Consider the following 70,471-nt stretch of genomic DNA (forward strand, 5'->3'; position numbering starts at 1 on the left):
ATCGTCGCACGTAATGAACAAAGGAGTTCTGATGACGAGTTCACAATCACACAAGAGATCGACTCGGCTCTTCGAAAAGCAGCCCGGTGTCTGCCCTCCCACTGGTGGTTGCTGCCAAATGCACGGTCCACGAGCAAAGGCAAAGCCACGGTGGAGGAGCAACTGCAGGACATCATGCGTACTCTTGTCCAGCTCACACATTTCAACCTACTTACTCTTCTTCACTTGCCTTACATGTTAAACATCCTCGGTGGTCGAAGCTACCAGTACAGTAAAACCGCCTGCGCCAGCGCCAGCCGGGAGCTACTGAGCCGTTACACTCGATTTCGATCCCTATATCAAAATGCTTTTTGCTGCCGCAGTATTGACTTCGCGGCTTTCACTGCGTGCCTTACCCTTTTACTGGCGCACCTCGAAAGCCATCGCGATGACTTCGGCACAATGGACTTTCTGGCTCACCAGCGCTTGAGCGACCGAGCCATGGTAGAGGAGACCATTGATCTTATGTTGGAATCAAGCTGTTCAGGAAATGATAGCGTATCGCAGCACACAGCAGACATTCTACGATGTCTACTCGGTATCGAGGCTGAAGCTGCAGATGGATGTAACCCCTCACAATTCAACAACTCCACTCCGGAAAGCCAACATAGATCTTCTATTCGTTTGATTCTTCCGCATCTAGGAAAAGTCGAGGTCGGGAGTGATGGAATCATCGCATTTGACTCATCACAACGAGCTTCCAGAATGGCTTCACCAATGCCGACAACCTGTGAGAAAACCACTGGCACATCTGGCCTAAGATCGCTGGAAAATCCAGTAATCACGGCTCTGCTCCCATTATCTCATCCTAATTCTTATACGCCCCAAATCCAAGCGGCGGCGGTAGCTTTTCCCAGAGAGGAACGATTAGAGGAGCATGATGTCCTAGATCCTGACTTGACGTCATGGCAAAAGCATCCATCAGATGATGGTAATAGACCGGACATCGCGGAGAGCAACGCTTGGGATATGCACAATATGGACGAGGAGCTTCTCAATAATCTACTTCAGAGCAATGACCTCATGCCAGAGAATGACGACGAAACTGCATTTGATATCAATGCACTTTTCAGCAAGTGAAGTAGAGTGATCCAGACAAGGCGGGAATGATTGTAAACTTTCGAGTTTGTTTCCTATCCAGGGCCCGCCTACCTCTATCTTATGCCCTCTTGCGACAACTACTTGGGACTTTCAGGTCTAGTATGAGGTTTGGTAATTCACTCGAACCAGCAGGCATCGAGTAGGTGAAGTTCCAGAATTCAAAATCTCGAATCAGCGAATCAGCGCCACCATATGAACCTGCGAAGCTCAATGCGTAGGTCATATTGACGTTGCCCGATACCCGAACGTTCAGGCCCTGAACATCACTCCAGCCTGATAGTGTCGGCTTTTCCGGGAAAGTGGCCACAACAAGCGAGAAAATGGACGACTCGGTTCCATTTGGATAGGTTAGGTTGAGTTTGTTGGGACTGACGACCGCGTTGAGCGCCTTCTCGGTTGGATACAACTTCACGCAACGCTTAGCCTCACGACCGCAGTTATAGAATGGGTGAACTTACGGAAATGAAAGCAATTTGATTACCAGCGGTCCACTGTACCACGGCAGGGTTGAAAGACTCCTGAGACGTGGACGGTCCACCTACAACATTTTCATTGTAAGACTCAGCGCCGATCGTCAGATTTGCAGATAACCACGTTGTTATGTTGCGGGGAGCATAGTCATAAGGTGGATAATAAGCCTGAGCGGTAAACGTTCGCTCCCCTGTGAAAGAGCTGATGGCATCAATTGTTCCTTTGGGCAACAGAGATTGGTGAAATTCGGCGAGAATCGCCATCAGTGGTGCCCACGCATAGTCAGCCGTGTGGGACATGACAAATGGCTGGGTTGTTAGCACTAGTTCCACGCATTCTTTGGGTTTGTGGTATACCTTTGAAATCAAGGATGAATTCTCCTTGCCAATTAATGTCCAGAACCATAGAGCCATCAGACTGAGGTAGCGATTCATGTCATATCCATATGCACGATCCCAAGGTCCTGCCATGTTTTTCATTCCCGGGTGCCAGAGTTGAGCTACTGCGGACCAGGTGTCACGCAGCATCTTCGGACCATACTGCGCCATCACTGAGTCAGAAGGCAAATATTTGCACCAGAGAGTCAGACCGAATAGCGAGACACCAGTATAGGTACCGCTATTGAACTCTGAGAGTGTGTTGAATTGCGTAAACAGGTCAATTATCTCCTGAGCGTAGGCCTCTCCAGCGTTCGTAAAATTCGCATCCTTCAACCGTCGGCCTGTCCATCCGGAAACGAATGCACGCATAATTGCCTATACGATGGTTAGTATCTACTGAAGTTGACCAGACATGAGTAGCTCTCGTGGGAGGCCTACTGGATTGCTATATGACGGATAGAGATTGTCACTATCAACGCCACCAACACGATAACTGTCTCCCACTGTGGCATTGGCAAGAGACTGAAGGATCAGAGTTTGAGTGCTGTTGCTCAACAAGCCCGAGAACTCTTCCAGAGCCATGATGAGCGTCGTGCCAACAAATCCTCTCCAGTTAGGGTCAAATGAGCCATAAATTTTCTTGGCATAGTGAATCGAGCCCACGTATGGCTCCTCCGGCTCCTGCTGGTAGTCACCATACCTTCCACTCCTTTAGCCAAATCTTCAGGACGCCACTGAGCTACCAAGGACTCACCACTGTTCTACGGGATCTTTGTACTGGCCAGCGATGGTGTTGGTTATAATCTTCTCCGCCTCGGCAACGTCGTTCCCCTCGTCCCTGGCTAACAATCCCAGCGCGTACCATACTGAGCTTCGCGTTTCATGCCTGAGGGCGGATGCACCGCCGAAGTCGTACAAGTAGCCAGCAAATGGGTCATAATAATCGTCCATCCATGACATGGACTCATTGAAGAGTTGCTGTGCATTGGGTGGCATGGACGAAACGTATGATGCGCTGCAAAAGCCTGCCAGCCCAGTGGCTATGAGAGCGTAGGGGACCATGGCCGCTTGCATGTCTATCGCATGACGACGACGGCTGACCTACCTAGCTTACAAGTAGGAGCATTGGCCTTCATATAAACGTACCTGCATCCCTGTACTTGTTATCTCAACAGTCTACTGTTAATCTATCATTCGGCTTCTCATTCGGGCGATCCCCGAAGCCCTCAATGACGCGCGCCGGCAGATGTAACCTTGAAAACATGGCGCTACCGAGGACCCCGCCGGAGAAATGTTGCGATCAACACTGAAATGAGATCCATTTTCAGGGATCTTACAGAGGCACCGGGCTCAATCTCCACGTCCACATGGCGCTAGAACACGGGGCATGCCCTGAAAGGATTGTAGCCCCGCTAGACCGCCGGCATGTGAAGAGGAAGTCGGCCGCCGCGGGACCTTCATCATGGATCAAAGTTGATCGAGCCGCTAAAGAGACATTGGGAATTGGTCGCAGCTGCAGGTTGCCCTCGTCTTATCTATTCTCTATCTCTATATCTACAACTAACTCTATTTCTATTCCTGTCCGGCTCCCGAACTCTTAGCTAATTTGGAAAACAGAGAGTCTTTGACTTTCAACAGCTTCTGAGGACTCCCCACCTCAGCTAGCCGGCCCGCGTCCATCACCATGACGATATCAGAGTCGATAATCGTGTTCAGTCGGTGAGCAACCGTCAAGATCGTGCAGTCTGCAAAATCCTCTCTTAGGATTCGTTGCATTGTTCCATCTGTCTCCGCATCCACGTTGCTTGTGGGTTCATCCAGGATCAGAATCTTGCCCTTTTTCAGCAATGCACGAGCCAGCGCAAGCAACTGTTGCTGTCCTTTTGACAAGGATGATGCGGTGATCTCAGCGTCCAGGCCACCTCTCTCGCTAAGCACGCCCCAAAGCCCAACTTTTGTGAGCGCTGTAATGATGGCGTCGTCGTCATTACTGCCCGCTGGGTCTGCATTTAATCGAACGCTCCCGATGAGAATCAAGGGATCTTGAGGAATCGTTATGAGGCGCTCCCTGACAGTGTCCCTCTGAATGGCGGCAAGATCCATGCCATCAATGAACACCTTTCCAGCAGTGACTTCAAGAAGCCCGAGGATTGTTCCCACAAATGAACTTTTACCGCTACAAAGGGATTAATAACGCTTCACCAATACTCATTTGGAACAGTCACTAACCTTCCTGTGCGCCCGCAAATGCCAACCTTCTGGCCGGATTCGACCGTCAAAGAGACATCATGAAGTGCGATGGCAGAGGGGCTAATGGAATATTAGTTTCATGTTCTTGTTGTAAACGCCAGTACTCACTTGTGCGCAGCTGTCACGTTTCGGAATTCAATGACACCAGTATTAGGCCAATGCTCGTCTGGTTCAGGTTTGTTATCTTCATCCTCTGGCTTGACGTCCTCCTGGAAGTCCTTCAGTCTCGCAATCGAGCCAAGAGAGGTTTCGAGCAGTGTCCATCCCTGTACCATGGCCGATAAGCTGTTGTTGAAGGCTTCATGATGTCAGTTTTGGATTTCCAGAAAAGGGATGGCGAACTCACAAAGGATGTTGTTTAACGATACTCCTAGTAACCCTGCTGTTGTCGAAGACTTGAGTCCTAAGGCTAAGCCAACTACAAGAACAGCTTCAGCTGTCACAATCAAATCTAGAACCAGGTTCAGCCACCGCTGGATACAATACAGCAGGTAATAAGGCCGCTGCGAGTAATCCAGGAGACGTTTGTTCGTCTCTTTGCTTTCTTGGTTCCATCCAAAAGCCCGGATGGTACTCAAGCCATTGAGCGATTCTAGGAAGTGTGAGTAAAGTGGGCTGCGCGCTTCCAAGTCTAACAGCCGAAGCTGGCGCGACGTTCTGAGGTAGACATGCTGCAGGCCCCAGATGACAAATATGAGTAGAGGGATTGTGGCGGCCATGTATGTTGATCCTGTGGCAATGAGAGCGGCTCCGGCCAACGACAGGAAGAGGTCTAAGATGCCGTTAGAGGAGGTATGGGAGCACAGAGGAAATTAAAATATACTTGAGACGGTGATAAGAACCCCAGTAGGAAGTTGACCTTCAATAAGTGTCATATCCTGGCTGAACCTATTCAGGATCGTGCCACTATCCGTGACAGAAAAGAAAGCCTGCGAAGCCCTTTATGGATTATGAGCATTTCGTCTTGGTGTGGGAATGCTTGGCGTTTGCCTACCTCATGACGGTCTTGAGAAGAATGTAGTGAAACTTCCGTGCTGTCGAGGGCCCGATCAGAACGCATATTGCCCTTCAGCAGTTAGTCACCGAAAGTCTTCCGGTCGTTATGAGTAGTCCACATACCACACATAGACAAACATCCCAAAGATGTTTGCTATGGAGACGACGAAATAGATGCTGATGTACAGCCCAATCTGACCGCCCCCGGCATCAGTCCACCACTTGAGCCAAATTTCTATTGTAGTCAGTAAAAGTAACTGAATCTATGAGCGGGCGAGGAGAACATACGACTGAAAGCGGACCCAAAAGCATTGACTGTCACGCCAATGAAGAATAGTGAGCCTTTCCACCAGCTGAATTGGCTGAAGTAGTAGCGATAAACGGATAGGTCGCCGGTTGCTCGAGTCAGGTCGTCGGCTTCGTTCACTTTCGAAGCTGCAGAGACTTTGTTGTCATTCTCCGTCTTTTCTTGGGTCGCCGCCTCGTCGTTTTGATCATGTGTCGACAAGTCTATCTTTTCAATGAGTTTGTGTCGCATTATCTGCTCATAAGTGCCTTCATGTTCAATTCGTCCGTTCCCTAGAACAAATACGTTGTCTGCATACGAGAGATATGCAACTATTTCCGTGTTAGTCGAGATCCTAAAGTGAAAAGACATAGTATGACAATTACCGTCGTGTGTGACGAGCACAACAGTTGAGCCCGGCCGCCTCAGGAGCCCAGTCTTCCCCATCAGTCTATTCATGACAGTTTTCTTTGTCCTTGCATCCAGTGCATTAAGCACGTCATCCAGCAATACAATCTCTGCGCGAGCATACACCGCCCTAGCAAGAGCCACGCGATGTTTCTGTCCTCCGCTGAGTACTGTGCTTCCGCTCCCCATCCCAGTTTGGTCTCCGTCGGGCAGTAGATTAAGATCATGGTCCAGAGCGCAAGCATGGATTGTTGACTGATACCACTTCTCGTCAAAGTTCTCGTCTGTCCCCGAGGGCCCGCAGATTACTTCGCGGATTGTTGCATTTGGAAGCCATGGCGTTTGCGAGCAGTATGCTATCCGCGAGCTGGATACAGAGACAACGCCTTTTTCAAGCGGGAGTTCACCCAACAAAGCTCTGAGGAGAGTGCTCTTCCCCGATGCTACTGAACCAATCACCATGGTCAAAGTATCCTTGGCTACGCTGAAGCTGATGTCTCGCAATAGGACGTCAACTTTGGGAGCTGGCGGGATATCCGCTTCTCCTACGTATATTGCCATAGAGTCTGATCGTTTGTCGCGTCGCTGCATTGGAGAAAGTGGCTTCAACTCTGCCGCACCAGCGTCGTCTGAGTCCAAAGACCGGCTGTTAGTGCTATCTGAGGACTGTCTCAGGCCCGATGACCCTACACATCGCGGATCACGTCGAGGCGGGGCAACCAGGAATGCTTGAATTCTGTCAAAGCAACCGAGGGTAGAGATAGTTGAAGGAACTGCAATAAGAAGGATAGCGGCGGGGTTCATGAGGAGTTGGATGATAGCCAGACTAGTAAAAGCCTGAGTAGTGCCGATGGAGGATGAGCCTCGCACAGTGGCCTGGATGGCATACACGGCGAATGTGAAGGCTGGAACCAGAGCTTCCGGGAAGTTTGCAACCACGTTGATCCACACGATGCACCATCTGTAGCCCGCCATGAGACGTGTTTCCCGGATTCTTTGGCCTTGAATGATGGACGTCATTAGTCGACTCAGGCCCATCATCTTAACGCTTTTCATCTCAGCTAGCATGGAACTTGTAAGTGAGATGCGCTGCTGGACTGCGTCCATCCAGACCTTTTGTCGGTTACTGATTGAACGGGAGATGAGGGTGCTCCCGCCACTAGAAGCTTTAAATGTGTTAGTTGGTGAGGTCTGAGAGAGTAGTAATTTGGGATATACCTAGGACCACGAGGATTGGCATGATGCACACCCATCCTAATTGCCGCGCAAGAAGATACATGCCAACAATAACTTCAATAGATCGAGCCCAGCATTCATTCAGATGAATGACACAGAGAGCTATACGATCGATATCAGTGCTCATTAACGTGACAGCTGCCGACTCATCATACAGTCCGTCCTGTAGCTCAAGCGTACGGTCGTAGATGAGAGAGACCGAGGCGCCTCTGAACATGGTAAGAAATCTGTAGAAGCGGTAATCGTAGTGAAGCTTCGTAATGGCTATCCCAAGATATATCAATGCTGCCGCTCCAATCAGGCCGTAGCCCACATAGAGACTCATCTCTCCATTCTTCTCGCTTAGGAGGTTCAGTGTCCGGGAGATGAGAAACGGCTGTGCAAAGGTGAATCCAATCAGCGCCGTTCTGGGGATAGCGGCAAGCATCAGCGGCCACCAAAAGGCACGACAAATCGCTAATGGATATTCGAACCGCCTCTCCGGTCTACTGCGCTTTCCCCACGCACGTTGGATATGTCGCCCCAGCTCGGTGGAGGTGAGTTCTTTTTCGAGAACGTAAAGTGCATCGAATGGAAGTAGACTGCGGAATCCGTGCTGAAACAAATCATTGAGCCACCATAAGAGGCTCCGGCTGATAATACCACTCGTTGACTCTGGTGGCAGATCACGATATTCAGTATGAAGATAGGCCCTCTTCTGATGCGCCTCGAGTAATAGTAGCACAACCTTTGTGGCTACGGCGGCGGTAAACACACCGGAGATCGCGGCTGCGTTGCCGCGCAGCCATAGAGTCCTTGTTTGTACGGCATCAAAGAGCACTGTAAATATTAAGTAGATCAATACAAGTGATGATGGCCGAACAGCTCTCTCGTCCTCTGCTCTAGACAAAGTCACGAGCAATAATGCCACTAGTAGATTGATAGCAGCCGAGGGCAACGATACAATCGTTCGCGCCGCATCGTCGCGAGCCCAGAGCACAACTAGTGCCAGCTGTAGAAGTGTGAATATTATTGTAATAGCCTGCCGAATCTTGTTAGAAGATGTGCACAAGCAATTTGAGGAACCGAGTGTTGCCAAACTAGTTTTGCATGGCGTGCGAAGCTGGCATTTGTGAGAGTCTTTCTTCTGAACAGATAGAAAATCCTAAAAGGAAAGGCCAGAGCACAGAATGCAGCCGGAATTAAAGTCAAGATACTTTGTTCAAACAACAAGGTGAAGTCGAAGCCGCCACGACACTCGACATCGACTGCTGGTCCGAACGCCGCGTCCGCGTGGGGCGGACAGGTTAAATTGGAGACCATTTTGTCGGACTAAGGATATGAAATGGCGGAGATTATTGAAGAGGCTGGCTGTCCCCAAGACCAGATATATGAAGCAAACGTAAATAGAGAGCAACGACACGCATCCTGGCGCCTGTAGTCTACATGCATGGAACTTGCGTGTTCTGGAAGAAAATTACACGACGTCGCTGACGTTTGCGCAAGGTGAAGTACCTGGCCACCAACTCCGATATGGGCGAGTACGTGATTTCCTGCACGGCATGACCAAGTGGGGAGGCCAGGCCTTTTCAAAACCCTTGACGAACTCCGATTCCGATGAAAAGGGCCCCCCTTGATCTAGTTGACTGACTCAGCCGGCCGGCCAATCGTTCTAGGTAGGTGACACAAAGATACGGCACAGGTTCCCATCCATTCCAGAGGCTCTTTTGAGACCCAAGCGTCCTGCCTAGAATGTTCGCTAATTCTTCTTTCCAATTTGAGGCATCAATTGAAATCCTTCTCCGTCTCTGTGACTTTCTTCGGCTCCGCATATTGGTCCGGCTCCGGAGAATCTGCGACGACAAGAGAGTACCGTCAATGCATCACTGATCCACAAGACGTTAAGATAAAAGGCGCACCAACACTGGTCTGCTCTATGTGTGGATGTTGAGTACCGGATGGGTGTGCGGGGTTGATGCCAGCTTTGTTAACGGAGCCCCCGATTCATAAGGTGACGTAGTAGTAGACCTCTAAGAGACTCAAGTCACTCAACCAGAACATTGGCTTGTACTTCACTATTACAGCATCACTGTATTGGTTCTACTGCATCATCGTAAATATGTCGCGATTGTCGGACTTTCGGCTCTTATCTTTCGATGTCTATGGGACTCTTATTGACTACGAGTCCGGGATACTGGCAGCTCTTCAGCCTTTGCTTGACGCCAACAATGCCAAAGACTTCCCGCCTCGAGACCTCTTAAAACTACACCATGAACTTGAAGCAGCACAACAAGTCAAGACCCCCGAGATGCCGTATCACGAACTTTTGACTACAGTCTACCCTCAACTCGCAGCGAGACTGGGCTTCAAAGAGCCTAGCACGGACGAGTCCCGGGAATTTGGCCAGTCAATAGGAAAGTGGTCAGCCTTTCCAGACACCGTGAAGGCTCTGCGCAGGCTATCCAAGTACTACAAGCTAGTTATTTTGTCGAATGTCGACCGAGAATCGTTTGCCGCGAGTAATTCGGGACCCATGGAGGGCTTCCCGTTTGATCTCATCATCACCGCGCAGGATGTTGGATCCTATAAACCAGACCATCGCAATTTTGAGTATATGCTTGACAAGGTGAGGAGCCATTTCGGTATCGAAAAGCATCAGGTTCTTCAGACAGCACAGAGCCAGTTTCATGATCATCATCCCGCCAAAGAGCTCGATATTAAGTCCTGTTGGATTGTAAGACCCGGCGCCGTCATGGGCAATCGTGACAACCCCGTGTTCAATTGGAAATTCAACGAATTGAGCGATATGGCAGACGCGCTTGAGATGGAGTTGCAGGGCACTTCTGCATCTGCCTAAAGGGGCACCTTGATAGCGATCTATTTTTGAGAATAAACGTCATTTCTTACGAACCGCCCCGTGCAATTCAGTGTGATAACTGACCCAACCCCACAGCTACTTCGGTGCTCTGGATGCGCTGGAGAAACGCAACACCACTGCATACTGCTTATCAAGCTAAGAAAACCACGACTTCTTAGTGGCCGATAGCCTCGGGCAACCAATGCCGGGCAAAGATGCAGTTCTGGTGCATGTGCGGCCAGGGGTCATTGAGCAACTTCGGCCGATGGAGGGCTAAACATCATGTATTTGGCAAATTGAATGAGGCGCACAAGGCTCTGTTATCTTGAATAAAAGCACTGGTAAGAGACACATCACCATCCCATTTGGCACTCTCGTCCGACGCATCCAAGCAAAGAGAACCTCCCCGGCAAAATGGCCGACCATCAATCGGCAGACACCCAGGATGCGACGGCAGTGCAAGAAGACCCGCCAAGCTCGCCATCGCCGCGATCGCAGCCGCAACGCGAGACAGGCTCCAACGCTCTAGTCGTTCATCCTCAGCGGCAACACGTTAACTGGCTCAAGCGATGGTCATCCTCACTTGCAGCCGTGGGGTTGGCACTTCTTATTGCTCCCTTTGCGTGGATCTCGTCATCGGAAGAGCCTATCGACCCTACCAATTATGCGCTCCGCACTCAGCGTGTATTGAAAACCACGCCGCTGATAGATGGCCACAATGATCTCCCCTGGCTATTGCGCATTGAACTACACAACAAGATACGCGAGGGAAACCCGAGCTTTCAACGTTTGCTCGGCCACACAGACATCGCTCGTATGAGACAGGGTATGATGGGCGGGCAGTTCTGGAGCGTCTATGTCGATTGCGATGCCGCAGCTAAACACTTTGAAGACCCATCAGTACGCTCCGTCAATACTTTCTCATCCCTTGGCTTCCATACTGATTGAAAAGCATATAACAGTGGACAATTCGTGATACGCTTGAGCAGATCGATGTGACTAAGCGCTTCATCGCGCAGTATTCAGATACATTCGCCTATTGCACTACCTCTTCATGCGTACGAAGTGCTTTCAAAAGCGGGCGTATTGCTAGCATGCTTGGCATTGAAGGTGGCCATCAACTTGGGAGCTCCATCGCATCCATCCGCCAGGCCTACGATCTCGGTGTACGGTACATTACCACCACCCACAACTGCGATAACGCGTGGGCAACTGCTGCAACAACAGTGATGGAGAATGGTCCAGAGGCTGATCTCGGACTGACTCGCTTTGGCGCTGCATATGTGAAAGAGATGAACCGATTAGGCATGTTGATAGATCTCTCGCATGTTTCGCATCAGACCATGCGTGACGTATTGTCTCTGACCCAGACGCCGATCATTTTCTCGCATTCAGGAGCTTATGCTAAGTCACCACATTTACGCAACGTACCAGATGATGTGCTTCGCAGTGTGAAGAAAAATGGTGGCATTGTGATGGCTGTGTTTGTGGACAAGTTCTTGAATATCGATGACCCTGGTGCAGCTACAATTCATGATGCTGTTGACCATATTTGGCATATTGCGGAAGTGGCCGGATGGGAGCATGTCGGTATTGGAGCTGACTTCAGCGGAACCCCCCATACTGCAGTTGGCCTCGAGGTAAATAGTATTTGTCTGCTTCCGCGCCATATTGTGTTGACTTGAAGTTCTAGGATGTCTCGAAATATCCACATCTCGTAGAGCTCCTTATGGAACGGGGCGCTACTGACGAGCAAATGCGCCAGCTAGTTGGCGAAAACTTTCTCCGTGTATGGGCCGAGGTTGAGCAGAGAGCTAAAGAGATTCAATCGGAAGAGGGCCCAGTTGAAGATGAATGGGAGGGAAGAAAGTGGCACGTGGACAGAAAAAGCGCACCTTTCATGTTCCGTGGGACGCGGGAAAAGGCAGTGAAGGAAAGCTGGCCTGAATAAACCTTCAGAAACAGCAGATTGGTATACCACGGATTGCGTTGGGACAGTTGGGAGCGTAATTTGACCAGCTGCTGCAGTAAACAAAAATAGTGTTGTGATAGCTCAGGCCACTTCTCAGCATCACGAAGTTCAGTCTTGCATAACTCTGACTACTTCTTTCCATTGGGAAGGTTGTTAGAAAAAAGTATTTATTGTTGATCTTAGTCTGGCTAACAATCTGGGTTTTTGTTCTTCAAGATTGTTTTCTACATTTCGTTGTTTCACACTAATTCTAGAGCTTGCCGCACATTGTCAGTTTTGAACCGTTCCGTGATGCAATTGATGCCTAGCATCTACGCAGGCGAAAGTGGTATTCCGCAGAACATGAGTGTAGCTATGCGGCTATGTTACCACCCGAAAGAAATACCTTCTTCGGCTGTATAACGCGGCATATCTTAGCAAAATGTATTGGAACAGCTATAGCTGATCAACTTCATGGAAGGCAGACTTACGCTAAGTAACAGAGATGTGATCAAGCCTAGAGCAGTGGTACCAATTAAATAGTAAAAGCTATCCCGAATCGCTCTCATGATCTGATGTACGACCACCTCCTGGTCACTTTCACTTAGGCTCTTATAGAGATGCCCACTAGCTCCAGTAATCAACTGGGCAAGCTCGTCTCGTGAAATATCTGGTAACGCGGAGCCGATATTCTGAATGGCTTTGTTCTGAAATATAGATCCCGATACAGAGAGGGAAAGAATGATACCTAGTACTTGTGCTATGACCACAGGCCGCATTAGTAACAAGTCCATTCCAAGGATCATTAACCTGGCGAGACATACCGACTGTCATGACCGACACAACATTGCTGATTTCTGATGCAGGAGCAAGAACCGACATCACGCCAATACCCGCGCTCTGGAAAGCACCAATCCCAAGACCTATGAGGACTGTGTAGCCATAAAGGGCAGAGTTAGAGATTGACTCATTGACAGTGGCTGTGGTTGTTCAGTATTGTCAGCATCATCTCCATTAGGTATGGATAGATTCTACATACTCATAAGTGCAGCACCAATTAGTAATAAAACGTTGCCAACCACGAACCAGGGCATGTAATAGCCGAGCTTTGGCATGACGAAGCCGTTAAACAGGCATCCAAAGACAATCATGCAAATAAGAGGCAGAATACGCACGCCAGCCAACAAAGGACCATCCCCCCTTGTAAACTGGAAGATCAGTGGGGTGTAATAAATCGACATCATCATACTGCCCGCAACTAGAAAGGCTTGTAGTGGTATGATGACAAGATCTCTTGTGCGCATGAACTGTACTGGCATGATACGCAATTTAGCTGGAATCAATGGGTGGAAAATCGTGACGAGGATGAAAGCGACGAATAGTACGAATGTCATGACCCAGAGGGCAATCTCAGAGCCGCTGTCCCATGCATATAGGGTGCCTCCGAAACTGCCAGCCATGCAAAAGCAGGCACAAAATGCCGTAAAGATAACGATTCCAACCCAGTCCTGCATTCGCAGCTTTTTGCTCAGAGGCGTGTCGGGCATGGCGTTGATATTAGGGAGAGTAAATAGAAAAGCTGGCGCGAACAATGCGGCAATTGGGAGGTTTATGTAGAAGCCCCAACGCCAGGTGGCGCTACTAATGGCGAATGAGCCACCAACGATGGGTCCGAGGACATTGCCGAAGCCCCATACAGACATAAGGATGGCAAGGTATATCGGTCGCTCATGCGGCGTGGTTAAGACGCTGATGTACGTCAGTCCTCCCACGTAGACACCACAACCCCCAACGCCAGCAATAACACGGCCAATAATAACGGCGGACATGTTAGGCGCGGCACCACAGATTGCGCTTCCTCCCTCGAATAGGATGAGGCTGATGACAAATAGCAATTTCATACTGAACATGCCAAACGCTTTTCCTCTGTGAGGCGCCTTATCAGCCAAACAAGTTTGTATAGAGTAAGGATAGAAATGCAGAACCACCTACATCGGTAGAATGAGCGCTTGTCCAAGGACGAAGCTAACCCCTATCCATGCTAGACTTTGCTGGTCATCAAATGTCTCAACAATAGATGGCTGGATGGTGGCGACCTGGATGATGCTCGTGTTAAAACTGACCTCTAATCACAACTCTTGTACTTACAATTGTATTGTCGAGAGCGAAAAGTAGAACCTGATTAAAATCGACTTTTCAGCTAACAAACTCTTTTCTTGAATGCTTGTAGCAAAGAATGATCCAAGTCAGACACTTACGGTAGACATCAAGGACGTGAAAACTAAGAACCACTCCAAGTTGGCGGTCAGCAAATATCAACAGCTGGGAGAAACGCAATATCTTCACCTTGAAGCCGACCACGGTTCTTTTGGGCTCCGAGGCGAAAGTACCATCTTTATTTTTGTTGCTTGTCGTTTTCTCGTTGGTATGTGCTATCTCAGGGGGCGTGGTCGTGAACTCTGAAGCCCGCTGATCGTGACACTCCTCGCGCTGGGTGCTGTTTGCTCTATGAGTCGCAGCCATACTCATCAAGTTATAGGCGATACCTTATAAAGCACTTTTCAAAAGTGTCACATTGCGTTTGGTTTAGATATTCGAACTCATTCGCTCCTCTGGGTTTCATTCACAGCTGCAATTCGACCGACAATACTCCTTTACTGTCGGAACGACCATATTTCTAAGCATGTCCCGAATTGCGCTACTCATGCATCGGCCGACACAGAAGAGGCCCACAGTAAATTTGCGTCATGTATCGGCCGATGCATAACGGGCCGCCCATCATTTGTCCATTGCTCATTGCCGATCTGAGGCTGATTAACGGCAGTGCAAATCGAACATGTTGAAGCAGCCCTAAGTTCAAGGTACCGTTTCGTATAGGATATTAATTATGGCCTCATGTGTATGGCTTGGGAGCTAGTCAAGGGGGTGCTGTCCGGCTTGATTCGTGACAAAATTCAAGTGCAGACGCCTCTTACGAATTCTAATGTGTTGTGGCGCGTGCTGTGGCTGTTAGTTGATCAGTCATGTTCCACGTAAAATCGGCGTATCTTTGGGTTAGCACTTGAGGCACAAGCTATGGTCCCTTACTAGCACACAATCAGTAAGTCAAGTCTTGATTATATATATCAACCCAAACGCTTGCCTAAGCCCTCTCACGCATTCACAACCAAGAGGCACGCGGATTTAATTGTCCCGAGCAACTCCTACAAGCGAGCACTCCAAGCTTAGGCAGGTGAAGGATCATGGCTGCCGGCTCTTAACCTCTTCAGGCTAGACCGAGCCTCATCGTCCATGCCAAGCCAGATCCAATTTCCTCTTTGGGACACAAATCAGCTTCAAGGACTTCTCGCGATCCACTGATCTCGGAGTCATAAGTCTTCCTGAACCAAACTGTGAATCGGTTAAGAAAGGGATTTGTCAGGTTTTTATGTCATCGTATGCCAATGGCAGGAATCGCGCGGCATCCTCCCGAGGGTTAAGACGTATAAAGAGACGACGACGGCCGTGATTCAATTGAGCATTGTGAATCATCATTCAACGTCTAAATCTCTATTATTTAAACAATCGTTTCTTCGCTAAGAAAGACAAAAAAAGCATGGCCGAACCGGCAGCAACACTTCCGAAAGGATCATGGGTCCTGGTGACAGGCATTACAGGCCTTGTTGCATCACACGTTGCTAAACAATTTCTCGACCGCGGGTACAAGGTTCGGGGAACTGTAAGAGACCTTGTCAAAGCATCTTGGCTGCGTGACGATCTCTTCAAGTCGCACGCTGAAAAGGGAAATCTGGACCTTGTTGTTGTGTCGGACCTTGGTGCCGACAATGCCTTTGATGATGCCGTTAAAGGGATGTCTGCGATTATTCATCTCGCTACAGTCGTCGATTTGGACCCGGATCCGAATCATGTGGTGCCGAGGACAGTCAGGGCCGTGACTTCTATTCTTAGCGCTGCATTGAATGAACCATCAGTCAAAGAGTTTGTCTATACCAGCTCATACAGCGCTGCAGCGACGCCTATACCAGGGCAAAATACACACGTCGAGCGAGATACATGGAATGAGTTCGCCGTTCAGCTTGCTTGGGCTCCACCTCCATACACTCCAGAGCGAGGATTTCTGGTCTACGTGGCTAGCAAGGTCGCTGCTGAGAAAGAGGTTTGGAAGTTTGTGGAAGAGAAATCGCCAAGCTTTACGGTCAATGTTATCAGTCCTTCAGCAATCCTCGGCCAGCCTCTCAATAAGCACCATGCCGAATCAAATGGTGCCTGGATTAAATTACTGCTTTATGGACAGACAGAAGTCGTAAGCCAGCTCGCTCAGAGTAAGTTCGTATCATGGTATTGGAGAGAATATCTGCTTATTTTGTCACAACAGCATACTGGGTCGACGTCAAGGATGTGGCACTTCTTCATGTTGCACTTGCTCTTGATCCAGAGGCCAAAAATAGTCGTCTTCAGGCCTGGGGTCCTCCTGCTAGTTGGAATGATATTCTTACTGTAATGCGTAAGCAATGGCCGGAAAGAGATTTTATGCCTGACCTCCCACACACCGAAGTTGGTAATATTTCAACCGACTTTAGTCAAAGCCTTGACCTTTTGGGAAAATGGGGTCATCAATCTAGATGGAGATCTCTGGAAGATATGGTTGGAGATAACTTGAGCTTCTACAAAGATCAGTAAAGTTGTATCATGTTTCACCCCGAATAAATGTTTGTTCTAAAGTGGGATACTGTAGAGAGCAGTCAGGAGATCTAGAAGGAGCATAAGGTCAAGAATCGATAGAACCGATTTGGAATTATATTGACGAGATTCAAACCTTCGAAAACAAGTCAGTGATACAAACAGACTTTGCCTTGAGATTACGAATGCAGCGCTCTCCTTTTGAATCATGTAGAATATCAATCCACATGATTGCCTTCAGTGTTGCTCGCGCATCCTCCCAATTATAAACCTCGGCGAGTTTGACTGTTTTCTCAAACCAAACCTCGAGTTGGCTCTGGGGTACCTCCTCAGAGACATGAATCTTCCATACCATGAGAAGCCAAAAGATAATGGAGGGTGGTACGTCAACAGTGGCTGCATGGTCATGTAACTCGAGTAGCGAGCTGATGAAACCATCAAGAATAGCGTGTCCGCACTTCTGTCCTTGAAGAATGACTGAAGAACCGAAAATTACCATGCCTAAACGGATTGCCTCTTCGAGGAGAGAGTCTTTGAAAGATAGATACAGTAGCCGATATAGCACTGACACCATGATCTCTCCGAACGTGTGCCGACGAAGCTTGTAGCCTGTTTGATGGCCAAGATTGCAAAGATGGGAGAATTGTCGAAGATCTGTCAACACGTTCACCAAACGCCAATCAAGGAGCCGAATCAGAGTTGAGATTGCATTTTCCGGAGAAGAGTGGACGGTTTGTACTCGCTCAGTAGCCTGTAGATACGACGTCCAGGATATTTCATCGTTGAAGAAAAATGGTCGATGACCAAACCTTATAGCAAGTCCGAGATCAGCCCTAGCAAGCGTTAGACGATGTACCTTTTTCAAGAGTCTAAAGAGCACAAACCTGCAAACCTTGGACTGCAGATCATATATGTACGGTTTCCATTGGTGAAAGCCCCCACGTAAATTGACCATCTGTTTCAAGCCTTGGACATGGTTTGCCATGCTATCTGAATCATTGAGCCTTTCTGCAGTTATGGCAAGTATATTTACAGTCATTATCGTATGATCGGATATGTTTTGGCCACTCTCTGAGGCCAGAGTCTCTTGTAGTAATCTGAGCGTCTCAAGAAGGTGGTGTTGCGCTTTCAAACCGCAAGGCTTGTTCGACCGGCAGTCGCTTACGGCTTCAATCATAAAGAGTACCGCATTGACAAATAAAGGAGAGGCCATGAGAAACGTGATCGGAGAAGACTCGGCGACTTCGTCCCACAGGCATATTTCGGCGGGATAAAGTTCGAGCTTCACAACATCAAAGACTAAATAAAACAAGACACTGAGCTTGGAGCGAGATTAGTTCTAGATTTTGAAACTCACATTTGAGGACGTTTTGAACCATATATGGCTTTGGATTATTGGGAAGTCGTATCCAAGAATAGTCAGAACCTACTCTGCGTGATATAGTAAGGCAGTTGCTGAATTCTTGTCCCCCCTGTGGGGAGTCTTCGTTCACGATCTGTCCAATCCATGATGGAAGAGCTCGTCCGCGTCGACGTCGTGGTAATCTACGAGATACGTGGCTCTTTATCAGGCTCTGATGACCTTTCAAGGGTCGTTGGCGCGACGTAGAAACGATGAATAAAAAATCGTCCTCTCCTAGAAATAGGAACAGAGGATTTATTAGTGCTAGGCTTCCCGGTCGGCATTCCATGGGTTTACCTCGAGATGACATACCTTTTACCGCAGCCATATGATTACCAGGCTCAATAGCGAGAGAACAGGATTTGATGCACACAGTACTTCATAGCGGTTAGTTCTTGGCATTGGCTCAATTCATTACATCGGTGCTGAGTGTTGAACTTGTGAAGTGATGATAACTAAAGTTGATCGTGGCGGGACAAAAGATTAAAGGCCGCTAGTGCTAGGGTTAGCCTAGATTCGTCACGAAGGAATGCCAAGCTAAGCCCAATATCCTCTTCTGGCGTAGCTTGAACTTCTCGCTACAAGAACACAACGCTGAGGGCGGCCAATGCTGCACGAATCGGACGAGCTGAACGGCTTCGGCTATGACCGGAAACAAAAAAATTGCACACTCCATTCAAACACGCCTTAGATCGATCTCTTGTCTCAGAAGCCCGAATTGATTAAGACACCCCGAGTCGTTGTTTGAACCCAGCTAGCCTAGCTTGGTGTACTCATTGCCACTGACTTGATGCCAAGACATTTTGAAGTTCCTCGTCGATACTAGCCTCCCTCCCTCCCCAGTATTTCCACGAAAGAGCCCTTCATTCCTGACTAACACCCCACATCTCGAATTATTCAGCAAATCTTAGGGCTTGCTCGCTGGAAATGGCATCCATAGTAGAAAGGGGCGCAGACAGATCTAAAGGTATTAATGATAATGGTATCTTTGGCACGTGAGGATTGGTAGCATCCTCGACATGCTCTCCAATTTAACGAGCCATGCTCACTCGGCCTCAGACAGTCATGTCGCAGTATCCGACTAAACCTCATACAATATATCAATTTGTCTTGGCATGGATCACCCAGTTGATTGAATAAGTCATAGCGAGCGCGACGTTGTCTAAACCAAGGATTAAAGTGAGGCGCCAGTCATGAACGCTTCGTCTCGGTCCCTTGGATTCGTCCAAGCCCGCGAATCTCAGATGTATGAGAGGCTATCCGATCTCTTGACAAAATGTGAGAACCCGTAGGCACCACGAGGTATGATATGAATTTCCTACCGTCATAGCCACAGAAATATAAAGGCATCCATGCTCGACCAGCCGCCCGAGAAGCGAGCGACGCAAAGCGAGTTCTGCAAGCGTCAACTCTTCGTCAAATCTCCGGTGATCCTACCAAGCGAGGTCGATCTTGCTGGAAAGACAGCCATAATTACAGGATCGAGTACAGGTATCAGCCTAGAATCCAGCCGCCAACTCCTCGATCTCGGGTTGAGTAGACTCATCCTCGCTGTGTGGAGTGACTCTAAGGGTGATGCCGCCCGGAAGATCATTGCATGCGGGGAAGTAGCTGGAAAACATACTATCGAAGTCTGACCGCTCAATCTCTTTCTTTACAGCCCTATCACTGACTTTGTCGAACGCACAAAGATTCTCGAGCGCCTAAATATCTTTGTTCACAACGCCGGTCTCATCAAGGCATCACTAGAGCTCAACTGAAAGCACTGGACATGAAGCTACCCAGGTGAACTACTTGTCTCTTGCTCTTCTCACTATTCTTTTGCTCCCTGTCCTCAAATCCAAGAACCCACCACAGCATCCTGGTCGTCTAGTCCTGGTGTCCTCAGATACCGCATCGTGGGCGAAGTTCAAGGAGAGAGATTCCAAGCCGTTGCTGCCCGCCTTCGACAAGCCCGAATTTTTCGACGGCCAAGACCGTTACTGGACAACTAAGTTACTCGGCCAATTCTTCCTGGAGGAATTAGTCAAACGTGTCCCGCCGTCCGTTGCAATCATCAATGCACCCAATCCGGGACTGTGTTACGGATCAGGCCTTGCGAGGGAGTTCAAAGGCACCTTTGGAGGCTTTGTGTTTGGCGTCTTCCAACGCATACTTGGCCGCAGTACGGCTGTCGGCGCCCGCGCCCTTACGGATGCTGCTGTCAAGCACGGTCCCGAGTCTCATGGTGTCTACATCGAAGATGGCAAGCTTCAGCCGTGAGTTCAATGCAGAAGCCTCACCCTGCAAGCAATGCTCTGACCACTTTGTTCACAGAATGGCGCCGATTGTGTACCAACCCGAGGGGCAGCGGATCGCGAAACTGTTATGGGCAGAGACAATGAACGAACTTTCGTTTGCAGGGGTGAGCGAGATCCTTGAATGTCTGAAAGAGTAACGGTTGTCGCAGGTTACAATGGAGCACAATAGCAACTCGACCTCTTTTTGACCAAGGAGCCTGAGAATAATCTATGGGCCAGAGAGCATTGGACCGGAGCGTGATGAGACATCATATAGCGCAAACTTGTTAACACTTAATAATCCTTTCTTCAGGTCTTGTTTTTTACCTCGTCAAATCTGTCCTGAATAGATCTATTTATAATTCTGACCAAGATAAGACAACAAACCCCTCATAAAATTCCCGTGACAATGCCGGTAATGACTGATGTGGTATTACTATTGCCCCAATCCCTTGTGATGGTATAAGTAGTCACCACGATCTTGTGTATCTGCAAGAGCGTGGTCGGTGTTGGAGCGGTCACCTGCGATCTGGTCAGGGGGTCAACAAAATCGTACCGAACATGATGCTTACCGTCACACGAGAAGTGAACTCTTCCTCAGACACAGTCACCGTTACTGGTGCGTAGTGTGGCAGCAACAGTGAGCACGCACCCTTGATAGCATCCCCTGGGAACGATGAATCGAGCCATGGAGGCAAGTGCTCAACACGCTTGACGTTGATCACGGCTGGATCATCGCTTGCCGTGTGCGCTTTGGCATGGCGACTTCGATAGGCCATTAGCAAACATGTCTTGGTAATCCTTCTCTCCAAAGAAAGCTATTGCTTCACTCACAATTCGACAGTCCATGTCTCCGTCACTGTTGAAGGCGTGGTAGTGTCCGTCAAGGTCTTCGTTCCTGAGACTGTGCTGGTCTGTGTGACTGTCGCATCCATGAAATTAGAGCAAAACGTCTCAGCACTCTGTCGATATTGCTCCGATCCGAATTTCTCCAGGATGGCTTGGACGGAATCAACATCTTCGGTCACTTCTTCAGGGCCACCCAATTTTTTATGGCAAAGACCACCTGCACACTTGACTGGGAGCCCAGAGGTCGTACCAGGGGTCGCACTGATTGCCACTATCATGTAGGCGAGCAACGAAAACAGCAATAAGCCCTTCATATTGCAGAACTGGAGTAAACTGGTAGATGACGTTTTAGCGGAATACGGAGACACTCGAGAAACGAGAAATCAAGTCATGCGATTTGTTGATGTGAAGTAGCTCTAAAACGAATGCTTGGAAGCGTGGAGATTAACAATGCCATAGGTCAACCAGGTGGTTTGTACGCCATGATGCTCAGGCGCATCTTCATTTCCGGTAGTTCTCAAGTTTCGGCGGACTGCCTGTCTTGGTTGTTCTAAACTCTGCTGTCACAAATCCTACTTTTGAGCCATGGGACTAGAGATATCAACTCAAAGCAGCGTCCATGAAATATGCCCGATCCCTGCCAACAAAGAGCTAAATGAAGAGTCTACGTGGCATGAGGTACAAAACATGATGACATCTTGGCCGCAGACAACAATACTGGGCATAGAAGGTAAGCTTCACTGGACCTTCGACTCCAACATGAATGTGAGCCTTAATCCGTGTCATATCAAGGCCTTGTATCGCTTCACTGACGTAAGATGTAGTTTGGCAGCGCTTTTTTGCTCCATGGACAGTGGATGCATCCTGATTAGCTCTTCCCCTCACCTGCAAGATAAGCCGCATCCCCCGAGTGACTATTCCGGCGACAACTCCGCACTTCGGATCGGAGGCGGCCGGTTTTTGTGACCACACCCGCTTTAGAGATGTAGGAGGTCTCCCGATTTCACAAGCCTGTTATCATAGCTAAAACTAATTACTCACGCTGGATACATCATTGAGGTCAGCCTTTCACTTGCACTGCTTCTTTTGAAAGACGAGAATGACACAAACAACGGGAGACGAGCCGCAGGCCTTCCTCATTACAGAGAAAGAGCACCAGAACCGTTCTTATAGTCCCAAGACGCTGCAGAAGATCCTGGAAGCGCTTCATCAGGATGGCCTGGTCGTTCTGAAAGGAATTATCAACGTGGAACACATCGATGCATTGAATAAAGCCATGTGCGAAGACGCCGAGAAGATCATTGCAGACGACACTAAAGAGTACAACCACAACGTGAAATGTAAGGGCAGAACACCTACAGATCCACGCCTTCATGAGCTAACGAGCCCATCCAGCAAACTTCCTCCAAAGGCCACCGGTAGACCGACCCGAGCTGCTTTACGAAGATGTCTACTTCAACCCCTATCTTCTGCAAGTCGCCAATGCGTAAGCCCATCAAGTACCACATCTTCCCCCCTGAACAGATCCCACTGACACAATGCACACAAGCTACCTCGGCCACAAGCCCATCTGGAACTGGCTCACAGCCAACACCGCCATCGCCAACACCCCGGGCCTCCGCCAGCCCGCGCACAAGGACTCGTCCTTCGCGCACCCGCGCTACCCCTACTACTTCATCGCCAACGTGCCGCTCGTCGACTTCACCGCGCAGAACGGCGCGACCGAGTTCTGGCTGGGCTCGCACGCCGCCACGTCCGTCGACGACCAGGCGCTGGCGACGGACCCCGCCAAGCTGAGCCGCTACTTCAAGCTGGGCGAGCGCACGCCGTGGATCGCAGACGCGGCCCAGGAGGCGCGCAGGGTCGTGCGCGCGCCGCTGCAGCCCGAAGTCAGCCGCGGAGACGTGATGATCCGGGACCTGAGGCTGTGGCATGCGGGGATGCCGAATCGTAGTGGTGAGCATAGGATCATGCTCGGCCTGGGGTATCAGAGCCCGTCGCATCCCAACTTCACGATGCGGACACATCTCCCTGCTTCTCAGCAGGCCTTTTTCCTCGGCCATGCGCAGGACAAGGTTGAGGTGAGGGCGAACTTTTATGGCGCCGAGGAGTTCGCGAAGACAACTGCGGATGAATTCTTTGACTTGCGCCCAACCTATGAAGATGAATGAAGCACGATGTCATATGTATGATACGCACCCGAACGAATGAATGCAATGTTTACGTCCATGACTATGGTCATGCTCAATGTTGTCATCTATCACAGATAATCATTACTAATATCTATTCGCCATAAACTCATACAGAGGAGGACACCCATCCCACTGATCCGCAGATCATGCCCGAGTTGTCATACCGAAATAAAATGGGAGATAGGGGTATGCCATCATCATCAGACGCCCGAAAATGCCGGTCATGAACAACAAATCAGAAACAAAGGTGTTGAGTAACAAATATGTGTCCGTGGTCAACTAGGTAGACCTCGAGTTGCAAGAGTGCTGGATCGTTTTTATTGACGCGCAAATCCTTGTTTAGCCTGCTGTGTATTAGTACTTCGTGCAATGTGGCTTTGGGTCAAAGATCCGTGGCATCGGCCAACTTACCTTCATCTGTTCTATCCTTGCTTTCAGCTGATTCGTCACTTCTGCGGCACGTTTCCAGCTTTCAACACCATTGCCGCCACCGGAGCCCATATTAGAGGCGCTTGACGTAGGTCCTGGGCCTGCGGCAGCGCCGTCATCGCCGCCGACATCCACGGGCCGTCTGAAGCCTCTCGCAGGCGACCCTCTTCCGCTGCTTGCTGCGCTGCCAGCATACCTAAGCTCGGGGCTCAGCTTGGATCGGGGATATGAGGGTGGTGCTTCACCGTTCTCCTTCTCCTCGGAGAGCGTGCTGGTATAGCTCATGCGATTCCTATTCGCACTCGCCGGCCGGTATCCAGCTGCTCCGCCATCGCGAAAGATGCCGACGTCGTCGTGGGTTGGGCTAGCAAAGCCAGCAGATCCTGGACTACCAAGGCCGCCTTGAGACACGCCGAGTGCTTCTGCCTTACTGAGAGCCCTCTTAAGGCGGTCAAGTTCTCGGCGTAAGCGGTCGTTCGTCCCCTCGGCAGCTTCAGCGTCAGACCGTGCTCGGACCAATTGTGTCTCCTTTGCCTTGATGCTTAGAACATCCCGCGTGTGGTCCTCGATTAACCCTGCATTCTGATTTTTGAGCTCTTGTATCTCAGACAGCAGCTTGGACCGTTCATGGCGGAACTCCTCTGCCTGACGTGTTAGACGATCGTTTGCGGCGCGAAGCTCTTCGAGCTCTGCTCGTTCCAGGGCTGTGAGCCCAGATGATGGCGTCGGAGATGCGGGTTGAGGAGGCTGGAAGGATGAAGCAGTTGCAGGCTTTGCCAGGGATCGGGCAGCGAGTCCGCCTCGAGCCATCCCCAGTCTTGGCTGAGGAGGCGCAGGTTCCTCTTCGACTGGAGCTGGCGGCGCGACAGATAGGGGCCGCCGGGGTGATGCGCCGCCTGGGCCAGGGAGAGTTCGCTTTTGAGGGGCTTTGAGACCACCTAGGCCGGATGGCTTTGGCATGCCAAGCTTGCTGCCCGGTGCGGACCGAGATGTCGGTTGAGGGGCAAGAGGCTCTGCAGCAGGCGGTGGAGCCGCAGCAACCGGTGCAGCTTTCTTGACACCTATGGGTGCTTTCTTCACACCACCTCCTCCAACAACCTTTCTAGGACCACCTGGAGGTCCACGTGCTGCGGGCGCCGGTGCTGGCTTGGGTTTGTCCTTTGCCTTGACTTCCGCCGTCTCGTAAAACTCCTTCACCTTGGTCTTTCGGATGTCGTCGAGGCCTTCTAGATGGGGGTTCATGGCACGCTCGCCAATGATCTTCATGACAGTTCCTAAGATTTCTGCACCTCCTGACCGCAGACCTTCACTCGACTCGGACAGCAGCTTCTTCGCAGACTCCACAATCTGTGAGATCTCCGCTTTCGCAGGAACATCTCTCGTTGTCCGGAGACACCGTACAAGAAACTTCATGCTGCCCTCTTTGATTTGCGGGTTCTTGTGGGTCAAGAATGACACTATGTCTTCGAGACATTCCGACAAGCTGGTCGCGAGGAAGACCTGATCAAGTGCTGCGCCGAGGGCATCCGCCACGGACTGCTTCTTTTCCTTCAGCCTTTCCATGATAGGTTGCATAACAATGCTTCGGTATTTGCCATAGCTTTTGCGCAAGCCCTTGGCCAGCACTTCAATGCACTGCGCGGCCTGGGTGACAACCGCAATGTTGGCGTCCTTCATACACTTCGCCAATCCCCTGTTGATCTCGCCGAAATCGCCATCCTTTATCCTTGGAACATTGAGAATTGCGTATAAAGCTTCTAATGCTTCCTTACGTTCTTTCCACTTTGACGATGCGAGATTGTCATGGAAATCAGCAGGGACCTTGCTTAGGACATTCTGGGGTTCTGCTAGGTCGAATGCGTCAATCTCGGCCGGCTCTTCAGCAAAGTCTTCGCCTTCATCTTCGTCAGCTGCTGCTCCGGCAGCTGGAGCTCGTGCCTGCGCTGCCTGTTGCGTGCGTAGTAACCGTTCTTGCTTCGGCGGGGCCTCGGCTTTGATCTTCTCGAACTGCGCCTCGAGATCGGACTGCTGTGTCGGCTTTAGGTCTCCCCAGAACATGGGCTTCATGGCCTCCCGTAGCCATCGATAGAACTCCACGGCTAGATTTGTCGCCTCCGCTCGAACATTCTTGTCCGCGTGACCAAAGACCTTTGGCAGGATTTTGAGAACAGGCTTCGGGTCGGCGATCTTGCAGCCGTAGTTGTGGAAGATGGTAGTGAGTGCTGCGAGGGCGGCGGCGACAACCTTTGGCTGCTTCGCGGAGAGCACCGGGAGGATGTCCTCGATTATGGGGCCCGGGACGTCGAGCTCAATGTAGAGTAATAGCGCCTCGAGAGCGGACGCTTTTGTGGCCGCTCGCGTGGAGGAAAGACCCTTTTCGACGATGGGGGTGACCGTTGACCCTCTCGTCCTTGTACAGTTCTCCTTGCCGCCGAATTTGAGGAACGCGCACAACGCTGCGATTCCGTCTTGCTGGGCGGCGACATTGCTATCGGCGACGGCACCCTTCCACATCCCCGGGTCCATGAGAAAGGGTCTGAACGCATTGTCGTGCTCGTCGGGTGTGGCCTCGAATATTTTGGCGGCCTCCTCGTAGGCCTGTTTTCGGACTTTCCATACCTAAAGCCGCGCGATACACATGTCAGCAAGAGGGATGCATGGGCAGGCGGTTGGGGACGGGGCGAGCGTACCTTGTGAGTAAAGCGATCTGTCAGTGGCAATGAGCTGTAGTCCTCTTCTTGTTCCGCCATGTTTGCTGGTTCTGGTGGCGCTGTCGGGCTGGTATGACGATATAATCCTCCCAGAGGAGATGTCTAGTGTCTAGGTGGGGTCGTTCGGCCGGATCTTGGTTCGATACGAAACTCCAGAGAAGCTATCCTCTATGTTAGTCCCAGGCCGTATGAGCAAGAAGCCTCCGCCGGTGCTTTTGAGGAGACGTGCTGTGTTGTTGCGAGGCGAAGGCCGGTGTGCAAGCAGCGCAGCGCAGCACAGCACAAATTCAACGAGATGCAATCGCGTGGTGCCCTACCCGATGATCGTGCCCAGCTTATGATCTCTAGTTTAATCGCGTCGAATACGCTGTAATTCGATGTAGAAGCAGTCGCTCAGACCTGCGGGCAAGGTATACGCTGGTCGATGTGTCTGCGCAAGCGACAAGGTTAGATGCGACTGAATCCAGCCAGAAGTTGAGGTTGTTGATGTTGTTCGTTGCCGGAGCGGAAAGTTTGGCGCCGGACACAGGGATAGGGCAGGGTACTACCAGGTAGGTAAGCTACTGCGTAAGGCCGGGGCATTTGCCTGCTATCGGGGCACTTACAGTGGAGGCACGCGGCAGCGAGTGCGCCTTTTGGTGGGCGTTCGTGTGCTGAGAGTCGGCAAAGCGAACAGACATGAATTGTTTGCTCCAGGGCAGTGCGTGCGTGCGTGCGTGCAGGGGAGAGCGAAGCTTCCACACAGGAAGGGGGACGGGACGTGTCACGGGCCACTTGGCTGGATTCTGGATGGGACTGCTTTGCTGCCAGGGGTGACTCGGGCCACACACCTCCCTGAGGCTAACCCAATATAACCTACTGACGGTGACGATTTCAGTGCCCTGTACACTGAAGAACGATGTGGTAGCGGGTCAGGCAGATTGTCGACTTGAGAAATTGAGAATGGCCACCGTCTGTACCTTCCTTGCATTTGTGACTGAAGAGGCTGATGAGCATCGTGCTTTCCTCCATAAAGACGGCCTCCTAGGAAACCCCTATTTTGGGGGCGTTATTTCCTTTGGTGCTGCAGATTTCCCCGCCGGCGCTGCCCAGAGCTGCGCTGGGCGTTGTTGACTACTGCAGGGTGGCTGCCCAATCGGGACATCGGGCGACACCGCCTATTGCCATAGGAACAGGCCTGGAAAGGAAACCACGACCCACCACAAACTACATGTACTATGCAGTAAGTAGTACAAACACAACAACTATCGACGGCAGGTGCGGGTGATGTCACCTTCCCCGGTATAGGGATAGGGACCTGCCAACTGCTCGCCAGCTTGCTGCCAGCCCTAATATGTACGCCATGTCAAAGCATGCAGGTGGACCTGATGTTTGGCTACCTACCCTCCTAGGTATGTATCTGTCGACTGCATACCGGTAGTACCTAGGAAGTCGCTGTGAGACGGGACCGTCATATGAAATCTGAAATATGAGTCAAATCCAATACGGTACGTGGTTTCTATCACGAGGGAAAGTGCCAACAACGAGTACTGTACCTGCCTTCGGTAGGTCTTAGGTATAATGTACCTAGGTCCTAGGTATGGTACCGGTATGGTAGGCTATAGGTATGCAAAGGTGATGCTGCCCTGCCCCGCCACAATCTGCTTTGGGCAGTGTTTCTCTCTGCCATACCTTACTCTATGCATAGAATAATACATTGATAATGACGATGATGATGACAGAAAGAAACTTGTGAATTCATCTGCCCGCCATTTCTAACCCGTATTCTTCGATACTTCAGTTCTGCTGTCTCACTTCAAAGCGCTGCACGCCGTGCCTATAGTCTGTTGCTCTGCTCGCTCCCGGCGAGACCCGCCCGCCAGTCCCGTCTGTATCTGTCATTTTGAAGCTGCTAGCCCCGACCAGAAAGAAGCCACTGGCGCCAGCTTCCGTTAGGAGGGGCCCATCTGAAACCTCCAAACAAAGCTCTCCCCAGGTGCCGACCAGAATTTATATACTGCCCACTCCACGAGCGCACCTCCACGACAGCCATTTCCAACATTGCGATCCCACATCGAATACCGGTACCTGGATACTCTTATCACCCCAGACTGCGGATCCTCATCAGCGCGCGATTGGCTGTGACAACGACCGAGTGGAGGAGCCCCTCATTCCAAGCGCACGAGTCTGGCGGTGGACAGGTGGAACTGCCTCCGTCGCTACGACTGACTGCGACTGCCCATCCAGACAACGTAGGGAACGACGACGACGCCAACTGCTGGTAATCGGTTATGCTGATTACAGCCGGCAGCACGGTCGACAGGATGAGCCAGATACTGACCAGCCGACAAGCTGAAGAGCTGTACGTCGGCCATAGTCCAGCCAACATCGAGGTGATAAACAACTGACAACAACTTTCTTGCAGGCACAAATCCATCATCGCATACCTTGCCTCCAACAACCTCCCAAAAACCGCACAAGCGCTCCGAGAGGAGCTGAGCATAGGCGACACCTTCGACGCTGCCACCTCCAAGAAATATGAGGGTCTCCTGGAGAAGAAATGGACGAGCGTCGTCCGGCTCCAGAAGAAGGTGGATACCCCTACTCTGCAGAAGTGATGTATCACGAGGGGGTGGTTGATTGACTGACTGCGCTACAGATAATGGACCTTGAGTCACGGAATGCCACACTCCAATCCGAAATAGACAATGCAACGCCTACATCACTGGCTCGGAGGAACCAGGACCCCACGAGCTGGCTGCCTCGGTCTCCTGCGCGATATACACTACAAAATCACAGAGAGCCCATTACATGCGTCGCCTTCCACCCCATATTCTCCTCATTAGCCTCAGGCTCCGAAGACTACACTATCAAGATCTGGGACTGGGAGCTAGGCGAGATGGAGAGGACAATCAAGGGCCACACAAAAGCCGTTCTCGATGTCGACTTTGGCGGCCCTCGAGGTGGAACGTTATTGGCGAGTTGCTCCAGCGACTTGACGATCAAGCTCTGGGACCCGTCAGACGAGTACAAGAATATACGTACCCTGCCTGGACACGACCACAGCGTCTCGGCAGTTCGATTCATACCATCTGGCGCCGCCGGTGCGCCGTCTTCGGGCAACCTCCTGGTTTCCGCTAGTCGGGACAAGACCTTGCGCATATGGGATGTCAGCACTGGATATTGCCTTAAAACATTGAGTGGACATGTCGACTGGGTTCGGGATGTCTGCCCTTCGCCCGACGGACGCTACCTGCTCTCTGCTGGAAACGATCAGATGGGACGGTTATGGGATATCTCCGCCTCGAATCCCGAAACGAAGCTTACACTCATCGGCCACGAACATGTCATCGAATGCTGTACCCTCGCGCCCCCTGCTGCGTATCCACATCTAGCAGCTCTCGCCGGCTTGAAGAAGCCCCCGCCCGCCAGCTCGTCGGCCGAATACATGGCAACGGGCAGCAGAGACAAGTCAATCAGGCTATGGGATGCAAGGGGGACATGCATCAAGGTCCTGACAGGACATGATAACTGGGTGAGGGGACTGGTGTTTCACCCTGGTGGAAAGTATCTGCTCAGCGTGTCCGACGACAAGACTCTCCGGTGTTGGGATCTCACCCAGGAAGGAAAGTGCGTGAAGACGCTCGCAGATGTCCACGAGCATTTTGTGAGTTGTTTGCGGTGGGCGCCTGGAGTTGTAAAGGAGGCTCCAGCAACAAACGGCGGTGCAGACGGTGCTAATGGTGTGAATGGGACGCCGAAGAAGGGCACTGCAGGTGCTGTCGAGGAGCAGATTCGATGTGTTATTGCGACCGGAAGCGTTGACCTAAAGCTCAGGATATTTGCCAACTGAGGGGGGAAGAAAACTGTTTGGTCCAACAAGAGCCTCATTTGAGGACGCTGAGGGCAACAACGGCACGTCGCCTGCCTGTGTTGGGAGCATGGCCAATTTGCGATGACCCATCAATTCAGCGGGGCCGCGACAGGCAATACGGAGTTTCATGGTTTTGATGGGAGCCAACAAAAGTTGAGATAGACAGGCGGGAACAGCCATCAAGAGGCTTTACAGAGGTTCTTATTGCCTTCACCCAGTGGGTCGAGCCACATGACTGAGCCGGAAGACTGATCGTCCTTCACAGGGGCCTGTTACGTATGACATACCAGATAGATACCCATATGATGTCAAACGAGTTTACGCCTTTTTTGGATCTCAAATCCCTACTGCAGACATTCGCCAAACGGTATTTAGATATGAGAGTAGTGCAGCAGATTACCATCGTCTCCCCCAATCTGCAAGGCTATGCGTTTTCTTCAATTTTTTATTGCATGGGTGTGTCTTACGAACCTCACCAGCAGCATTGTATCGGTAATACCGAGCAACGCCTGTGCTCAGGGGAAAAATTATGACCCTCAACTAACCCCGAGTGCGGAGCACCCTTCGGGCGTGCTTATTATGCCTCCGCAATGTGCGTCGATGTATGGCGACAGGGTAGGCCCCGGGCCCCGCAATCCGGCGTCGTGCAGCCCTACGAAATGTGTCATCGGCTCCGTAGTATGTGAAGGCCGATCCGGCACCAGCGGAGCAGAGGCAATCGGGTGCTAGTTTGCCTCTTAGTCATGACGCACACTACTTTATGACATTGCATCTGACTGTACGTCACCTTTCGTCCAAACTCACCGTTCATCCAATTGGTAAAGAGATAGATTTCCTACAGTAGCTTCATATTTCGTTTTCACATTTAAGATGCTTCAACATTCACTCTCGTCTTCAATGGTGTATAGGCCATTCTCGTGAATTGTCACCGAGTAGATTTTGTTTACACCCGCTACATCCAACATGGCTTCTGAAGCACTCAGTTTCGAATGTGCCCTGATCACGGGAGGAGGAGGCGGCATCGGCAAGGCTATTGCGCAGTATCTCATCTCAAAGGGCAAGAAGGTCCTCATCGCCGGGCGCACCGAGTCCAACCTCAAGAGCACCGCGGCCGAGATCAACGCTGCGGGCTACTACGTCCTCGACACAGGCGCTGTGTCCACCATCCCGGCGTTCATCGCCAAGATCACATCCGCGAACCCGGAGCTGGACTGCCTCGTCAACAACGCCGGTGTGCAGCGGCCCCTCCAGGTGCTCAAGGACGCGCCGGAGGAGTTCCTACGAAAGGCGGATCAGGAACTCGACATTAACATCCGCGGGCCGATGCATCTGGCGCTGGGGCTGCTGCCGCACTTCCGCGCCAGGGAGGGCGGCGCGGTGATTGTCAACGTGTCGAGCGTGCTGGGCTTCAACCCGTTCTCCATCATCAACCCGGTGTACAACGGCACCAAGGCGTGGCTGCACTTCTGGAGCATGGCGCTGCGCACGCAGCTGGAGGGCACGGGCGTCAGGGTGGTGGAGATTGCGCCGCCGACGGTGGCGACGGACCTGCACCGCGAGAGGGAGGATCCGGATGACAATAAGAAGGAGAAGAACGCGGCGGCGCTGAGCGTGGATGAGTTCATGGAGGAGGTGGCGGAGAAGTGGGAGAGGGGAGAGGACATGATTACGGCGGGGACGGGCAATGAGTTGGTGAAGAAGTGGTATGGAGCTTATGGGGAGGCGTATGATAAAGCTGCCAAAGAGTATACTGAGAAACAGAGCAAACAATGACCCGTCTTCATCATAGACAAAAAGAGATAAAATGGAAATTATGGCTAGCATGTAAATGTTATAATAGTAACTGATTAACGAACTAAGACTTTTCAAGACTAAATATACATTTGATTGTAGGCGGCTTAGGAGAAAGATTACTTAACATGATTTGGTGATTTGGAGATTACGTCTACCATGATGCAGGTGGCCATCGCGGCCCTCCCCATAAATAGCAATCAAACACATGACGAACTTCTCCCGTGTCCCCTACAATTCTCTGCCACAGAGCCAGGAGAGCTTGGCTAGGTTCCCATTCCTTCCCATCGATACGGTCAATATAAAGAGCCGGAAAATTGATTGTCTCCCCCTGCTCATCTTCATTTTCGAAGGCCTTGAGGTAGTGAAGGCCAAACGGTACGTTGCTCATGTCGAATTTCAATTCAAAATTCGAAACTTGCGGCATGCGGAGCAATGCTTTCGCAGCTGCTATCATCAACGGACTAAACCTCCAAGAGTTAATCTGGTTTCGCCAGCGCTCGAGTGATACCTCTCCATTCTGGAGCCGACGTGACCATCTCGAATTATGATACGTTGAAGCTCTATCCCCGTTGATGTACCAGTCGCCCAAAGAAGCGAGTAAGAGACAAACTTACCGAAATATCCCACACGGATTTCCGCTCCAATCGATGGATCTATGGTTACAAGATATTCCGAAGCCCCGGTGACGTTGCCACACATCCAGTCAACACCAATGCTTTAAAGTATGTCAACTCAGTCTGTGCTATTAATGCTAGAGAATAGATTTGCTTACCGTAGAAGACCACGGTCGGGATCGGCAGGGCGAAGATGAGAAATACCAACGACACGCTACCTTCCATCTCGTACTGACATTAGATTCATGAAAATCGCATAGCCTTTTGGAACTAGTGAGGGCAATCCACTCACGCATTTTGTCTGTAGGAAAAGGCTGAGTGATCTTTGTGATAGACAATGAAGGGGGCAAACGAGAGGTAACTAATAAAGGCGTTGACGACAGGAGGCAGGCAGCAGATCAATTCTCAACAAACTTCTCCGTAGATATAGTTCGATAAATATAGGAGAGGAGGGCGATGTGATAAACAGAGAGAATGGAAGTGCACGACTTCTTATTCACATTTTAATAGTAGTTCAAGAGACCGTTTCGGCTAACCAAATACCTAAGGTGAACCCTCATTCTTGATACCCGCCACAAATTTCATTAACTAAACAGATCCCAGAAAAGCCATCTCATTGACCACAGTGACTTCCGTGTTCGTAAAAGTATTGTGATTTCGCCAGCTTTCTGCGGAAAGGCCGCATCTGAATGCCTTCTTCGAAGGCGCGCGCTTCCGGGATAGAATGCCCAACTATATTGGACATTCCCTATAACGACGTTTCAGAACTGAATTTGGCACATGAAAAGAATTCTCTGGATCTCGCCACGCCACGGGTTCGAGAATGGTCGTGGTTTGGTGTAAAGGCGATGTGGGAGCTGTGTGTTGGGACTAGATGCGGTTTGGTTGGTTACATCAAGCGCCTTGCCTAGATTGCCAGATTAAAAAGTGTCGTTCGGCACCAACAACTGGCGAAGGCAAAAGTTCATCTGGTTATGTTGACCTCAGCTTTGGGCCGGCAAATCGGTTGCAACAAGCAAGTTCAAACCAACAAGTTGGAGTCTACTACGTCTGACTGGCTAGATTTCCACTGATTGTTGGTTGTTGGTCTTCCCGTCCAACGCCAATCTAGCTGGGAAATTGCGCTACCTTCGCCATTTGGAATCTACCAACATCTCATCTCGAGGCAGTTCATCCGGTCGGGTGTTCTTGAGAGGTCATGAGGCCCCAATAAACACTGGGCTTTCAGAGGGAGTATGATTCAGAAAAAGATCCCGGCAGTTCAGCGTGGTCTGGCAAGATCCCATTCCAGACTATGAAACTGATAGAATTGCTAGACTAGGATGTAGAGTACATAGGTAACCGGCGACTATGCAAAGCCCAGGTCCCGCATGATTAACAAGAACATTGCTGCTTCCAGCGGGTAGGGATCCATAACGGCGTCCACGGTCTCCAGCCAGTCGCTGTCCCAATGAAACCGCCCCACCATCGAGGCATATTCCCAATACGCCGGATACCACCCAGCCGACTCCCAATCCACGATACCGGTGATCCGATATGGCCCTGACGGTGATAGTCCGGTCGTCTCGGCCCCGCGCTCCAAGCCCATTTCCAGTGGCACCTTCTCCACGAGGATGTTGCGACTGTTCAGGTCTGCGTGCGTGAATGTGACACGGTGACCTCTGAGCGCGACGGGAAGGTGGCGCAAGAAGTAGTCGGTCAACCACGAGTGGTGGTCGCTGTTCTCCCAGTTGCGCTTGGATGCTGTGGCAAGCGCCAGTCCGACCTGGTCATCGGCCTCGAACGGGCCGTTGACAGTGCGGTCGGGTTTGACTGTGGAGAACAGCGGGTCGTGCAGGGGGCCGCCGCAGACACCGCCGATGAACCTGTCGGGCGGCGTGAGCGCTCGCATCTGTGCTGTCATGGACCGCAGCTGCGAGGCGATGGACGACTTGCTGTCCAGTGAGAGTGAGGTCCAGAGCGACCTCAGGTCGACGCCCGGCAGATACTCCATGACTAGACAGAGCTGTCCGGAGGATTCCTTACGGTACATGGCGTACAGCCGGGGGCTAGGGATACCGGGACATTGCTGTTCGAGAAACAAGAGCGTGGACCCTTCGTTTTCCGTCACCATGTGTCCGGCCTTGACGACGAACATGTCACGGACGACGCAGACGCCTCCCTCACTACCCTGAATGCTGCGCCGGAGAGACATGTCGGACTTGGATAGTCCATCGCTGATTTCCTCTGCGGTCGGGAGGGGGCCGGGCAGGTCCGTGGGGTCGCGAAAGTAGGGGACTGGCGGAGGGACTGGCGGAAGACGCATGGTCATGGTCATGGCCATGGCCATGGCCATGGTGGAGAAGTTGCCTGGAAGGCGCCGAACGGACGGGCGCAAAGTGGGCGGAAATGAAGTGATCGGGATGATTTAGATGTCTAGGAGCGAGCGCAAATTAGTACACCGTAGAGGTAGAAACGCTTGCTGCCGTTTCCCGGGAGGCTCATACGCCAATGGGGGGTCGGTGGAATGCGGCATGATGATGTGATGTTGGGGCTCCCGTCGCTTGCCCCCACACTTCTTGGTTTTGCTTGGATAGCAGCATCTCTATTCCACGTCGCGAGTATGAAAATAAGTTTTATATTACTTTGGAGAACACTTTGCCATTTCCATTAGCTTCTGATGGGTCCATATGCAGGTATTAATGCATATGTTCACTCATCAGTACAGACTATGTGGACAAGAAAATCCGAAGCATTACAAGGAGATTGAAATTTGTGACGCCCAATGTTGAAATTCACTTAATTAGCTTGGTAGCGATAACAAGCACCATATGTAGGTAGTTTGATCAGAAAATGGATACTACGAACGACGCTTCGCCGATGCTCACAGGCGAAGCTGTATCGTAAGAGGTCGAGTTCTTCACTAGTCACGGTGATCTCCTTGAAAATGCGTGCTTCAACAGCCAATTTCCAGCTACGTCCAATACAAGCATACTTTGCCAGGAAAGTTCTGCCCTAACCTGCTTTGTAGATGTAGTCAAGTATTTCATCTACCAGCTCGATTGGCAGATTGGCCATGACAGACTCAAAATCACCGAAAGTTTTGAAATTTGGTCTACCATTGGTAATGCCACGGTTCACCAGCTACAAAGAATACTCGGCAGTAAATGAGTAAATGGGCGATCGAAAGCCTTGAAGGAGGATTTCTCACGTAGACCCAAAGAGACTCACAGAACAATCGGCTGTATGATTCCTGACGGTCTATGAGAGGTCGTCTACGGAGGCAAACACGGCTTTCTGCATCAATGTGTGACATCTATGTGTAAGAAGTGCCCTAATCTCGTCATTGTTGTATCGTATCCACCAAATTTGAAGGTCTATAGACTATCTGTCAGCTATTGTTTGCATACCATCAAAGTCCACGGCTGCAAAGATATTGTATTTTGCTTAATTATTTACGTTTGAGTAAATAAAAATCAAAGACTTTCAACCTTCACGTATAGTTACAAAACAAATCGATTTCACACCCTTTGGAAGTCCCTGTTCATTTATTAAAGCATTTCAACTAAGTTACACAGGATCATCAGTCATCAAAAGTTGAAGGTATACGCTGAGGTGAGTGAGCAGTGCCTTCGACGATCACTGGGTTGGACTCGGTGTGGATTCGCGTAAGCCAATCGGGATCTCATCTCCCCGCACGCCACACCGAGATCCACACAGCCCCTGACCTGAAACGCTGGACAGATGACAACACCAGGCAGTTCACCACTTGTGCAGCGGTATCTAATACTGAAGTATCATCTCAAAGCCATAGTTGAGCTATCGTCAGTATGGCACCAAACCACGGATTAGTTCACTTGAAAGAGTACGATATCAAAGACAGCAATGTGGAGCTGATTGGCACCGACATCGACCACAAGGTCAAGTACAACTCTGCAAAGACCGAACCAGCTTGGAACAACGGCTCGATCGGCGACAGCGCCGGGCTATTTGTCTGGCGCATTGAGAACTTTGAAGTTGTACCGTGGCCGAAGGAGAAATATGGCCAGTTCTACGACGGTGACAGTTACATTGTGCTCCACTCGTACAAAGTTGGCAGCAAAGATGGAACCGAGAAGCTCGGTCACGACATCTTCTTCTGGCTCGGTAGTCATACGTCTCAGGATGAGGCCGGCGTTGCAGCATACAAGACAGTCGAGCTTGACGAGTTCCTGCACGGTGCCGCTACCCAGCATCGCGAGATACAGGAAAGCCCGTCAGATGACTTCATGGAGCTGTTTCCACGGTTGTCCATTCGATCTGGCGGAGTTCAGTCCGGATTTCGGCATGTGGAGGAGGCACCAAAAGAGGACATTCTCACTCTGTTGCGCGTCTTCAAACATCCCAGTGCCGCTGGACGAGACTCGGTTGTGGTGGTCGAAGTCGAGCCGACCTGGCAAAGTCTCGACGAGGAGGACGTCTTCATTTTGGACAAGGGAGACAAGATCTGGGTATGGCAAGGCAAGAAATGTAGCCCCATGGAGAAGGCCAAGGCAGCGCAAGTTGTTCATGATATGACGCTCGCCAAGCATGTCGATGTTGAGGTTCTTTCCCAGACGGAGTCTAGATCCCGACTTGTCGTTAAGCTGCTGGGTGACGATGAATCTCGCCTCGAATTCCGGCACGCGCGACCTGTTCAGTCACACTCCAAAGTCCTGGGCGGCCGCCGGCATCAGAAGCTATTCAGACTTAGTGACGCATCTGGCCAACTATCTTTTAGTCTGATCAAAGATAGCGGCCCGGTCTCTTTGACCGATTTGGACGGGAATGACGTATTCATTCTGGATGATGCGGGCAAAGAGATATGGGTTTGGCAAGGGCAAGGAGCCAGCAAGGCAGAGAAGGCATCCTGGCTCCGAGTAGCTCAGGCCTATGTTCGACATTTACAGGATAGCGAAGACGCTGAGGCTTATCTCACGCCGATCGCCAAAGTGGTGCAAGGTAGTGAAAGCGCCGGCTTTCTTAAAGCTGTAGCTGCATAATAGTACGAAGCTAGTGACTTATTGATGTCATTTTGTTGACTTTGCCAACCGATTTCAATGGCATGCTCCCATAAAGACCCTTATCTCAATAGCCCCTGAGCACAGGAGTCTGGCTCTTGGCTCTTGTGTCATGAATAAACCCGCTGGTTATGCGCCATTGGCAGTCCTCGTGAGCATATACAGACATTGATCAAATGGCGGACACAGCCATTAGGAGGGGTTGTTGTTATGGCGTGCTGCGAACATATGGAAACGGCTGAGGGGCAACCAATGAAAGCAAGGATGCGTATGACCTTGTTGGATGCATGCATGCTTCAATAATACACACTTACCCGACTCCCCAATAGCAGAGACATGAAGGATCAGTTGACAACAATGTAAGACTAGCTTCGGCAATCAACGGGTAAAGGCAACGGCCAGATGGGTCCATAATCCAATATGGGTGTGCTGAAAAACACGGCACTGGCCCCAAACAGTCGGCAAATTTAGAAAACAATGCACCAGCGAGTGTCACGATCAGTGTGACCATCAACTGCATGAATTTCACAGTGGTGGCCAACGAGGTAGACTAGTTTAGGACAGGTTGGACAGCTTCTGCCTTGGTTACAAGCTCCAAAAATCCAGTAAAGGATTGAAACAAATCGAGCAAATGCATGCCTAGCGAGGGAATCGAGCTTCTCCAATCGCCGATCCACAGTGAGACAGATAAGGAGCAATTGACCGAGCCATCAAGCAGAGGCCTCAGGCGCACAGACTATTTCAAAAAACTTCCAGTGGCATATTATTGGCGCGAAGGTTAACGGGAATGAATTGCGACAGGAGATTCATTCCTGATGCTATCATGCTCTTTCGCAGTCCAACCAAGATAACATTATCGAAATGGAGACAGATCCACTGAATGGTCAACTGGGATGAGGTCATGGGGCGCAATTAGTCGTTCGAAAGACAAGAACTAGTGGATCGGGGAACTAGAAGGAGAATAGAAGACAGCTTTGGCAGCTACGCTTGGCTTGAGGCTACTGGTGTCTTGAGCCTCTACCGAGCTGTACTAGAGTCGTTTCATTCTTGGTGGCCAAACGGATTATGGGCCTGAGCTCGGGAGCACCGAGGATGGTTTATATGTCGAGATCTTTGACACATGCGCAGGGTAAGGCGAAACAAAGCGACCTATAGCATCTTCTCTAGAGCCTTATCAACGGTCAGCTCGATTCCAGGTAACCTGACATCTCGACAGCTGAGTGGGGGTTTCAAGGGGGCACTTTTGGTTCCAACTCTAGCATGGCCCTTGATTGATGGCCTTTCGTCTACGATGAAGTGCAACGACGACGGGTGGAGACCCGACAGAACGGCGCCATAAGTCGCCTCGCGTTCTGGAAAAATGGAAGCCTGTTCGAGGAGTGTTGAGCCTGTCGGAAGCTCGAAGCCTGTCGTTAAGGTCGGTCTCGCCGAGAAGTTGCACGGTGCGTATTGGCCAAATCAGGGCCGAATACACGCAATCATTCCACCTTGGCAGGGCAGGCCAAGCCGCAGTGCACACGGACGAGATTACTGTGCCAGAAAGCTGAAATGCGAGTGTCTGGCCCCCTCGAACACCCTTGCCCCCATGGATGTGGACGGCGGCGTGGTCGCATTGGTCGGGCGCATGGACAGGGGGCCGTGGCCAGAAATGCGGAGACGATCGACGGGTGGCATATCACCAGCTCTTCCAGCGAATCACAGCCGACCAGCAATAGATAAGCACCACAAGCAATACTCCCAAGGCACACAAGCAATTCCAAGTTGCTTGGAGGCCGAGGTGGCTTTTGCTAGGCGAGCTAATCCGCGGTTAGAACGGCAATACGACCTTCCTCTGGGCTGCTTGGCAGCCGCCAGTCTCCCCTATCAGCCTTGGTATCCTTATCAAGAAGGTCGATGATGCGGGCGTCAATGCTGGCCCTTGACTGGCTTGGGCGTTGCACACGCCTTCGGGCGGGCTTCCCGTACACGTACGGTGGACTGACCACTACCTACGCGATGGGGAAGGTGTACGCATGTTACATTACTGGTGGTGCTATGATCCCAGGTTGGCAAGGACCAAGAGCATCCCTCGAGTAAGAGATAAGGGAGCACAGCACGAAATGAGGCAATACGCCCCCCTGCTCCCGGTGCTGCTGCTGCTTCTGCTTCTGGTGCGGTTCCGTCGAGTGAAGTGCATGCTTGCTTCCCTGCGTGCAGGAGAAGCTGGGGATCTGCCCAATTAATACGGCCTCCCCCCCATGAGATCTGCTCCCGTTCCGGTGACACCCTCTCCTTCTTTCCCTCCATTCATCACGACTCTGTCTTGCCAAAGCTCAGTCGTCGCGACATCATCAACATGGAGTCAAGCGACCACGACGTCGAGAAGCGCGTTACTCCTCCTCCCGGAGGCCATGTCGTCGCCCCTGGCGAGATTGTCGGCGACCATGGCGCCGACAGTGAGCTGCAGCGTCGTCTCAGCAGCAGACATATTACCATGATTGCCCTGGGCTCTTCGATCGGCATGGGTCTCTGGCTGGGTAGCGGTTCGAGTTTGTCTGCGGGCGGTCCTGCTGCCATCTTCATCGGCTGTAAGTTACACACATTTGTTGACATGTAGCATTTTCATGTTGCTGGTGCCTGACAAGCGTGCAACAATAGACCTTCTCTCCGGTTCAATGATTTGGGCTGTGTCGCATTCGATTGGTGAGATGGCAGTCATGTATCCTCTGCCCTCTGCTTTCGTTCAATGGTCCAACAAGTTCGTCGATCCTGCTGCTGGTTTTACTCTCGGATGGTGCTACTGGTTCTCATTCTGGATCACCATTGCGAACGAGCTTCAGGGTGTGGTAACTGTCCTCTCTTTCTGGACCGATAAGGTACCTACAGCAGCCTGGATTACCATCTTCTGGGTTGTCATTATCCTTATCAATATCGGTGCCGTTACACTCTTCGGAGAGATCGAGGTCATTGCATCCGCCATTAAGTTCGGGTGGATCTTTGTTGTCATCATCTCCTTCATTGTCATCTCTGCAGGTGGCGCCCCGAATCATGACGCTGTTGGCTTCCGCTACTGGACGCAGACGCATGGCTTCACCCACGGATTCAAGGGTTTCCTTGCTGTCATGCCTACTTGTATCTTCGCCATGTCTGGATCAGAGAACGCTGGTCTGGTCGCCGCTGAGACAGGAAACCCACGCAAGTCTGTTCCGAAGGCAGTCAGCTCCATCTGGATCCGACTTGCTCTCTTCTACATCTTGGGATCTCTCATGGTGACCATCACCGTCTCGCCTTACGATGAGGACCTCTTCGGTGGCTCTGGCACTAACGCATCCCCATTTGTCATTGCTTACCGCAATGCCGGCCTCGCCCCATTGGCTCACATCATGAACGCCATTATTTTCATCTCTGTTGTTTCAACTGGTAGTATTTCCGGCTACGCTGGCTCCCGAACTCTGGTCGGACTTGCTCAGATCGGCATGGCACCCAAGGTGTGTAATCAATGCGATGAAGACTGTTCATTCTTAATACTAATTATTTCATACAGATCATGATGAAGGCTGATAGCTGGGGTCGCCCATGGTACGGTCTTGTGCCTACTTTGTTGATTGGTGGCGCCCTTGCATACCTCAACGTTGATCACACCGGAGCCGAAGTCTTTGGATGGTTCTCCAACCTGACCTCCCTCTTCACTCTCTATGGCTGGGGCATGATCTGCCTGTCCCACATCCGCATGAGACGCGCTTGGAAGATCCAGGGACGCGACGTCCACGAGCTGCCGTGGAAGACATGGACATGGCCGTGGGCTGCTTACTGGGGTCTCGCCTGGTGCATTATTCTCATCATCGCCGAGTTCTACCTGGCCGTCTGGCCTCTCGGTGAGAAGTCGTCTGCAAGGAGCTTCTTCGCAGTCTACGTCTCCGTCATTGCAGCTGTCGTGATTTACATCGTTGCTAAGCTGGCCTACTTCCGAGGCCGTCGGTGGGTCGACTGCGCCACCATTGACCTGGACGAGGGTCGCAGATTCTATGCCGAGCACGAGATCGCTGAAAGCAAGGGCAAGCTCGGAAACAAGCTCACTGGCTGGATTCATCACATCTAGACTGTTTCCAGACAGATGTGATCATGGCGCACCGATCGATAAAATATCTTGGTGCGCGAGAAGAGGATCATCAGATTTAATTTGCATGAAGGAGCTTTGTGTTTTGATTGTAGTAGGTGGATTAAGTTGTTGGCAGATGTGTTGATAACCCACAATATCGTGGGCAGTGTTGATACCAACTTTTGCTTCTTGAAAATAATGAACTAAGCATCAATCAACGTTCTCACATTTTTAGTAAACGTGACGAGTAAAGAAATGCCCGAAATGAACGTAGTCTGAACGACTCCATTCAGCGCCAAGATGCTGTTAATTTGGTGGGACCCTTGTCAGTGTTGCATTGCCGTAGTATTGATCCCATGAAACCAACGCGCCAATGATACGTGAGGCGACTCGCATCAAGTAAGCAGATAATCCGAAGCCAAGTCTTGCCAAGTCAACATTGGTCCTCCTCTTCATCCTTTCTTCATCCTTCAGTGGTGGACTCGTGTAGGCCGGTAGGATGCTTTGACAATCACGGTAGGCAGCATATCTTGTATTCGGATATCGATGGCCTTTGATTAGCGGCCAAGCTCGGATGGACCATACTTTCGTAACCTTTACGCTACCTTGTCTGGTCTCTCATGCAGGGAAACAAAGGTAGCCCTAGCAGAGCAAGGTAGGCAAAGCCTAATACCTCCTTTGGGACTAATGCTGACTCGATACTTTCATCTTGCACCTCCTTACTCAACACTGCTTTTGCTTTAATAGGTAAATGAACGATTTGCCCAGGCTGCAAGTATACCAAACCGTCAACGAGTCCACGACAAAAGACTGTTAGGTAAATCTTCGTTTGCCACACAAAGCTGTTTTTGTGCAAGATATGACCTGGTCGATGACTAGATCATCAAGCCCCTGTGCTCAGCGTGCCGCTTCTGCTCATGAAGCACATGTACTTGCATCGAATCTTGGTGTCGACTAGTCTACTGCATGTGCAAGACTTCAGTGCTTGAGCATTTAACGCGATGTTCCTCAAGCAAATCGCTGCAAATATATAGGATTGATGTTTTAATAAAGTCATCTGCTCAATATGAGCATGTTCTAGTGTCTGAAGCTGGTCGGGCTGGATAGGTGGAGCTTGTCTACGATCTGAGCAAGTGTTCCAGGGGCAAAGCAGTAGAATTTGGCAATTGACACTCATAACGTGATTCCATCTACCATGACTCGACATCGTTGGTTATTGTCCCGTGGTCTGTATACACAGAAGACAAGCTTGTAGTAAACATGTGGGAGCACGATGATGATATTGAAGAGTCTTCGAGATAAACGCGACTTGGCTGCCTCCTTTGTTTAGGTGGCTCTTACAAACAAGTCATTCAGTGAGTGCATTGCGCTTGTGACTCATGAGACTGCCTAAGCATCAACTCTGTCACAGTAAATCATTCAAAGAATATTTTATGAAGTCCAAAAGGCTATTATATCATGTGAGATGATGGCTGTAATGTTCTGAGAATGGCTTGTTGATTTTGACAGGTCTAGGTAGCTTGGGGGTCAACTTGTTTACTTCCGCGTCACGTGGAGATAAGAATTTTATGGGGACCGATTATTTCATCACAGTGCATCAAGCCCGCAGAGGCAAAAGTTGCAGGCCACCACAATCGCCAACTCAACTTTCCTTTGTTCGTGTTTCGAGCTTTTGTTCACGGTCGCGGAAGTGATGGCGTCCTTCAAAGGCTTTGATCCTTCCAAGATGAAGGCAGGAGCCGCCGAGTACTCCTCATCCGACTCTGAAGAGGAAGATGACGACCTTCTCATACCCTCAACCGACCCAAACGCCGACGAGTTTGCCGACTTCAACCCTCGCAAACGCCGCCGCACCGGCCGCAATGCCAAAGAGAGCGCTGCGCTTGGTATTTTCGGTTCCGATAGCGAAGATGAGCGCCCTGGTCAGCGATGGAAGCGGAAGACTTTGCGGAGCAAAGGCGTGAGTTTCGTGTCGCAGAAAGAGAATGCGCAAGACTCGGAAGACGGCGACCAACCGGACGAAGACGATGACGAGGATATGGATACGATGAAGGCGCCTGCCATCGAGGACGAGGATGAAGACGACGAGGAAGGGGACACTCCAGGAGTTGGTCTGGGCTTTGGCGGTTCGGCCGCTCAAGGGCTTGGCTGGGCACCACCCACGCAAACGCAGTTTCCTATGAAGACCAAGTTCTTGAGCACGCCGTCGAAATCCACCACGAAGACGAGATTTGACAACACTGCGCCTTTGGGCCAGGGGTTCGTTCCATCCTCTGCGTACGAACCTGTTCTCAATGTTACCAATGATGCCTCTCCGACGCCTCAGGTGGCTCGGCCCAGTGCATTCTCCTCCAAATCCGGCAAGCCTGGGAAATCTGGAAGTGGCAAGGTCAATCCCAAGTCATTTGGTGCTCGGATGATGGCTAAGATGGGCTACGTGGAGGGCCAAGGTCTGGGTAAAGAAGGACAGGGTCGAAATATCATCATCGAAGCCAATCTGAGACCACAAAACATCGGCTTGGGTGCAGTAAAAGAAAAGACATTACAAGAGCGAGAAGAGGAGAAGAGACAAGCAAGATTGCGCGGAGAAGTCGTCATTGACTCCGATGAAGAAGAAAAGAAGAGGAAAGCAGCCAGGAAGAAGAGAGCGCAGGCAAGCGGGATCAGCAGTGGCATTGGAAGCGGTGCCAGCACTCCCCGACGGCAGAAGTCTAAATTCATGACCCTAGATGAGGTAAAAAAAGCCGCTCCTGGCTTAAATATTCCCGATGCTTTCACGCCGATCTTGGATCTTACGGGTCCTGGACAAAAGATGCTGACCTCTTCGTCTGGCTTGATGACGCCAACTGGTGGCACAAGTGCGGAAAGCGTAGAGCAAGCTGAATCGCGCAAATTGGCGCGTCGCGCGCAAAACGACTTTATGGCTATTTTGGAGGAGTGGCAGAGCTTGCAAGAACGAAAAGCCTTCGCTGAACTTCAACTGCAACAGGAACGCCAGGAACTAGGAGAGTTGGACAAAGCGCTCGAGGACCATCGATCGATTGCGAGCGTCTTTAATGAACTATCTATTTCCGAAGAAGGTCTCGCAGAAGTGGGCAAGGAACTCAGACAGCGTTGGGACAGAGTTGTGTCGCTCCTACGCAAGGCGAATGAGGCAACATCAGATCTGACCATCAAGGCCATGAAGGATGAAATGAGCTTTATTGCTATTGCAGCGCTACACCCTCTATTTCGAGAAGCAGTACAGCCATGGGACCCTCTGGAGGAATCAACCCCCTACATGGTTGCGGACCTGATTTCCATCAAAGGGATGCTCGGGTTTGAGTCCTCTCTAACGAGACATCATCGACGCTCTGCGGCAACTCCCTACGAAAGCATGATGTATAAGTTGTGGCTACCGCACGTATCTCGCGCTGTGCGAGATTGGAATGTACGCGAGGCCGACCAAATGCTTTCTGTGTATGAAGCATGGGAGAAACTACTTCCTGGCTTTGTGCGAAGCCAACTTCTTGAGCAAGATATCGTCCGAAAGTTGGACGAAGCTGTTGCCAAATGGGAGCCGAAGAGGAAGAAGCATCATAACCTACCTCACCTCTGGATATTCCCATGGCTGCAATATCTTCCTGCGCATCACCTCGATCCCAAGAGCTCCACGGGTCTTGTCTCTGATGTGAAGAGAAAGTTCCGTCAGCTCATCGATGTCTGGGATTTCGATCATGGAGTCATCAAGGGGCTGAAGCAGTGGAAAGATGTTCTTCGGCCTAACAAGTCTAACGATCAATGGTATCCCCTCGTTATGAATCACATACTCCCCAGCATGGGCCGTTATTTGCGAGCAAACTTCCGTGTCGACCCAAGCGATCAAGAGACCTATCTTCCCATGTTGACGGGCGTGTTAAAGTGGCTGGACATCATCTCGCCTACGATGATTGGCGAAGTCATAGTCGCCGAGGTCTTTCCGAAATGGCACGATGTGCTGTACCAGTGGCTTATCATGGATGATGCCAACTATGAAGAGATCGGGCAGTGGTTCGAATGGTGGCATGATGAAGTTTTTCCCGCGGACATCAAGGAGTTACCTTCTATCGCTGCCGAGTTTGACAAGGGCACTGCAATGATCGAGGAGGCGTTGAACCTCGGTGAGAATGCGAAATCCCACTTGGTTCCTCCCCGAAAAGGCCCGGCCTTTGAGGTCAAGAAAACAGCCAAGGAGCCTCAACACAAACACCGCCATCATCCAGCATCAGCGCCTATTATTCAAGAACCCGAGAAGATCAGCTTCCGAAGTGTTGTGGAAGACTGGTGCCAGGAGAATGACCTTCAGTTCATACCGGAACGTAAAAAGGTCCACACAGAGGGCCCACTGTACAGGATTACAGCGAGAGGAGATGGGAAAGGTGGTGTCTTGTCTTATTTCAAAGGCGACAAGCTCTGCGTGCAGACAAAGAATGGGTTGGAAGAGTTTACTGGTGATCGGGGCTCAGATTGGGACCGATTGATGACATTGGCATTGTAGATCTAAAACTAATTGCTCGTATTACCTCCAAGGAATATGCCTAACGAAATCGGGTCTTATGTCTTGAAAACAGAACACGTGTGATCTATTTCTGTCTTTATAGACTCCATGCAAGTGGGCCCTGTCCTGACTTCAGTTCGAATGCTCCTTGATGGGCTGGAAACGCTCTTTGTTGTCCAGCACTGAAGACTAGACTTCTAGCAGAGTAGTAGTATGTACTTCTCCGCCATGGTACTAACGCTAATTTTAAGGATTAAGATACCAAATGTTGAGAGTCATGATACTCAACAACATCTCGAAGTTTCTTTTAATTACTATACGTCTATCAACGTCTACAAAGGTAGCAATCCCTCGTTAAGGAGGTAATAATACCCTTGTCGAGCTAATAATTTAACCCTATCAGAGAATTAGAAGTCTATACCCTGTCTTCCACTTTTGTGCCCATTCAGGCATCTCCGTGCCATAGCAAAGCGTAGCAAAGCACAAGCGCCGGCATTTCCAGCAAATGCGCACCGCTCGGCAAGGGCTGACAACCTGCTCAGCCCTTCCACGCGACAGCCGGGCTACCCCAGATATCGTTTGCAATAAGCACTACTCCGTAAGGGTCCATGTTTCATGTGGATCAACTATTACGCCCTCCACAGTCGTTCGTATTTCCACCGATGCAATACGGTGGCTTGTACAGCGGCTTGGTTGTCGGTTGTCAGCTGCGTGTGCTTTAATTCGTCCTAATGTCGAACCATGCGACAAAATGCGATCCCATGAACGTCATTGCTCTTCTAGGTAACCCTTCGAGTCTTGCTGCCACAAATGTCGGGTTCCTGGCCTTGTTCTAGCCGCATGATCACTCTTAACCGTCTCGGACGTCTCGGGTAGCACATTCGTTTGTTGAGACGCGCTGATGCGCTCGTATGACGGAGGCCACGACGTTCTCGTCCATCACCCATCTTCGTTGGACGCATTGAGCATCTTCCAAGTCAGCCTCAGCCTCGATAGACAATAGCTGGCGCATGCCAAGAGTATGTTTCTATTTTCCGCAAGCTAGTGATGAACACGAGAAACGTGACATCGCGATCATGATATCGATGGAAGCACCTCATGTATATAAGTAAAGCGGCTCTGTCTTTGAGAGTATGCCTTATTCTGTCACCAACCATAATCTGATCATAAGAACCCAGCTCCTCATCTCTTAGTAGTTGCTTCCTATTTATCTCGTTACACTCAAACAAGACTAATAATCTCAAAATAATTGAAAATGCACTTCACGACCGCCGTCCTTGCCCTTGCCGCCACTGCACTGGCTGCTCCGTCTAGCCAGACAAAGCGTGACGGAGCCACATGCGACGCTTTGGGCCAATACTCTTGCAGTGCCGATGGTACCAAGATCCTTCAATGCGACGCCACGCTCCACTTGGCTGTACGTGCTCTTGATGGGTTCGACTACTTCGACAGGACGCTAATCTCAAGCATAGGAAATCGGCCCATGCCCAACTGGCACTGTCTGCGAGTATGTTGAGGGCACTGGTGACGTGCCCACCCTGCCCTTTTGCAAGGTCCCAGCTACCAAGCGTGATGAGACGTGCTCCGCTCCTGGGACATACCAGTGTGGCACGAACCCGGAGACAGGCGTGCCTGGGATTCGAGTCTGCGACTCTACGAATCATCTCCAGGTGAGTTTGTAGCTCCTCGTGACTAGTGCTGTCAATTCTAATTATCATTCTGCAGTGGAATGGCGACTGCCCAGCTGATACTCACTGCGACTACCTTAACAGCATCCCCTTCTGCCTAGACAACTCTTACCATTACTAAATAGCGTCATGAATACCACAGGAAAGAGACAACATAGAGCATTGGGATCGGAGTCTAAGCATTTACACCGGCTGGGTCGGTGGAGAGCCTAGAGAGGCAGTAGGGCTGAGCATTGGTCGGCGTACTCTCCTTTTCAAATTCCCTCCTTAGGCGTACATACAATCACGATTTATCTGATTATCAGATTTCAACATGCTTTCCAAACCTTGGTGTCCCTTCACAAATTCTTCCTTGTACGCCAGTGCCAGGCGGCGCAGTCATTTAGCAACGCCTGGATAATCATTCAAGACTTGAGAAAGACCACAGAAAATTCAGGAAGGTGACTAAACATATATGTCGTCCCCTACTGGCTTGGGCCATTCTTAGCACACTATTATTGAGAATATGTCCGACCCTCATGGCTATGCTAAGTCAGATGCCACCAAGATTCGCGAGCTCGTTAGCCCGAGTTGGAGGGCTTGCAATATATTGCGACTGTCGTCACAGGCGGGTCCACTATCAGCTATATTAACTGCCAACCCTGAGAGCCGCCCTACACTTACAAGTGCCAATACCGGAAGCCGAATCCTGGAAGTATACCAAACTGCTTTCCAGACTACTGGCATGGGCATGAGCGTCATGCCGCTGTCGCTTACGAGAACTCGCAATAAAGACTTGCTTCTTCTGGATGTGCCCTTTATATTAACACCCAATCGTGTGGCATCCTCTGACCATACTCCATCGCAACCGAACGCCATGCTGTGACTTTTGAACGCCATTTCCATGCTGTCATGCGACTTCGCTGCGACGCACTGATGGCAGGTGCATTGCTATCAGACTCTCTAATCAGTTGCTCATCTGCACAAGCATGACTATTTTAGCAATTCGGAATGCAATGCTCGGGGCCTTCTAATGTGAGCTCTTTGGAAACTGCGAGGTGGATTAGACCAACTTAGGAAGTTAGGCATTATACATTCGAGCATGGTGTCAAGATAACATTCTACGCAATGGGTCAAACATAGCAAGTCAAACAACTGACCAGAGGCTGGGGAATATAAAAGAAGTTTAGGCCGCAGAGAATCAGGTGTCTTAACTACAGCCATCCATAAAATTTGCACTTCAGTACCTTTCACTGGTCCAATACACAAACAAGTCATTATGGTTGGTTTCAAGCAACTTGCCCTAATCTTGGGCGCCATATTGCCTACGTGGTCTCTGCCGGTCAATGACAAGCGAGACGCCATCCCTGGGAAATACATTGTGACACTCAAACCAGGAGCAGAAGTAAACAGTCATCTCGCTTGGGTCAATGATGTTCATTCTCGGAGCATAACCCGTCGTGAACTTCACACAGGCGTTGGGAAGACTTTCGGCATACACAGTTTCAGAGGGTACTCAGGTGCTTTCGATGATGAGACCGTTGCCCGGATTCGACGTAACAAGCAGGTTTGTACTTTCGAGCCTTTCAACTCCTTGCAAAAACTAATGCAGCGCAGGTTGCTGCTGTTGAGCCTGATATGGTCTGGTATTTGAATGACTTAACCACTCAGGGTGACGCACCATGGGGTCTCGGGAGTATCTCCCACACGAAGCCCAACTTCACCGAGTATGTTTATGACTCGGATGGTGGCATAGGAACATATGCCTACATCATCGACACTGGGCTTTTGACTTCTCACGTTGAGTTTGAGGGCCGTGCCTTACTTGGCTATAATGCTTATCCAGGAAGTGATTTCGTTGATCAGATCGGCCATGGGACCCATACTGCTGGAACGATAGGATCTCGAGCATATGGTGTTGCGAAGAAGAGCACACTTATTTCAGTCAAAGTTTTTGACACTGGCTCAGTAAGATGAAAAATTCTCACCTGGAGATTTGAGAATCTAATCAAGGTGTAGTCTTCGACTTCAATCGTGTTGGATGGTTACAACTGGGCGGTCAATGACATTGCCAATACTGGCCGGACTGACGTTTCGGTCATCAGCATGAGCCTTGGTAGGATTTACTCATATGCGATCTTAGTCCATTATTTGTCGTTTATCTAACCTTTGTAGGTGGCCCAAAGTCCGATGCTTTCAACAATGCAGTTGAAGCAGCCTATCAAGCTGGTGTGATCACTGTTGTCGCAGCCGGAAATGACGGGTCCGATGCCTCAAGCACGTCTCCAGCATCTGCTCCAGATGCGATCACGGTCGGTGCCATCGACGTGACCAACATTAAGGCAAGCTTCAGCAATTATGGGAAGGTTGTGGACATCTTTGCCCCTGGCGTCGATGTTCTGTCTTCTTGGATCGGGTCAGATGATGCTACGGCAGAAATCTCAGGCACCAGCATGGCTACACCGCATGTTGCTGGACTGGTTCTTTACCTAAAGAGCACACAAAGTGGCTTGGGCAGCCCGGTAGCGGTGACAGAGATCATCAAAAACCTTGCTACGAAAGACGTGGTCACAAGACCTGGAACCGGGAGCCCAAATCTCCTTGCGTACAATGGCAATGGGGCTTGATATAGCCGTCGCTCAACGAATTATGGCGGGATTTGGAAGATACATAATTTTATGAGTCAGTAGAAGTATTACTATGGGGCATCGAATGTCGTTTATAGGTTCTTATGCGATCTTTACCATGATATCTTTCAGCTTATTATAACACCCGGGCTTAGGGCCTCGTGTTATTTATGACGTATCAAGTGCAAAGTTTTATTTTCATGATTTGCCTGATAGAATAATTCTTTTGATAACAACTAGATCTCATACTGATCAGTCGTGTTGTTGATTATCTACATCGTCGCTATCTTAAGAGTGAACAGTGGTTTTAGTAATGCAACTTCGAGAATCGCTTCTTTTTCAAGAACAGGCACAGAAAGATTATGGCGCAAAATGCACTGATGCGAATTCTCCTTCTTTGAGAGGCATTGCGTTACTTGAGAATAGGTGATCCGGAAGGATGTTGAGCCGCAGAGGTCAGATTCCCCGCAGGTCGGCACATGAATTCCCCATAAGCCCCTGACATCTGACTAGGGACACTAGGATGCTCCTTGATACCCCTGTTCCCTGTCTAACAAACAAATCCTACATATGATCATGATGACTCTGTGTTAAGCTCACCATTTTTGATCCGAGTTCCCTTCGTCGCCATTTTGCTCAACTCTCATCCTGTATCGTAAGCCAGCCACGCCTACTATTGTAGTTCATCATGTCGAATATCTGGTATACAGTTGCCATCGCGTCCTTTGCGTCGCTAGGCACGTTTCTATATGTATGTGCGCCATGCAAAACTTTGACCATGTTGTTGACAAACCTTTGACTTCAGGGGTTCGACACCGGTATTGCAACGACAAGTGAGTATCTTCCACCAAATAAAGCCGTCACTGTGTTACCAGACAAGATGACGAATATTCGAAACAGCAATCGCCCATCAAAGTTGGGTTGAGTACATGAACCATCCATCCAACGGTCTCACCGGAGCGGTGAGACATTTCGACTATCAAAACTTGATTTCAATCCGTTAACATACATCGTAGGTTGTTGCGGTATACATTGCTGGTGAAGCCGTTGGCTCTATCATGCAAATTCTAATTGCTGATAAATTGGGGCGAATTCGATTTATGCAACTGGCATGTATAATTGTCACGATTGGGTGTGTAATACAAACCGCTTCCGTCAATGTTGGTATGTTTCTCGCTGGTCGAATCCTTGCTGGAATTGCTGTTGGGTATGTACCAGAAAGCCTACCCCATTACATCCTTTGCAAGTCATTGTTCTGAATATGGCTCCAAAATTAGAGCCTTGAGTGGTACGGTTCCCATCTACCTTTCCGAGATATCAGCCCCTAAAACTCGCGGTTTGATCGGCGGTCTCTCGGGAGTAGGGCTTTCTCTGGGAACAATGACAGCAAACTGGACTGGATTTGCTTGTGGATATGCTCCATACGGCAGCGTTCAATGGCGGCTCCCATTAGCTATCCAAGTGCCCTGGGGAATCATTCTCTTCATTGGTCTGGCGACGTTCATGCCAAATTCTCCGCGTCAGCTTATTCAGAAGGGGAATGTCGAAGCAGCACGCAGAGAGTTTATCCGAATACGCAGCGATTTGCATTCGCATGAGGTTCATGAAGAGTTTGGACTCATGCGAGCGCAGATCGAATACGAGATCACAAGAGAGATTCCATCATACCGAGAGATCTTCAAACTCTACCGGCATCGTGTGCTAGTGTATGTTCTAACACCACCAAAGTCATCTCACTTTCCTAACGACTGTTCTGATTATCCTAGGTCAATATCCGTACAGGTGTTAACCAGCGTGACCGGTGTCAATGTTATTCAGGTAAGCCCGAATTCAATGCCTTTCAGAGGTGTGAAACTACTAATGTGCTATTAGTACTATCAAAGTGAGACACGATGCCTGTACTCGCGAATCTAATATTCTAATAAAAGACAGCCTCTCTTTATAAATCTTTGGGTATTAGTGCTCAGACGATTCTCGCGCTCGCAGCGGTCTGGGGCACTTGTGCTTTCGTTTCGAACGCGATTGCCATTGTCTACCTACCTGACAGATTGGGCCGTCGCAAGTTAGTACCGGTTGATGATTAGTACTAACGCTTTCAGAACTAATTAACATTTAGGATGTTACTTGCTGGAATCAGCTGCGTCATTATAACGGAGATCTATGCTGCTGTAATGCAGCGCGAATTTCAGAACACCAACAATCGCGTCGGCAAGGGGTTTGCCATTTTGGGAATCTATCTGTTTGTTGTGTGTTATTGTAAGTTCTCAATTTCGTCTTGAATTAGTCTACGAACCGTGCTGACCACTTCATGAAGACAGTTTGATAAATAGTGTGACCTGGCTTTATGGAGCTGAGGTTCTTCCCATGTCTATTCGGAGTAGAGTAATGGGGATAGCTGCTGCAGCTCACTACACCGTCAACGTCTCTCGTTCGTATTTCCGAAACAATTAAGCCTTCAAAATATAATCACTGATGTCCCACAGTTACTGAAGCTGGACCGAGCGCATTCGCAAATATTCATGAAAACTACTACTATGTCTTCATTGGCTGCTGCATCATCTACCTGGGAATCATCTACTTCTATTATCCGTAAAGTATCCCGACACCCTTGAGCAATCCATACACTGACCAATGTCAAGGGAAACAAACCAGAAAACATTGGAGGAGATTGCTGCAGCATTCGGCGACCATGTCGTCGAGGTTGACGAGCAAGAGATTGTCGCTGAAGGGGTCGCAATGGAATCCAAAGCTGTTCCTGTCCATCTGGAAGACGCGCGCTCTGCCTAGAGCACGTAACTTCTGTTGACTTGCCTGTCTGAGATGAAAATGACGGCATCTAGTTGTAAATTGACCTTGATACACCTCAAACATAGCCAGTAAGGATCGTGGATTAGATACATATTCTACCTTAGATTCGAATGAGCTCTCAAGTACAAAAAATCAGATTGAAAGTTTCTCCCTTGTCTAGATCACCACCTTGTTATCGGTGGCTCCGTGTGATAGTGCTAGACAAGAGCCGATCTGTATGTTGCTAGCCCCGGCAGTTTGCCATCCCGCTGTCTCCAAATGATCCTCCGGTGCTAAACCGAGATCAACGGCAACAAACCCGACCCCGGGATCTGCATAGATCTTTTTCCGGTAGTCAAGTACAAGAGTTGAGGAGGTCTGTAATAAATTTATTCGACAGAAATGAAAATTTGCTTCTCCCTTCGACTATCAAATCATCTTTCATTATGGCGACAACCGGAGTTAACGGTGTAGCTTCTAAGCTGAAGTCCAATCGCGCTAGGCTCATCGTGGACGCTGCTTTTTCCGGCCACTATGCAATTCCTGCTGTCTGCTGCTATAATTTGGAAGCAGTTCTGGCAACAGTACGGGCAGCAGAATCCAAAAAATCTCCTGCTCTAATACAACTTTTCCCTTGGTCAATCGAATATGCCGATGGCCTTCTCCTTCATGCTGCTGCCGAGGCAGCCGACAAAGCGTCTGTCCCAATTGGGATCAACATGGACCACGCACAATCACCAGAAATCATTCGGCGGTCCGCTGATCTGGGAGGCTTTGATGCTATTATGGTGGACATGAGTCACTACGAGAGGGAAGAGAACATGCGATTAAGCAAAGAGCTCGTAGAATACTGCAATGCTCGTGGCATAATTACAGAAGCCGAGCCCGGTCGAATCAACGGTAGCGAAGACGGTATTGCTGACACTGTGGGAATGGAGGAGATCTTGACAACGTCAGAGCAAGCTGAGGAATTCGTTAGTTTGGGGATACATTGGCTAGCTCCAGCATTTGGAAATGTGCATGGCCCATATGGCCCGAAAGGTCCACAGTTAGACTTTCCCCGTTTGGAGCGTATTGCTTCATCTGTCGGTGACAGAGTGAGACTCGTCCTACATGGAGCTCACGAAGATTACTTCAAGGAGGAGTTGTTGCAGAGATGTATAGCTGCGGGTGTGGCAAAAGTCAACATCAACGGACCTGTGACAGCAGCATATCTCAAAGTACAAGCCGAAATGACTGGGAAAGCGCCACTTACTCAGATAATGGAAGAGCAAACCAAGGCGATGCAGGAAGTAATTGAGTATCATATGGACTGGCTGAAGTCAACGGGCAAGGCATAGATTTGATAGCGATCCAAGGCCAACTCTGCAGTAGATTTAATCGACAATGAGAGAAATTGTCAGGCACAACCTAACACCAAAAGGTGTAAGACAAGTAATGTCGCGAGCCTGTCTCTTCATTCGCAGACCAGGGTTACTACACATTCTAAGTCCTCAGGTGTCTAGTTGGAGTTTACATATGTAGGACTCATATGATTTAGGCGACATGCGAAGGAATGGCTGACGGCCACGACATTCATTTGCTAATATTCCCGTACAGCATGATTCTCAGTTTCCTTGTTCTAGTGTTTGTTTGTAATCTAAGACTGATTGTACAAAGGATGTGTCCTGTTTCATTCCCAATGATAGCCCAAGAGTGTTATCGAAATCGTCAGCCCATGAGTACAAAAGGGACTGCAATGCCGGATCCTCTTCCTCTCGCACAAATGACAATCTATCCTTACCGCCCACCTCTTCCAACGCGTCTAACATGTCTTGAACCGTGACTGCAAATCCGGGTACATTAACTGCTCTTCGATGAAGCGGGAGGGCTTCACGGGGAAGATCCAGCGTAACGAGGACATTGTGTACTAAAGTCTTTGGAGAACACATCCAGTGCCGCCATGCCCGATCCTTGAGCGGAAGAGTGCATAATTGGCTATTCAGGGGCTCTCGAATGATTCCCGAGAGGAAGGCCGTCACAGCTGGGCTTGGTGCCCCAGGACGAACCGAAATCGTGGGAAATCGGAGCGAAAAGCCATTGATCAGACCACGCCGTGTATAATCGTTAATTATTGTCTCGCAGATGATCTTTTGGCATCCATAAGATGTTTCAGGTGTCGGTATATCTGCCTCGGTGACGCCTTTCTTTGGCACCGGGCTACCGTACACGGCCTCGCTGGATGCATATATCACCCGAACGCCAGGACATGACTTTGCTAGCTGATAAAGTAATGCGCGCGTAGCATCTACATTCACACGGTACCCCAAGTCAAAATTGGCCTCGGCTGCCGAAGACATCACACCGTGAAGGAGGATCACTGCACCGAGACCTTTCTGTACAAGACTTGCGGAGGCATCTAAAAGATCTCCTTTTAGAGCTTTGGCGTTCTCGGGATATTTAGAACCATGAGGAATTGGTGGCTCGACAATGTCTGTGAGAATGAGCTGGTTTGCTGCGTTGTCCAGAAGTGCCTTGGTCACGATTTGGCCGATGAAACCGGCGGCGCCTGTAACAAGGATCCGCATCTCGCTGGTAGTGATGAATCAACAAGAGACGGTCTTTAGTTCTGCCCTCTACTCTATGCGTAGCCACGTACAAAGTAATGTATCATTTCTAACGAAGTTGTGGAACAATACCATTCTCTCCGAGTTTCGGCATCGTATTTCTTGTGCAAACAATGGGACTTGAATCCGGTTCGATGATCTTACGGGTGTCTGCTTGCAGGCAGGCTAGCGGTAAACTTGGACTGCGTGTCACTGTCAAAGCCTCTCTGTCTCTGTATCACTCCCCGGAGCAATGATACTTTTCCTGGCATTAGCGTATTAGGTGCCAGATTCCGGGACAATGGTCCTCCGCTTCAGCGACTCATTCTTCCTGGTGCCGTTGGGTGCATCGTTCCTCGTTTGCGATGGCATTTATATACAGGAATTGAAGATTACTTGGGCTATGAGCGACCTCTACTTTTTTTAACTTCATGCGAATTTGAGCTACAATACCAAAGATTATGAGCACTCAGACTATCACAGCATCAACTATTGTCTACAGTCCGTTCGGGTAAGACATATCCTTCTCATAAGTTTCTACATGACTAATTCTATTCAGCCTGACAGGCACGTACGGGGACTGGCGAGACGACATTGTGTCTCAGGGATATGCAGTGGTGAAAGGAGCAGTGAAGCCTGAGAAGGCACGGTATTACCAAGAAAAGGCATTTGAGTGGCTGAAATCCTTCGACCCTTCGCTGGATTTGCAAGATCCATCGACGTGGAAGGGGGCAAATCTGCCTGTTCAGACAGATAAAAACACCTATGAGAACTATGGTGTAGTCCACGAACGGTTCATGTGGGAGGCCCGCATGGAGCCAGGAGTGATAGACGCCTTCGTCAAGATCTGGGGTACAGAAGACCTTCTCGTCTCATTCGATTCGCTCAACGTAACCTTGCCGGGCCTAAAACCAGTCCGGGCAGTGGCCACATGTTGACCAAGCAGCCAGAAAGCGCGGAATGCATTGCATTCAGGGTATTATCAACCTGAGCCATGTCGGTCCTGAGGATGGCTCTTTAGTAGTCATCCCGGGATCACATGCGTTAGTCGAGGAGTTTTTCGACACACAGACACAGCCTGAGACATGGGAATGGAGAGACAACCGCTACTTTAACGACAAGGACATGAACTGGTTCCGCAGTCGAGGTCTGAGTCCACGGAAGGTGCTTGCTGAACCAGGAGATTTGATTCTTTGGGATTCACGCACCATTCATTGGGGAGGTGAACCCACTGAAAAGAGCGAGACCATTCGAACGGTTATCTACGCGGCTTATGCGCCAGCCAGCCTTGCATCAAAAGATTCTCTAGCTGAGAAGCAGCGTGTCTTTCGTGCAAACGGAGCCACCACCCACTGGCCTCATGAAAATATCAAACTTCGTGACATGAAAGCTCGTTTGCCTGACGGCACGGTTGATCCGCGGAACCGAGCAGAGCCGTTAGAAAAAGCAGACCATACCACTCAACTGCTAAAGTTGGCAGGGGTAGTAGCTTACTAGACGGAGGCTGTAAAAATGTACATCAACAACGCATCACTTTCCTGTCGAGTTATGGCTGCTTTTTGTCGGTCGTTTACTATTATTGCCAGCAGCCGTCAAACTTGTCTAATTTAGTTGGTGCTTCTATACGGGTATCGCCTTGAAAGAGATATGTGTAACACAATACTACAACGTTCTTTCAATATCATGCGTCCTGGATGGACGTGAATGCCTCTTCCAAAGAGTGTGGACTCTCCGGGGGATCATTGCACCGTATGTCCTGAGCTAAAACTCCTGGCGTGGTAGCCCGGCGGCATTCCGAGCAAATGTGCCTCTCCACTGTTGCGTAATTCCAATCATGCTAACCAACGGAAGACAGCGCCTCAGAGACAATGGCTGTTGACGTGAACCTCAGATGTATGATTCGTCATCAGCCATTGTTATCGATCACTTCTGCCCAGGAGTAGGCTTGATGCTGGCTACGAAGTAGGACGAACCGGTGACCGTCGTGATCACCCACAAACCCCGCGTCTTCCCCGCAAGAACCATGCGCTCCTTCAAGGCGCTGTAATAAGCTAAACATGCTAGGGCTGGGCTCTGCTAGCGGTCATAGTGGCTTATTGCTCGCGGCGAGACGCTGAAAGTCCCGGCAATGCTTCGGCTAGACTACCTGACGAACATTCGTAAGATCTCACAATATGCGCCAACACACGCAAAGTCCATTCTTTCTTACGAAAATTTACTTTTCTCTCAGTCTCATCAAGTCATTAACTAATAAGTCTGTGTTTGAGAATGTGGTTAGACCCCGTATAGCCCGGCACTTCGATGATGGCTGGAAGCCCCCCAGATGTTTCTGCGGAAGATGCATTCCCACCGGCCAGCAAACGGCCTAGAATGCTGTCAAAAGCGTGCGTCTTAGTCGATCCAGAGTGCCATCTAGAGCATCATTCATCCAATCCGGGCTGAGTATGCTAACATGTATTAGCTGTGAGGCTTGCAAGGTGAAAAAATCAAGATGCGACAGCGCTCGGCCGAAGTGCGACTCTTGCCGTCGTAAAAGTTTGGCGATCCCCTGACTCCCTGGAGCGTAGAAGCTAATCGGCATCATAGGGGTGGAATGCGTCTATAGAGAGAAAGGGCAGCCTGGGTTGCGCCCTGGATATGGAAAGTCAATGGAGCATCGTATGAATCTTCTAGAGAACGATGTGGAGAAAATTAGCCACTCGGTACAAGACATTCTCAATCATCTTCGGACTGGGTATGCGCCGCCTAATCCTGCCATGGCAGCAGATAACCCCGATCAGTCAGCCGCCGGGATTACAAATGAAGCTCAGATATGGCAGACTTCACAGCAAATTCTAGATGCAGCATCATATACCTCTACGCCAGCCATGGACCAGCTGCCTGTAACTCAGGACCTCTCGGCTATGAACAGCTTCGACACCGGACTCCCCCCTAAGGCAATGCTGCGAGAACTTGTTGAGACATTCTTCGATTATACATATCCATGGGTCCCGCTGTTCTACAAACCCAATTTTACAGCAAACATGTTCTCGCCTGAGCGAAGATTACTATTACATGGGATGATAGTCATTGCTTTCCGATTTTGGAAGCAAGCACTCCCCGCACCTGAAGTGCGCGATGCGTACATTAAGACCTCCAGGGAGCAGATTTTACTCAAGACTATCGACTCGTGTTCTCTGATATCAACACAGGCGCTTGCGTTGCTAGCCGTGGATGCTATCGGTCAGGGCTTGGGTCCAAGGACATGGAACATCATGGCGATGCTTATCGCTGCAGCACAACAGTTGAACCTAACCAAAAGTCATTCATTAGCAAGTGCTGAGCTAAGCACCCCTCTTGTGAACAATGAAGACCCGGATGATGAGCTATGTATGTCGAGCATTGAAACAGAAGAGAAGCGACGTCTTTTCTGGGTCATCTATAGCCTCGACAGATTTTCAAGTATTCCACATGGCCAACCTGGAGGCATCAACACAAAGATCATTAGGTTACCATATCCGGCTAACGATGAAGCGTGGGGTCAGATTGCACCAATTGAGAGGTTCCAGGCGACTGACACGAAGTCTTTACACACGAACCATCCCGTTAATCTCTGGCACCATAATATCGATCTACTGGCGCTCCTGGACCGATCTAATCAACTGTTGATTCAGCCAGTCAACCTATCTCTTCCAGCACATTGCCAAGAGTGGCAAAGCTCGTTTCGACGTTTGGACATTACCCTGTCAACTTGGTTTGAGAATCTCCCTCGCGACGTCAGGGAGCAGCCGCCGATTTTCAATCCAATGTGGACTATGGTCCACGCTACTTTCCATCTGTAGATCATCCCTTTCGGAATGTCAATATCTTATACTAACACCCTCTACAGAATAAGCATTCGCATGTACACTGTCGCGGCATTCCCGTCGACTACATCACCTTATCTGAAGCCATCCTCGTCTGCACGTGGACGTTGCCGCCAAGCCATAAGAGATGTGGCATCTCTGACAAGTCCTCTCCAACCTCATGAGCTTGATCAATTAGGACCAATCTTTGCCTTCGTTGTATGGGTTGCCGCTAGAAGTCTCATCATCATGTGGACTACTGGCTATGAGAACACATATGGCTCATTACCCACTGACCTTGAACCGCTGTTATCTGGCCTACGGCAGATGGCAACACGCTGGCCGTGTGCCCAACGATATGCCGACACCATCCAACTAATATTGGACACGAAAAATAGCCCCGGTGGTCCAATGGGCTTGGACATCTTCAACGATACGAGGCGTACGGCTTATGGGCTTCAGAATCGACTCGGTACGCTTGCAGGTCCTCGAGCAGCAGACCTTTATTCTCAGCCATTCGATTTCCTCGACATGCCTATCTTGGACCTTGGTGATATGACTGTACCCCGGGTCGGAATTGGGATCTTCCCATCGGAATTGGACGGCGAATGGCTCTGATAAGATGATTAATAAGGATCAGATGGGTGCTGGTGGATAGTTTGCTATTCATCGCGGGTGTTGTATTGAAACTCTAATTGATAACAGCTGGAGGTCAATGGGCATGTCAAACAGATAGTCAATAGCAATTCAGAGGAGATGCTCCTGCTCAGCAACCACATTATTCAGTTTGCCTTTCTCCAAAGCCGACCGTACATTTGCGATGTTCCACTCTTCCATCTTTGTTTTCGTCTTAGCCCGTGATTAGTGAAAGTCCTTATTCTTTGTGGGATTTGCAGGCAATTTACCTCAATTGTTGACGTTCCCATATGTGGTAATAAACATACGTGTGGATTCGATACGAGTCCGGGATGGATATTCGGCTCCTTCTGATACACGTCAAGTCCCGCGGACCAGACCTGGCCTGCAGCAATTGCTTCAACTAAAGCGTCTTCGTCCATGACACCTCCTCGAGCTGTGTTGACGATGACAATGCCGCGTTTCATCTTCTCGAATTCTTTCGTTGAGATAATGTTCCGAGTTTTTGCCTGCAGCCCAGCCTTCGTTAGCGATTCTTAACACATTGCGACGGCCACAAGCATAACATACATTCAGCGGAAGATTGAGACTTAAAGCATCACTCGTGGCTAGTAAATAATCAAAGCTGACGTACTCAGCCCCGTCCGCCATATCCTCGCTCAACTGGGTCCTGTTATGATAAATTACTCTCATCCCAAATGCTTCTGCCTTTCTCTTGAGATTTCTCCCGATACCTCCCATTCCTAGTATCCCCAGCGTCTTACCTTGCGGGTCATGGCCTAGGGGTGGAGGAGGTACAGCGCCCTTCCAAGTGCCATTTCTGATGGCCATGATGCCGTTGTTAAAACCGCGAAGGGCGGCAAGGATCAGAAACATGGCTGTATCTGCGGTGGAGTCGTCAACAGCATGGGGCACGTTGGACACAAAAATGGACCGTGCCGTGCAAGAAGTGATGTCGATATTATCATACCCGGCACCTGATTAAGCATGCTTGTGAGCTTGTGGAGATTCAATTTGAACTTTTAGCCAGCGAGCATTCGTCAAATGTGAGGTAAAGTAAGGCCAGAAGTGCGTCAGGCAAAGGCAGATGAGCATACGCACCATTGTGGCATAAGAACTTCAGAGTCTTTGGCAATGCTTGTATTAGCTCTTCGTCAAACTTTCCTGTCGTGGCCAAACTCGATGGTGCGCGGTCACAAATGACTACGACGCCGTCAAGCCTCCCACTCTTGCATTCTGCAATGAAATCTTCCCTGCATGTGGCCTGCGGTGTAACCAGCTCTGCAAGCTCGGAAAGGGCGTTCCATGAAGCCTTGGCACTAAAAGTTATCAGGAATCGAGTATCTTCGATTCTGAAACATCGAATTGAGCAGTCAAACTTACTGATCGATTTGCCCTAGCAATAAGGCTTTGGGTTTTGTCATGATGTAAATCTAAATAGCGCGGAGTCTATTCTACAAACGACGTAATCTATCAGCTATAATATTGTGCAGGATTGGGTCAAGACACTCAATAAAAAACAAGTCCAGATGTCCAGAATTTCAAACATTGCCAACACCAAAATATGGCACAGCTCCGATTCGGAACATCTGCTTGGAGTATCATGTAGTTCCCCCGCAGTGCCCCGATGGTTATCACGCTAATAACCTTGGAGACTCCAAAATACCCCACGACCGGTGTATCAATACCCCGGCTCGGAGGGAACTACGGCAAGGCGTAGCACAAACTGGGGTGGAAGAGCCGACAACCGTGGACAGGGTAATCGCTTTAGAGTCCTTCCTTGAAGAAGACAGATATTGAGTATACTTGAGGGCCCCATCTCGGCTTCCTAGATTTCCTTTATACGACATAGAATGATGGAAGAGTAAGAGTCATTTCGAAATGTCCATTGCCTACATGCTCGGCTATCAAGTCATCAGGTCTAATACTAAGCATCTTAACCTTCAAAGTATGAGCTCTTTGCCATGATAACGATACGCATATCTTTCCAATATGCTATGCCTCCGACGATAGTGTACTTCCCGATACCTTCTTCATATGCTGCTGCAAGTGTGAATCGACGTAGCAACTGTCACCTGAATGTTAGCATTCATAACAGAGTGAAGAGACCTAAGTACTAATTCTATCTGCATAGGGCCCTTGAAAACTTCCATCTGTGCAATATCCTTCCCTAGACAACCCCGAGTACCACAGCCAGAGCCCAAGAAATACTTGACAAACTTCTTGCATTACTCCTCGTCTAGCCATCTCTCTGGGACAAAGTCTTCCGCACTTTGTCCATACACAGACTTGTCACGATGGATTAGGAAGGGTGTCGAAGCTACCTCGTCGCCCGGAGGTGCCAGCTTCCCATCAAAGTCATTACCTGCACCTCAGACAACGCGGGGAAAGAGAGCCGCAGAGGACGGCCATAGCCGCATCACCTCGCGAACGCAGGCTACATAATAAGGGCAGTGTGCGAAGACCTCTTCATAATTGGGCGAGGATAATAAACATCCCTTCTTATCGGCCTCATTGATTTCATCAATCTCTGGTATAGATCGGGGTTCGTAATGCATTGGTGGATTAGGTCTTGCATAACGGTCCCTGTAGTGTCAGCACCAGCAAGTAAAACGAGTAGAATTTCCGATTTGATGTATGGTATTGACAGTGATTGGCCGTCTCCTGTTTTAGCAAGCCAAAAGGTTTGCAAGCGGCATGCCGATGGTATATGTCGGGCATTTACTGAGTTACTAACCAAGAGCATTGACGGCATAATGCCTATTACAGGCCCTGGATACGCATTAGCAATAAAACATCCCTTAAGTCTGATCAAGGCTCTTCTTTCATGTTACATATTTCTGATGCAAGAGCTTTTGAGTCTCTACTTCCGTACTGCGATAAAAGCGAAGAGTTAGCCATATCCGCGTCACGCCTCCCCAAAAGGGGCCCGGGAATTTTGCTAGGGAAAGAAAGAAATGATAATAAATCACTTGGGCAACAAATTGTAGGACTATTAGGCTAATTGCCATGTACAGGCATAGGGCAAGATAGGTAGCCAGATCAATTCTCTCTATGATCATGATTCTATTGAAAAGTAAGAGTTCTACCAGAGTAATACCTTCGTAGCCGATTCACGCGCTTCACTGGGCATTTTATTATACGAACTTTACACACGTTTACTAAAATGGAACCGCAAGAAGCAGATACCTAAGACTTTGCAACATAATTTCTTGCATCCAAAATGAGCATTAGGCCGGATGTCATCCAGAAAGCATCGCTGCCGAATGTTGTCTCACGAGGAAAAGGAAAGCGAATGATGAGAGCTGGCTTCCTTGGTGACTATGGATATGCCTAGACAATTAAGTTGGCATATGCGAGGCTTCATAAAGCTGGGCGGCACCCGCGACGAGTTATTCAATACTTTGGAAATTACCAAAACGATAGTGGATATCACGGGTGTCAAGCTCCAGAATATCTTACCGGACATTGATGAAACAATCAATGCCGTGAAATTGGTCTAGACGACGTAGGACCGAAAATATTCAACGCCCTTGTCATCCATAACGCTGCCGAGCGCATTGCTACATGACTATTCGACAAATTGTGCTATCTTTCCAAGTCACGTAGACTGCAAATGATTGTGATATGGGTTTTTTATTTGAGATCAACTATTCATGGAATGATTTTGGCCTCTCTAAACCTCTTGAAGGCACAAAACCAAGCACTTTCTTCGTCAAGCTCTTCTGTGAAACCTGTAACTCTCATTGCATCGAGAGACATAACGCGATCAAACGTGAACAGAGACATGATGTACTTTTGGAAGCCTGGATTTGCCAGATCGTTGTCCAATGATTCAAGGCGCAATTGGTGGGCTTGAGCGAGCTCAACCCATTTGTGTCGGTGCTGCTGAATGTAAACACTTGGTTGAGGGGCATCTGACCTCGGTCCTATGCCTTTTAGGCCAAAGAATGAGCATATAATGGGCCATTTAATAGACCAGGACGACGGCTGCTGACGGTCTGCCACGTTGAATGCTCTTCCTCCACCAGCTACCTCCGGATGAAGGGCAGCGTAGATGCTGAACCGGGCGACAACATCTTGTGAAGAATCATTCGAGAGAATTTTCCATGATTCATCGTTTCCTGGAAATGGAACTGTTGCACCGGCGCCATTGACATAGGCGTAAAGGGAGAGGTAGACACCTAAGGTCTGCGCGAGACAGTGGGCGTTGTTGTTTGGTACGAAACCCACAACCATGTCTGGTCGGACCTCGCAATATGTCCAACTCTTGCCCTCTGAGAGAGCTTTGAGTCGGTCAATTTACCAGTAATAGAAAAGCTCTGAAGCATGGGGCTCAGGAGTACGAGGCAGCGTCTCTTTAAGAGGGATTTGATCTCGGAATGGAAAGTTGTCGAGAAGATGAAAACCATATGCCTATTTGAGGCGAGAGGTCAGTTCGTCACTTTGACCATCGATAGTATTCAAATCATCAGCCCATTTACCGCAGGAAATGAGTACCTTGCCGCCTGTTGGGAGAACAATGAACTCAAAGCTAGGACTCAAGTTCTCGACCGCCGTGACACACCTTTCTAGCATGCTAGCGTTTTCTCTCGACTGCTTTGCCATATCGGTCGAAAATTTGTACGCTTGAGGCACTATTAATGCTTCCAATCCCGTGACTAAAAGTATGGGTTCTTACAGTTAAAGAATAGATAATTCGTTTTGTCGACGCTGGGGATCTCGGCTCTCAGAGTCTTCTGGAGCTCCTCCAAGTCTCCTTTGAGGAGGTCAATTCCACTTATTACCTGAAGTTTTGGACAAAGTGGCCACCGAGCAAAAGATGCAGGAAGTGGCCGATTTGTCACTGCGGTGATTTTGCTGAATTGATCTGCATTGGGATAATCATTCAAGAGCTGGTTAACGATAGCCCAGCCAGTAATTCCGGAAGCGCCGAAAACAAGCGCATGTTTACCTGCCATCTTGAAAGTTTCGCTGTTTCAGATATTGCGTCTTGTTTGGTGAGTAAAGTGGTTGGCGAGGGATGCGGATCTCAAATTGGAGAACCAGGGCATTTTAAGCACTGACCCATCAATATCTTAGCTTACAACTTAGGTAGCCCGGAAAACAATCACCGATACTGAGTCGAGGATAGGTATGCACCGTTCAATCGTCCTTGGCACGTAACATAGGTTGGAGTAGATATTCAACTTTCGATGCATTTCCAAAAATCAATGAATGTCTCGGTCAGTGAAGCAGTTGTTCATGTATCGATGCTTGGATTTATAGCGACTCCTGCTTTTCCTATGTCTAGCAAAACCAACCACCATCAATGCTGTAAGTGACACCTGTAATAAATTTAGACTCATCTCCTAGCAAAAAGGCTACGAGCGCTGCAACTTCTTCTGGTCTTCCTTGACGTCCAAGTGCAATGCGTGATGCTTCAGATTCCTTGCCCAGGTTCTTCGCTGATATTTTCTGTGCTGCGCTGTTCATCGGCGTAGAAATCGGCCCTGGCGCGATGCTGCTGACCCTCACACCGCGACTTCCAACTTCCTTCGCAGCAGACCGGGTTAGGCCTAAAACTCCGTGCTTGCTAGCGGCATAGGATGCACTGAAAGGTCGTCCAATTTGGCTTGCAATACTCGCAGCATTGACGATGCTCCCACCATCTGACACGGCCTTCAGTTGGGCACGCAAGCAATGCATAACACCGGTCAAGTTGACTGATATGTTAAGATTCCAATCATCTTCATCGCACTCTGCTACACTATTGACCCCAAGAGTGTTGCCAATGACCCCGGCGAGGTTGGCTGCCCCGTCAAGCCGTCCAAATGCCTTGACCGTACCGTCGATCCATGCATTGACCTCGTCAACATTACAGACGTCAACCTTGAAGTAAATAACCTCAACATCGTGAGTCCTCTTTATCTCATCTGCAATCTCTCGCAGTGGACCGGCATTGACATCGGCGAGGGATAACTTAGCACCGCGCTCTGCTAAGTAAAATGCTGTGCTGCGTGCAATGCCCGATGACGCCCCTGTGAGAGCGATAACCTTGTCTTGTACCTGTGAACGAACCATGCGTATTTGACCTGTGCTCCCCATACTGTCTACCAATGGACGCAATGCAGGGAATTATAACGAGCAAGAGTTGATCGAATAATTGCAAAACAAATGAGGTGAACTTTCCTTTGACGCGGTAATAGGGAAGAACTTTCACAAGTCTGGCGTTAAGTAGAAAATGATCTATCAAGGAAGGGCTATCGAATGGGCCATCCGGGAGAATGGTAGCCGCAATGACAAGCTTTCAGAAGTCGATCCTCGAGAAGAACTACTACGTTTGGTCATAGGACTACGGACCGAATGTTTCATTCACTTGACTGAAAGGTGACTCAAGCTTAGGGATACGGCCCCCATCACTGGTGAGGTCTTGTGGGGTTAGCTGCGAGCGACCGTGAACGGCCGTGCCCCCTTTTTAGGCCCTGTGATATGGCGACGCAATTCGTACAATGATTCATTGCCTTTCGAGCTATGTGATTGGTAGAGCTCGATACGCCTTACCAAGTCGAATTCTCGGAAGCCAGACCGATCTGCATAACTTTGTGATGCGAGGGCTGACGGTAGGCGCTCCTTGACCTTCGTACGTTCTATTCGGGTGCTTACTTTTCCCGATGAAGTATCATATGCTTTCATGAAATCTAACCGCCTCATCACGTTCATCTCGAAGCGATAGGTCCACTTCGCCAGTCACGGTTTGGAGTGCGATTGCTTCACCGGCATAAAGTACAGCCACGCGAATTCGTCTTGTCTCGAGGACGTGCGCGACACCGTACCCCGGATTCTACCCTATACACATCTACCTCATCGCTGCATTGGTGTGGCTAATACATGCTGCAATGGACGCCTAAAATTCTCCTAGTGGTTGCCCTGGAAGCTGGTCAGCACCCCTTTCTGGCGGCATGCGGGGTTGGTGTCAAATTTCCCCGCCCGCTCAGCCGAACTCTCCTGTACATGGTTCCTAACTTCATCCTTTTATCTCTACTTGTCTCTGGACATGCCATGAGCAATGATTCAACGGTTTCCAAGCCCCAAAGGGCAGCAGATGTGCAGAATGCTGGAGCTCATTTTCGGAGCCCTGGCGCGGACGGCCGAGTACCGACCCATGGAATTCCTAGGATCATGCCTAACGGCAAGGTAAGCTCAAGTCCACCAGGTGCGATGACACCTAAAGTGGCCACGCAGCTGGCTCGAAAAAGAGCTCGAGACCGCAAAGCCCAACAGGCTATGCGTGATCGCACCAGAGGCGAACTCGAGGCTTTGAAAGGACAAGTTACATATTTGACTCAAGTCCTGAGCGAGCAGGAGAAGCCAACGGGCCTTTCCGCCAACATATCAATAAACCATGTTGCTGAAATCAGGAACTTACAAGACGAGAATGAACGATTGAAGCAAGAGCTCATCCGAGCGAGGCAAGTGAGCCAGGCAGATAAGCTTAGCATCCCGTTCTCGGTAGACTTTTGCAATTATGCTGGGCTTATTATCGAGCCGTCGATTCTCGAACTATGGTCTTCGCATTTGTCACGAACGTCGTCCTCCCCGCCAGCTAGGATACCAGAAAAAAGGTCCAAATTTCGCTCTCGCAGTAATACGTTTGTCTTGTCCGATCTTCACGACATTCCGTGGCATGTTGCGCCGACGTGCCCAGCGGACAGGATAATGCAACCTTTCTGCGAAGAAAAACGTCGCTTAGTGCGGTCATCCAGCACATCCTCATTATCGCCAGGCCCCAGCAACATTTTAGGCCATGCCGACATCCAAGCTGCTATATCCAAGGTAGCAGCCGATGTCCTAGCTACTTATAGCGAGATTGACACTCTACCAAAGAAAGTGGCATGCCTGTACATGATCTCAAGTGTGTTGAATGTAATCACTCCCCTTTCTTTGGTCTGTTACCCACCTATATCTAATGCTTGTGGCTAACGAGTGGGCTCCAGTGGTACATTTTCCAAACACGAGATGTTTTCGAACAAATGCCGTTCTGGCTGCGTCCCTGTTCATCACAGATGGAAATTCCTCACCCCGCGTGGATGGATCGAGTGCAGTGGTAGGTATTCCCAGCTTTGTTCTCTTCGACTAGAATGACTGCGAACCGCAAGCAAAGCTGACTGCTTTTGCAGGCCAAGGGTCCGCGACTATCTTGTGCGCCATCAAGATATAACATTTGATGAATACACTGACGCCTTCTCACTTTCATTTGATGTCAATTGGCCATATGATGACGCCCTTGTAATAGTAAGGGAGGAAATCCAGAGCTCAGCAAAGGTGCGTTGGCGAATCAGCCCTGTCTTTCAAGAGCACATCCGAAATATTCGTCACTGGACCGTTGGCCCAAGGTACTGCCAATTGTATCCGCCCATGGGGAAAGCAGTCGATGAAGACAGAGAGCAATTTGGAAGGTGAGAGATTCATTCGGTGGCCTCGCAACCCAACTCCAACGTTCCAAAAGCCATTATCAATTTAAGATAGTAAAGCTACCTAAATCTTACCCTCCCAGAGCCACAGATGCCCGGCCGCCTTAACAGGCGCTAAACCCGCTCCACGAATATGGTTTAGGCAAAGTTGGCGGTGCTCTGCTGGTGCTCTGCTGCTGAGAGGAGCCCAATGACACAACTGTCAACTCTTCGCGGGGGCTCTGGCAGGGAGTTGTTTTGAGCAACTCAATCGTTGAAGTTAACACAGGGGCTTTCTTTTCTGCTACCACATGCTTATACGCTGAGATCCTATATAACGTCTAACAGGCGCTCTATTTGGCTCTCTGTTGTAACAGGTTCTAAACGCATCAAGGGAGATGCATATGTTTGTTTGGACATACAGCTTGAACCAGTACAAGGGACGGTGCAATAATGCAATACTCTCAGGCACAGAGGTGCAGCAGCACTGGTTGACAGACGGTGAAGAGTCTCAGTTCATCGGTCAAGATCCGAATCGACATCGAAGCCACTTCCGGGGAGTCTGCCCCTCGCCCGCCTTAGTTGTTCATTTATTCCAAGCAGGAGACAATCAAAGGCAAAGGGGCGGACACTCAGTGTTCATGTGTCTAGAAACGACTCCCTATAGGCTTACAAGGCTTCGTTCTATTTTAGAACTTTAATAGGGGTAGCAATTTGAGGCTCCTAAACAGCTCTACGCAAGCGCACCCACCGCACACCCGCTGCACAGGTTAAAGCAGCAGCAGCACCAGTCCGCTCTGGAAGAAGGAAACAGACGAGAACAAGGTTCGGCAGCATTTTAGTCTGTATTCCACCATTGAATTGGACGCTGAGTCAGTATACTAATGATGCAGATTGCTTATTTTACCTTCTATTAAACCATAAATGTTTGCATCTCTCCGTGCGGGGGTGCGAAAACAAGTCAATCGGCCTCCTACACACGATACAAGCCACTGCAGCGCGTCTTCGAGATACTGTGAAAGAGGATTGCAATGAAGTAGAGTTGCTTGTCATATTGAATTGTTTCGACTATTTGTTGATATCATATGGGGCTTATAGCCGAAGTTCGAAAGAGAGTGTCGGCGAAATTGGTGCTGTAATGCCGAAGGACATATTAGAAAGAGATCATCCATATAATAAAAGACGCCTGACTGCATGACGGAGCGTCGAAGCACACATATCTTGCCGAATACAAATCCAGACATCAGTATTCTGAGCCTTTAGACCAAGAGTCACGGGGAATCGAGAGGACGAAAGTCTTCAAGTCATGGTAGCCCGCGACGTCCACATCCGATCGATCGGACAGTGGTGTTCTAGTAGCTAGCCAATAATTGAACGAGAAAAGCACTGATTCATCGTGGTGGCGGGGCCAAGGGGCTAGGACAACAAGCCCCTAATCTAACTCTTCCCCCAAATTGGTCCATGCCGCAATAATGAATGATATTTGAGTCTGCCTCATAACCTTCTAGTTAAGGATATGGCACTCACTTCAGTGATCAATAGCG

At 49.8% G+C, this 70,471-nt stretch overlaps 11 protein-coding genes across 11 annotated transcripts; 8 read left to right on the top strand and 3 right to left on the bottom strand.

The window, feature by feature from the left end:
* Positions 1-3,563: 3,563 nt before the first annotated feature.
* Positions 3,564-4,516, bottom strand: UCRPA7_8762 (putative abc transporter protein; the record flags this gene model as incomplete). Its single annotated transcript, XM_007921272.1, has 3 exons — positions 3,564-4,167; positions 4,221-4,301; positions 4,350-4,516. 3 exons carry the CDS (start codon positions 4,514-4,516, stop codon positions 3,564-3,566), a joined length of 852 nt encoding a protein of 283 aa, XP_007919463.1.
* Positions 4,517-22,263: 17,747 nt separating this feature from the next.
* UCRPA7_8763 (putative phytanoyl- dioxygenase protein) lies at positions 22,264-23,335 on the top strand (the record flags this gene model as incomplete). Its single annotated transcript, XM_007921273.1, has 3 exons — positions 22,264-22,504; positions 22,560-22,650; positions 22,714-23,335. 3 exons carry the CDS (start codon positions 22,264-22,266, stop codon positions 23,333-23,335), a joined length of 954 nt encoding a protein of 317 aa, XP_007919464.1.
* Positions 23,336-23,673: 338 nt separating this feature from the next.
* Positions 23,674-26,535, bottom strand: UCRPA7_8764 (putative spindle pole body component alp14 protein; the record flags this gene model as incomplete). The annotated part of the gene is made up of 3 exons (XM_007921274.1): positions 23,674-23,700; positions 23,768-26,404; positions 26,476-26,535. 3 exons carry the CDS (start codon positions 26,533-26,535, stop codon positions 23,674-23,676), a joined length of 2,724 nt encoding a protein of 907 aa, XP_007919465.1.
* A 2,231-nt stretch (positions 26,536-28,766) lies between these two features.
* On the top strand, positions 28,767-29,093 carry UCRPA7_8765 (putative nuclear distribution protein pac-1a protein; the record flags this gene model as incomplete). Its single annotated transcript, XM_007921275.1, has 2 exons — positions 28,767-28,837; positions 28,901-29,093. 2 exons carry the CDS (start codon positions 28,767-28,769, stop codon positions 29,091-29,093), a joined length of 264 nt encoding a protein of 87 aa, XP_007919466.1.
* A 44-nt stretch (positions 29,094-29,137) lies between these two features.
* Positions 29,138-30,328, top strand: UCRPA7_8766 (putative nuclear migration protein nudf protein; the record flags this gene model as incomplete). The annotated part of the gene is made up of 1 exon (XM_007921276.1): positions 29,138-30,328. The coding sequence occupies one exon, from the start codon at positions 29,138-29,140 to the stop codon at positions 30,326-30,328; it is 1,191 nt and encodes a 396-aa protein (XP_007919467.1).
* Positions 30,329-31,312: 984 nt separating this feature from the next.
* On the top strand, positions 31,313-32,122 carry UCRPA7_8767 (putative short-chain dehydrogenases protein; the record flags this gene model as incomplete). Its single annotated transcript, XM_007921277.1, has 1 exon — positions 31,313-32,122. One exon carries the CDS (start codon positions 31,313-31,315, stop codon positions 32,120-32,122), a length of 810 nt encoding a protein of 269 aa, XP_007919468.1.
* A 1,983-nt stretch (positions 32,123-34,105) lies between these two features.
* On the bottom strand, positions 34,106-35,092 carry UCRPA7_8768 (putative phosphotransferase enzyme family protein; the record flags this gene model as incomplete). Its single annotated transcript, XM_007921278.1, has 1 exon — positions 34,106-35,092. One exon carries the CDS (start codon positions 35,090-35,092, stop codon positions 34,106-34,108), a length of 987 nt encoding a protein of 328 aa, XP_007919469.1.
* Positions 35,093-36,566: 1,474 nt separating this feature from the next.
* UCRPA7_8769 (putative actin-binding protein) lies at positions 36,567-37,757 on the top strand (the record flags this gene model as incomplete). The annotated part of the gene is made up of 1 exon (XM_007921279.1): positions 36,567-37,757. The coding sequence occupies one exon, from the start codon at positions 36,567-36,569 to the stop codon at positions 37,755-37,757; it is 1,191 nt and encodes a 396-aa protein (XP_007919470.1).
* A 2,353-nt stretch (positions 37,758-40,110) lies between these two features.
* On the top strand, positions 40,111-41,853 carry UCRPA7_8770 (putative amino acid protein; the record flags this gene model as incomplete). The annotated part of the gene is made up of 3 exons (XM_007921280.1): positions 40,111-40,342; positions 40,413-41,242; positions 41,299-41,853. The coding sequence occupies 3 exons, from the start codon at positions 40,111-40,113 to the stop codon at positions 41,851-41,853; spliced, it is 1,617 nt and encodes a 538-aa protein (XP_007919471.1).
* A 1,726-nt stretch (positions 41,854-43,579) lies between these two features.
* On the top strand, positions 43,580-46,369 carry UCRPA7_8771 (putative spindle pole body component protein; the record flags this gene model as incomplete). Its single annotated transcript, XM_007921281.1, has 1 exon — positions 43,580-46,369. The coding sequence occupies one exon, from the start codon at positions 43,580-43,582 to the stop codon at positions 46,367-46,369; it is 2,790 nt and encodes a 929-aa protein (XP_007919472.1).
* Positions 46,370-52,166: 5,797 nt separating this feature from the next.
* On the top strand, positions 52,167-53,450 carry UCRPA7_8772 (putative mfs monosaccharide transporter protein; the record flags this gene model as incomplete). Its single annotated transcript, XM_007921282.1, has 7 exons — positions 52,167-52,369; positions 52,430-52,481; positions 52,536-52,545; positions 52,596-52,725; positions 52,780-52,919; positions 53,147-53,252; positions 53,303-53,450. 7 exons carry the CDS (start codon positions 52,167-52,169, stop codon positions 53,448-53,450), a joined length of 789 nt encoding a protein of 262 aa, XP_007919473.1.
* Between the last annotated feature and the right edge of the window lie 17,021 nt (positions 53,451-70,471).

Source organism: Phaeoacremonium minimum (genome assembly GCF_000392275.1).
Source record: "Phaeoacremonium minimum UCRPA7 unplaced genomic scaffold PA7_03_scaffold_610, whole genome shotgun sequence".
Classification (NCBI taxonomy): Eukaryota; Fungi; Ascomycota; class Sordariomycetes; order Togniniales; family Togniniaceae; genus Phaeoacremonium; species Phaeoacremonium minimum.